This window comes from Callorhinchus milii, unplaced genomic scaffold (genome assembly GCF_018977255.1).
Source record: "Callorhinchus milii isolate IMCB2004 unplaced genomic scaffold, IMCB_Cmil_1.0 Scaffold1, whole genome shotgun sequence".
NCBI lineage: Eukaryota > Metazoa > Chordata > Chondrichthyes > Chimaeriformes > Callorhinchidae > Callorhinchus > Callorhinchus milii.
Window position 1 is genome coordinate 106,960,768 of NW_024704742.1, and position 69,130 is coordinate 107,029,897.

The window sequence follows — 69,130 nt, forward strand, 5'->3', positions numbered from 1 at the left end:
TAGGTGGTATTATGTGTGTAGGTTGTGTTGTGTGTGTAGGTTGTGTTGTGTGTAGGAGTTGTTGTGTGTAGAAGGTGTTGATGTTAGGTTGCGCTGATGTGTAGGGGTTGTTTGTTGTGCGTAGGGGGTGTCGATGCATAGGGGATCTCAGTGGATGGGGGGGTCTTGGGGGGCGGGTCTCGGTGGGTGGGGGGGGTCTCGGTGGGCGGGGAGGTCTTGGTGCGTGGGAATCTTGTGTGTGTAGAGAGTGTTGTGGGTGTGTAGGTTGTGTCAATGTATAGGGGGGTGTTGATTGCTGAGCCTTTTGGTTATTTGAATGGGCCGCTCCTTGCACTGAGCCACCGTCGCTGCTATTGGTTGTGATAACTGCCTCCCCGGGCTCACAGAGCCACGCCTCCGGTTCCAACAAGTGCAACGTTGTCCAGGTTCCTCCTACAGCAGTGCAGCTTGAGAGGTGGCTCTGTGCAGGCCAACAGCTCCTTTCAGGTGGAAACAGTTGGTTTAACATCAACTTCCCCTAATTGTCGACTGTTGTCAGTCGATAGACCAGGTAACTTTCTGTAACAGGAATCAGATCCTTTTAAGTTGAGTCTTGGTTACACGAGAGAGCTTTTCTGTTTACCTGCTGTCTCAAATTGAACTGATTCCCAGCCAACATTGGTCAATGTTTAAACTTCAACTACGAACGATGGACAAAGGAACGGATAACCCAGTATGCAATGAAGAAATTCCGAATGTAAGGCAAACCAGCACATCTCCTGTGCAAAGGATTAGCATTAAAGAAGATGAAAGTCAAAACTTGGAGGAAGGATCATGTGGCTGGGGAACTTTCACACCAGACTGTCTTAAATACTGCAACACACCAAAGGGATATTTACTTTTTTACAGTTTGTTGGCTATTGTTCAAGGTAATTTGGTTTTATTTTCTTCCCTACTTTTTATTGAGGTTTCCTCCTTTTTCTGCTATACGCTCTCCACTGTCACACTCCAATGCCCTATTGGAAGGGAGCCATGCAGGTGGCTATTCTTAGCCCTCTGTCCCTTGATGCTCCAGAGGTCTTTGAAAATGACACTGTCTGACTCTCAGGCTGGAAAAGGGTGTTACTTCTGTTTGGTGTCTCTCGTAAAATAGATGTGTAGGAGTGGAAGCTCATTAAGCATTAAATCATCATGGAAAACAAACCAGTTGTATAAATAATAATCATTGCATTTCAAATTGTGCCTTATCACATCATTGAGACGTCTGAAAGCACTTCACAGAATATATTATAAAGGGGAATGATGGTATTCTGTGAAACGCAGCAGCCAATTGTGCACTGCAGTGATTCACAAAGTATTTTGGGAGGGATTTTTACCACTGGAAAGCAATCCGCTAATCGATTTTAAAAACCCCACCTGAGAATCGAACCTTGGTCCTCTCGTTTGCAAGGCGAACGTGCTAACCACTATGCTACAGGATTTATCACTTCTCTGTGTAATAACTACGATGATGGAATGAAAACAACTCCGCCCCACTCCCATCCCCCCAAAAAAATTGCCAATGCAATGAAGTGTTATTTAACTCCTTCAAAATATATGAACTGGGTAAGTATCTACTTGAGAACAATTTAATAGAAAGAATTAATTGGAATTTATGGAGGAAAGTGAAGGTCTGGGTTGTGTGCTGTGATATTCTGGAGTTCGCCTTCATTAGGCATGGGGGTTCAGGTTTGCTTATTGAGTTTACCTAGCAGTAAGTAGGAACCTGGTTGTTAGTCGGTTGGCGGATCGCTTTCTGGGGTAATAATCACTCAAAAAAATGATAATAATTTGGTCACTCAATCTGCAACTGTTTGTAGGGCTGCGACGGCGCTCACCCCTTAATGTATTCATACCCAGGTTATGTAAAGTGCACAGTGTACCAGGTGGCCTCTGTATAGATTCTTCTCTGTGACGTGCAAGTTCCCTCTTTCTGAAACTTCACTACATGAGAATTAACACAATGTCAGGTAGTCCCAATGCTTGATATCATAACAAGGGGATGCTTCAATCAGTGTCCTTTGCACGACCAGACAGCTGACGTCAGCAATAACCTGCTTGTGTATCTCCCTCCCTCCATAACTTAACAGAGACTCAAGATGCACTTTTTAGAAAACACAACAGTATTTTATTGGTCCTTAAAACCCTATGCCCTACTTACACTGCCTGACAATACAATAAATGCAACGTTAATAAATTGAAAAACCCTGACACTATAACTATGACACTAGCAGCTTTTCCCCAAAGTTAGTAGACAAAGAAAAAACAATCCTGACCTGGAAACAAGGCTCTCGGGTCAGGCACGTACTTCCTGGATGACACTAAAAGCAAAGAGCGTCCCCGAGGCTAATTAGCCCCTCCTTTTATACAATTTTAATTCCTCCCCTTTTCAATGTATCTCTCGATACACTTTCCCTCCAATTTCATTCTCCTCCTCTTCAATGTATCACTCAATACCTTTTCCCGCCTTTTTGTTGCAACCAGGTCATAGACTTTGTCTTCAAGGCAGTAATTCTTTAAATTGTATTTTTGATCCTTGGAACATAACTTAGTTTAAAGAGAAGTGGCTTATTTTAACTCTGTACACACAAACTATCTACAGCAAATATCATTAGAATGAGGTAGAGCATTAATAAAATCACAAGGTGTCCGTGACAGAACACTGCAGTCCACAATTGGTTGTCGATTTTTGCCCACAAAATATACAGTCAATTCACTGTACAGTATATTCTGAAGTGCTTTGAGACGTCTCAATGACGTAATAAGGTGCTATATTAAATACAAGCATCATTATTATTAGTTTGGCTTGATTCTTTATGTAGATGCATGTGAGATGAGGAATGTGCAGTACTGCCCAGAAGGCAGTACGTACAGAATCATTTGGGATGATTATAAGGGAGTTGCATAGATCCAGTATTTGGTTATGTATTTTATGGCACTATTGAGAAAGGAGTTTCACAATAGTGCCATAAATCCTCCAAATTAATTGGCGATTCAAATCATGGCTGTTTGCGAGTCTTTTGCGAGACTGCCTTTTTGCCTGCACAGTCGCAACATTTAACAGCAAAGTGTTCTGAAGTGTTCTGAGATGTTCTGAAGTGATGAGATGCTAAAAAAAACCTGTAAGTTCTTTATTCTACACTGTGTGTGTATATATTATATATATATATATAAAATATTTGGTCACTTAATTCACAACTGTTTCACCTTAAGAAATCTACTTTGGTTTCACCTGAAGAAATAATGACATTTTTGGGTTGCAGGTATCATAGTGAATGGGTTGGTGAACATCAACCTTTCAACAATTGAGAAACGCTACAACTTGGCCAGCTTCTACAGTGGGATTATATCTTCAAGTTATGACATCTCGTTCTGTGCTTTATGCCTCTTTGTCGCTTTCTATGGACAAAAAGGACACAAGCCACGGTGGCTGACGTTCTCTGCTTTCATGCTCGGACTGGGATCCATTGTGTTTTGCCTACCTCAATTCATCAATGGCCTATATAAATATGGTGCTGAATTAAAAGGTTCGTTTTTATTACTTGTTTTTGTTCAACTTGATGATTTAGTGGTTGTGTTAGATCTTTTTCAAAATGAATTCAGCTTTCTAGCTTCAAAATCTCCCGCCTGAACCAATGGCCAAAACTCCCCACGAGACGTAATTTTCACCCACCACTTCTGAATTACTGGAATTAGGTTTGGTATAGTCTTTACTATTATCTCCTTCCTTGCTCTCTCTTCTCACTGTGAAATTCTCTGTTTTATTTTCCAGGTGAGTAACTTGGTAAATAATACAACAAGTGTCCTGCCCTCTCTCCCTCCTCTGAGACGTCTCTTCTAGCCCCCGCTGACTCCATACCTGCAAGCTAATTGCTCTGCCTCCGGTCTCGGATACGTTGTTAGCTGCCACCCTCGATCCGAGCTGCTTTCCCCCCAAATGCCCCCATCCCTGTCATCTACCCTGCATCACTCCTGTTTTGTCCTCCTATCCTTCCGTCCTCCTGGCCTCCTATCCCCATTTGACCATCCCAAAGATCCCTCTGCTCCAGCCTGGGAATCCTCCGTCAGGCTCACCATGGTACTCGCCGTTGGCTGTCAGAGCAGCAGCCACACTGATTGCCCATTATCACCCATTATCACTGAAAGCCCTCCTGGCTCCAGACCTGGGAGAAAACCTCTTCTCCCTCACCCACATTCCCACCCTTTCTGTCAAGCCTCCCTCCCCACCCCCTCATTTCGCACATTCCTTTGCCAACTGTCCTACAAAATGTCCGCTCCCTTACCAACAAAGCCTTCACTGTCAACCGTCATCATTGATGGAAATATTGATATCCTCGCCCTCACAGAAACCTGGATCAACCCAGGCCACACCTTCCCCCTGAGGCCACACCACCCAGCTATACCTTCCACCATACCCAACAACCTGGGCCAATAGAAAAGTGCGGCCACTCTTTTTCCGCAGAATGCGCTATAAACACCCACTCCATTACAAACCTGCTAAAACTGTAGTTTCTGGTCTCGCGCTGTGTACTCAACGGAACTTGAGGGCGGAGCAACTCTGGACTCACAAGCGGGATGCGGCACAAGTGGGAAATCACCCGTGTCCTCCACTGTCTCTACCCTCAGGCCACCAAAACCCTCATTCACGAGTTCATCACATCTAGGTTCAACTTTGCCAACTGCCTGCTTGTCGGCCTTCCCAACTCTTCCCTCCACAAGCTGCAGATCATCCAGAACTCTGCAGCTCGTCTCCTCTGCCGCACCAGGCTCCGTGACCTTCTCACCCCCAACTCTCACCTGGCTCCACTGGCTCCCTATATCAGAGTTCAAAATCCTCATCCTCGCCTTCAATGCCCTCCACAGCTTTGCTCCTTCCTAGCTCCGTGACCTGCTAACCTCATATCAACATAGCCGTTCCCTCTGCTCGGCATGCTCTGGCCTGCTCCACATCCCCCGCCTGACTCACCATCAGCAGTCAGTTTCCTTTGGAACTCCATCCCACAGTGTTCAAATCCATTCACTCCCTGGCACCTCCCTACCTCTCTGACTTCCTCACTTCCCAATCCACCACTTGGCGCTTCCACTCGACTTGCTCCACTCCTTTCATCTTACTCCCTCCTTTGCCTCCTTTAAAGCACGTCTCAAAGGTCCTCCTCTACAGTCGTGCATTCAGCTACCCTCCTACCCCTACCTCCCTGCCCTTCACCCCTCTCATCCCAACCCCCTGCTCGGGTCCAAATACCTGACTGTCCAGCACCTTGGGACGTCCTCGCGACATTTATTGTTGTGTATTTTGCAGTGATTTAGCACTAATTTGTTTTGCTCCCCAGAATCTTTTTTGCTTTTTGACGTCTTTTGTTAGTTAGTTCATATATTTATAAAATAAAATGTCTTATGCTAGTTATTTTACATATCTCTGTATATTTATATTCATTTTATCAGTTCTGGGTGTTAGTTGATTAGCGGATCGCTTTCCGGGGGTAACAACCTCTCAAAAAAAAATCTCAATCCATGAGGATGTCTTCAAGTGTCCACAGTACGAGCTGGTGACACAAGCTGACCCAGGATGGGAGGAGTGGAAGGAGAGGGGGAATTCACAGTAAATATTAAATTCAGTTTCTGAACAGACCTCAAAATTGCAGTAGAAAAGATAGACATTCATCACCCTGAAAAATAATGAGACTGTGTTCCTTTGAAAACAACCATTGTGAAAACTGCGCTTTACTGTGTGCAGTGGAAACATGTTCGTTCAGTTCTGTAAGCACCGGTCCTTGGCTTGCAGAGGCTGCTCTGCCTCAGTGACCTGCTGGGCAGCATCCTCACTGGCATCTTGGCCTGACTTCACATCTGCTCTGATCAATCTCAATGGGGATTTCTTTTTGCATATTGATATCGCAGAGCAGGCAGGGCACGAATAATTGTTTTTTCAGAGGCAGAATGCAGCATATCAGGCCATCCATCAAATACCCTCTTTCACATTTTTTTGCTCAGTCGGGTGACTGACACATGTGGAAACGTATCATAATGCTTAAGGGAAATCAAACCAGACTGAGAGTTCCAGCTTTATATGCTAATTAAACATGGAAATTCCCCTGCGTCTGGAATAACAACTGGCATTCATGTCGTGCCCTTCACATAGGATAATATATCAGGTACACTCAATTTTGTGGATGTTGTGTGTTCTCAAGCATTGACAGGCATAGTAACATAGGGCCGACCTTTTAAACGTTTCACAATATCCGCTAATATAAAGTACCTAACTATCGAACAGTATTTGCAATCTTTAGTTTGAAAAACTAAATTACATTAGGTGGCAGCTGCATCTAGCCCCCTCCCCACCACCAGTGGTGTCCATTGAGTTTCAAAAATAATCCTTGCATTTGATAAAGCGCTTTATCACATGGTCGTGACAACTCAAAAAGCTTCACAGGTTATACTGTAAAGTGGTGTGACTGTATATATTGTTGGTGAAGTTTCTTGCTACTGTTTTTGAAGGTAGTTGATGTTTCTAAGTTGTAGCCACCCCCCCCAACTCCCACCACCATCAAACATTTTGTCTTTTTTTCAGTTTTAATACTTTTCTCGGATGGATCTGCCAAAGATGGGAGAGAGAGGATGTGATTACCATTTTGAGTGCAGAAGATAGTTGAAAAGATCTTTGAGTGAAAAATATCAGATGCAATACCCTGTGTAGTTACTATTGTCATCTTCAAAGGAAATCTTCACCTTGAAGTTCTTCCTTATTTATACTTTTGTGTTTCTGTCTACCAGGATGACTCAATACAATCCTTCATGTGATCATATCTAACTCGTGATAATTATAATTTAACAAAGAATGACTGTTGTTCTCTTCCCACAAATGGTCTGTGAGTTGTTCATTACATTTAATGCTTATTTTAACCACAATAACAATGGTATGTTTTGCACTTCAGTTATCTGAATATACAAATCTAATGGTTATTCCCTACTTTGGCAGAACTTTATAGAACTATTCTTTAAATCAGAGAAATCTTGCAATTAAAATGCTTGGTCTGTTCCTTCTAACTGGGTGAAGGGTTTTGATGAGATGTGGTCTGTCAGGTTCGATTCTTGCCAGCAGTTTGTGTAATCCCAGAAGATTAGGAGAGATTGCAGGGTTTTTTAAAACATTTTTCTTCTTTCTCCCGTCTGTGAGACCATCAAAGCAAAGATAGTTCATGTGCCATCTTTTTTCCTGATCTTTGTTTCTGATCTTCAGTCATTTGATTTTTGCCTCCTAGCTTTATCACACAGGGTTTCAAAAATTGCTTCTCTTTGTTTTCAAGGAGCTGGTTCTCCACAGCAACTTACTTTGATGTGTTCCCTGTCACTATTTTGCATCAAGTCAATTTTATTATTTGAATATTGGTTATACTAGGAAACTGCTTTGATCAGCCATGTAAAAATTCCACCATCTTTATTTACCACCTTTGAGTGGCGCATGCTGTTTTCTTACTCTTTATTTTCTAATTGAAGGTTCTTACTTCTTTGAGCCAGATGTTATCAGAGTTCTTTCAATGTTTGATGGTAATTTCCAGATGTCCAAGAGGTTCAGAGAAATAATTTAATTAGTTAGTCAGGAGCTGCAAAGAAGTTACCACGGTCACAGCAAAACATCCCATTGGCCATATTGAGAACATAACATTGTACAAAAAAAGAGCATTTTTGACAATGAAAACTGCTCCTCCACAGACCATGTGCAATATACCGTAACCTGGAAAATACCCCAAGCAATTCTTCACTGATTACCATGAGTAACCAAATAAAAACTCAAATGTGTATCCAACCTTCCCACCTATAATTTGCATCCCTAGCTTGTTGCGCTTTTTAGCTAATATTTGTACAGTCACAGTAACAGACACCTTCACATTCCGTTTTTATTTGTCTTAATAATAATTCTTTTCAGATATTTGCGCAACAGTTGTTTGGAAGGAATTAATTGGCAGCACACCAACTGTTTGTTTTTTTGGCTGAGCATCTTGTCCTCATCTCCACTGCTCTGTGTAGGACAAATGACATTGATGCCTACCCAAGGGGTAACTGTACAATTAATTATTTGCTAATTTTCTATTCAGGCAAGGTGATAATAATTTTCAAGTGGAAATGCAGTTTTTCTTTTTGTTTCAGATACTTGTGCTGCTTCCAACATCAATGGCAGCTTGTCCACCTACAACAACTTGGGGGAGTCTCCAAACTTTAATTTCCTATACATCTTTATCCTGGGGCAGCTGTTGTGTGGTGTCGGAGGCGTTCCTTTATACACACTGGGGACAGCCTCCATTGATGAATGTGTGCCTCATGAAAAGAGTTCCCTTTATATAGGTATGTGAAGGCCTTGTATCTTTTTTATGGAAGTTTGGCACATTGAACTGCTCTAGTGTAAACTACTAGCTCTTTGAGATGTCTCAACAATGTTATAAGGCACTATATCAAACGCAAAGATTACTATTACTAGCTTTTGGAGAAATTGTTTTGTTTTTGGAGTAGGGGCACGATATTCAAATCGGACCAAACTCCATACCCCCATTTCACCAGTTCTGGCCAGGCTGCACTGGCTCCCCATCACTGAATGGATCAACATCAAGATTCTTACACTGTTTTCAAATCCCTTCACTCCCTGGCACCTCCCTACCTCTCCAACCTTCTTGCTTCCCAATCCACCAAGTGGCTCCTGCTTGTCCCTCGCGCCCTCTGCTCCAGCATTGGTGATCACACGTTCAGCTGCTATGCCCCGAAACTCTGGAACACTCTCCCTCAATTCCTCCGCCTTCTTTTACCTTCTTCAATTCCTGAGAATTTTCCTTTTCAACCTTGCTTAGGGTCACCTCCCCCCGCCCGACTCGTAGTCAGGCTCCGCCACTGATAAGCACTTTGAGACACTATCCTGTGTGGAGGGCGCTATATAAATTCAAGTTGTTTTGACATGATATTTACATGAAAGTGCTTGACAAGTTTGTTTTGCTCGATGAAGGAAAAGAACGAGAAGATCCATGTGACATTTTAGTCATGGCCTGGGCCAACAGAAAAGTGTGGATGTTTTTACAAAAACAATGTGGAGCACTTTGTGAATCTTGCAGGGGATTGCAGAGGTCTTTGTTAGATTTTATGGAGTGATTGGTGCTATTGAGCTATATTTTACTGCTACATTTTTCACTTTATTGATAAAAACTATATAATAAATAATAATCCTTGCATTTGATATAGCGCTTTTAACGTCTTCTAGACATCTCAAAGCGCTTCACAGAATATATTGTAAAGTGAATTGACTGTACATGTGTATCCCAGCACCTTGGGAAGGTCTTCCCGATATGAAAGGCACCATACAAATGTAATTTTGTTGTTCTATTTGTCGGTGAAACGCGGCAGCCAATTGCGCACAGCAGTGTCCCACAAACAGTCGTGGATTGAAGTGACCAATTTATTATTGTTTTTTTTCTTGAGGAATTATTATCAGACGTGTGGAGCAAGGAAACTTGCCCAAGGTTTCGATCTGCTGGGAATTAAACCCAGGTCTCTCGCTTGTGCTCTAACCACTGAGCTCCAGGACTCCACATTCCTAAACATAAGGAAGTAACACAATTGTTGCAAAATAATTATTAATTGCTTTTTAAAAAAAACTCGGTGGCTTTTTTTTGGTGGGGTGGGGGAACATCAGCAAGGCTATAGGAGCTCACCACCTCCTGCCTCTCAGGGCCGGCACTGCACGCAGACACATTCAGACACAGAGAGAGAAACACACTCACAGACACAGAGAGGCAATCTCAGAGAGAGAGAGAGAGAGAGACATACTTACTTATAAACAACAACAACTTGCACTTATATAGAGCCCTCCACACAGGGTAGCGTCTCAGAGCGCTTAACAGTGGTGGAGCCTGACTCCCAGCCACGGGAAGGGTGGAGGTGGCCGTAAGCACGGTTGAAGAGGAAAGTTTTCAGGCGAGACTTGAGAAAGGGGACAAGACAGAGGGATTGAGGGAGAGTGTTCCAGAATTTTGTGGCGTAGTCGCTGAAAGCACAACCTCCAATGGTGTGACGGAGGGTGTGAGGGCCAAGCAGTCGGCCATTGCCGGTCGAGTGGAGGAGCTGTGTGGTAGATTGGGGAGTGAGGAGATCAGAGAAGTAGGGAGAAAGTGTAGGACCTCTTCGAACTTGCCGTTTGACACGAGGATAGGGGAGGCTTGAGGGGGTGCATGGAGGAGGTGATGGATGGTGGAAAGTAGCGTCTTAGGATTGTTGTTTGCCACCAGGATGACCTTGGAGTAAAAGTCAGTTTGGGCTTGTGAAAAGGAGAGGTTGTAGGTGCGGAGGTGCTCGAGCCACAGATGGAGGTGAATCATAAGGCTGGATTTCTGCCATCTAAGCTCGAGCATCCGGGTTTGTGTTTTGAAAGAGACAGACACAAAGAGACACACACCCAGACAGACAGAGAGACACATTCACATAGAGACACACATACACATAGAAGAGACATAGACACACTCACAAAGAGACAATCACAACAACAGGGCCTCCGACTGAAGCCCATTTGCCACTTGACCCGCACTGCGCATGCGCATCGGGAGCCGCTCTGCCAAATGTGACATCAGGTAAACAGCACGAGCGGCCCGCAGGCCAGAAACTACATTTATGATGGGTTTGTAGTGGACGTGGGTCGTTGTAGCAGAAAAGGTGCAGCCTCACTTATCTATTGGCCCAGGTCAATGCTACGTCAAAAGCAAGGACTTTTGTACAATGATCTATTTTAAGAGAATTTAAAAGAAAAAGGATGAAATGGATTCTCCTGAATTGCCACATAATTCTAACTGTTTCAAAATAGGTTAGACGTGTGCAAGAAGTTATTTTAAAAAAATCTCTCGCACTTTCTATTCTCTTATTTTATTTCTGAAGGTATGATCTTTAGGTCTTGCACAGCAGGAAAAGATAGATATTATAGATAGATACAGAAAAGAAACGATAGATTGAGGATCCGCACACCAAATTTTCCCTCTTTAATTGTAAACACTACAACTATCCTGACCGCTGGCTGTGTGTGAGAAGAGGAACACAGGTCCTCGGTATGTTTAGAGATGAAAATTTTCTGCATTTCTAAAGACACAATTGTTAGGAATATAGATATTCGCGCAGCTTCAGAATACATTACATTAGCGCCATTGTTTCTCAATGTTAGTCTCAGTCCTGGAATGGGATTACCTCATGGCTGGTCCACAGCAGAGATCTCTTTAGATGAAGTGACCTGACATGTTTATTTAATAATGGTCCATCCACATTTAAGAAGAATTTGAGCTAGTCCTGAGTATCAAAAGGTTGTTCTCATTGTTATTCCAAATGTTGGTGGTATCTGAATGTAAAATGTCATAATAAATATGGTTGATTCCTTATAAATACCTGGCACAATTAGACTTTTATACAATCCCTGTGTGTGTTTTTTTTTAAATTTGAGTTAGACTATATTAGTAATTTAATCAGAATGCAAATATCAAGTAACTGAAATTATAAATAGAAATATGAGTAAATGATTTTATCTTGTATTTGGTAGAATTTCCATTCTAATTAATAAATCCATGCTGTGAAATCTCCCAGGTATTGGAACTGGCTTGTCCATTCTGGGGCCTGCCATTGGCTTTACTTTCGGTGGAAAGATGCTGAATGTCTATATTGATGTTAACAAAGTTTCCAAGTAAGTTAATTTTCATTCTTCTAAATCCCATCATATTTTCTCAATTGAAAGACTGGCATACCTGAAGGGCACGCTGAATAACGTATACTTCAGAAGACTAATAATAACATGTACAATAATATGCATTTATAATGCATCTTTGACCTAAAATTAAACTATTTGAAGCACTTTACCAGCCCCCAACATCTTGGGAAGTCCTCCCAACATAAAACGCGCTATACAAATGTAATTTTGTTGTTGTTGTTTACAAAATGTAATTCATTAGAAGTTAAAGTGAAAGTTGCTATTTAGCTAAACACAGCAGCGTCTGAGTCAGCATCTCAGCGCCTGACCCCGAGCCAGGGGGAGAGGGAGGGGGAGGTGACTACAAGTACAATCAAAAACAAAGGTCTTTAGGTGGGATTTGAAAGTGGGGAGGGAGGGGGAAAGGCGGAGGGATTGAGGGAGAGAGTTCAGGGCGTAGTGGCTCAAAGCGTGGCCACCGATGGTGGATCAGAGAAGAGGGACGAACAGGAGGCCAGAGCCAGCCGAGCGGAGGCAGTGAGTGGGGGGGAGGGAAGCAAATCAGACAGGTAGGGAGATGCGAGAGCATGAAAGTCTTTGGAAAGATCAGGAGCTAACTAATTTGAATACGGGATAAATTTTGGAATATAACAACAACTGCATTCATATAGCGCCCTTCAGATGGGGTAGCATCCCAGACTGCTTTAAATTAGCGTAACCAGGAAACAGCATTCCAGCACGTTAGGAAGCAAAGCATTTATTGTATTCCTTTGGGTACACTTTTAAAAAGCTCATGTATTTCTTAACTAACTAATCTAACCAACTAACTGCAATATACATAAAGTACAGGAATTTTCAAAAATCTTACAAAGTTGAAAAGATGAGAACTTATCTGGTTTTACATTTTTAAATGAGTTCCCACCACAGTCAAGAAGGTCATTCATTCGTATTTCAATATTGCCTCGTACAACCTGTAATGGAATGCCTTCAAGGAAAACTTAAGGTTCAAATTTGGATAGTAGCAGAAAACATTTTGGTAGAGCATTTTGTTTAAATATTAGTCATAGTTAAGTAAAAAATCTAAGTTCATCGTGAAAGAGTAACATTGATTTTAAAAACGTAATCTAAATTTCAAGAATCTGTCTCAACACAAAATATATTATGTGTTGGAGAAAATTGTGGTATCCCCATTGCCTACATTGTATATTGTATAGATGTTCTGGACAATGGAAGTTAGTTGCTGTTTTCTTCTCAAATGTTAGACCAAAAATTAGAAGAGAAAGTTAGTTCAAGTAGTGAAAAGTCAAGAAGTCAAGATTACCACAACTATGTTTGATTATTGTACCTGATATTTCCTCTGCATTCAATTAAAGTATACTTAAACATAGATTGAGAACCATCAATACAGCAAGAATTGCTATTTTGATTAAATAATTCAATGATATTGTAAACCAATGATCTAGGAGCACAAATCTGCACCTTACAAGCTTACGGCAATATTGATCTTTTGTTACCTTCCTTTACACGTGGATTGTTTGACTGGATGATTATAGATAATCAGAAACGATTGCTTCATACAGAGAATACACTGGCGCAGAATTGGCTGTTTAAAACAGATGTAAATACTTAGTTATTAAGGTGTAGGGAAAAATTAGCTTAAAGATCTGCCATGGCTAATAACAGACCCAAAGGTTGAATTCCAGTCACTATGGAACAGGTTGGAAGAAGGCAATTTCACTAATACTGAAACAACTACAGAACAAACTGCAACTAGGATTCTAACTATTTTGTGGTTATCTGCCAGTACAAATTGTACTACAAAAAGTCAATTATTTTCCAAAAGTCCACCACAGTCACTTTAATTATTTATTCTAACCCACAGTACATTTTCTCTCTAGAATTCCATACAGTGGCGCTAAATTGGACTGGAATTGCACTCTATTCAACACTACCATATTAATTTAATGGAATTAATCTCTGCTTAATCCCTCCTTAGGCTGCAAGTCATCCAGAACTCTGCAGCCTGTTCTCTTGCGCACCAGACTCCGTAACCCATTCACCCCCATCTTCCCCAACTCCACTAGCTTCCCATCACATGGAGGATACAGTTCAAGATCCTAGTCCTCACCTTCAAAGCCTTCCATGGCCTTGCTCCCCCTTACCTCTGCGACCTCCTAACCCCCTCTTCAACAGTGCCTTCGATCACCCTCCTTCCCCCTCTGCCCTCCACACTCCCCAATCCTGATCCTCAGCTCGGGTCCGAAACACTGACTGTCCAGTACCTTGGGACATCCTCCCGACCTGAAAGGCACTATACAAATGTAATTTTGTTGTTGCTTTGCTGAATAAAAACTGATTTTTTAACACAACAGCATTCTATTTTCAAACAAAGTACTTTATTTTGGGTGAAAAGGAGAGTACTTCAGCAGAACTCTTAAAGGCTAATTTAACTAAACATTTAAATGGAACCAGTTAATATGGAAAATCTCAGGCTTTTAATGGGTTCTGGTGATGGTGGGCTGACAGGTTGTGATATTGTGAATACATTCTTACACTAAAAGGCTGTTATTTTGTTTTCAGTGTTGATTTACAGATCAATGATTCTCGATGGCTTGGTGCCTGGTGGATTGGGTTTCTAATGTGCTGGGTATTAGCCTGGTGTCTGATTCTGCCTATGTCTTGCTTCCCAAAACATCTACCAGGTAAATTTCACAACTAATTATTATTGATTAATATTCATTTTATTAAAAGTGCAAACAGCTTGCTGGTTTCCAGAAGACTAAACAATTAAAATAATTTGAAGGAGCTGTTTGCCTGAGTCATATATTTTATAAGTTATGGTGAATTGATGTTGGACAATTTATTTCCTATATATACGTATATTTCCTATGGATTGGCTTGGAGTTGAGATGTGGCTCAATGTGCTATATCTGATGGGTTTGCATGCAGTGTCTCAAATGGGAAAGTGCTTAATTTCTACCATGAACATCCCTGACTTTGAAGAGCACAAATTTCAGCATTTTATATTAGATATTGTACCAGTACTCTTGTATCAATGGGTCTATTTCACAATTGTACAAAACCCCCTTTTCACAAATTCATGGAAGCAGCAAGAGTAAAGGACCAGTTCCATATTCCCCTCCTCCCCAAACTCCAAAGAATCTTGGAAAATAATTTTATTCCATCACAAGCCACAGACACTCAAGACCTCCGGCAGTTCTGTGAGTATTTAATTCCTCACTTGATTTTCTCAGACTCATCACATTCTTAACAGTAACCAAACTGAGAGCTCCACAATTATATGCAAAAGACGCATTGACATGTCTCTGTCTGGAATTCAAATGCCAACTCTCTCTGTTGTGGATGCACCCTGCTTACTTAAATCTGGAGAGTATTCATCATAGATTGGCGAGAACCAAGATTTGGACCCCCAGAGTGTGAGGTGGGATACTGCTGAAATAGAGGCAGCTAAATCCTGGTAGCTTTCCATTGAGAGCACTGTTCAGCAAGCTTCGTTCTGCTTGTTTAGATAGGACCACCATGCCCTTTATACGTTTCACTTGCAGCTTAACAGGAGCTGAGTAGAAATAAATCCCTGAATTTGCCAAGGAGTCAGGCTGACTGTTCTGTTGCAGAGCCTTGGAGTACCTCAGACCTGCCTAGCTCAGTTGCTGGTCTATGGAGAGCAGAGGTTTGACCAGTTGCCAAAATTCAGTTGCCATGCACCTGGAGTCAGCTCAGCTCCAAACAAACTACTTACCTCTCCCATTTAAATGTTCCATTTAAATGTTTAGTTAAAGTACCGAGAGTATTATTGGGAGGTGACCAAGGAAGTAGAATTTATGCTAAAGGGACCTCACAAAAATCTAAAACATTTCTTAAGATAACTTGTTTACATGACAAGCTGTTGACATGCAGAATAGACTGTGCATTGAATGTAGGCTAAAACACTAAGGAAAACTAGAGCTACCTAATTGCAGGCTCATGTCAAGGCACTAGGTGCTATGGGAATATCTAGACACACTTAGATTTAGTGATACAGTTGATGGAAGAAGGCAATGATACAGTAGATTTTCCAAGATTTGTGGAAGGAGCGCTCTGAGTAGACAAAATGATCCTTTCTCATTCCACGTTTTCTTATATTCTCACTCCCCAACAAAATAATGCCCATGATCAGCTCATTCATCATACCCTGCATCATAAAATAAATTTTGTTCTATCCTTGAAAACTCCAATTTGCAAACTTTAATCTTGAAGCGAAAGCTGTATTTAACTACCTAATTGCGACTTTTGTCTGCTTGTAAATGATTTACCGTGTGGCATTCAGGGACACTGGCTAACAGCCAACAGAAACATGATTTACAGCACTGCACTCAACCTTGCAGTTGGCAAGGCGTACAACCTAAATTGTGCCGCAGAAATTACAGTTAATAAACTTCAGTCATTTATAGAAATGTTTATTTTGCATACAACACAAAAACAGACCTGATTTACGGATGAATGCCTGGAAATGTAATCATTCATGTATTCTGAAGAATGTTGAGGATTATAAGTACTTAAGGATAACTGAAGCTTCATGGCAGCTTTGACAGGTTCAGTCACCATTAGATTATACACAACAGTGTATCAGAGTAATGAATTACGCCAAAGGAAACTGCTCTCCCTTGCTGTATTAATTTGTAGAATAAAACCTGGCTTCACCTCTCTCTTTTCATATCACAGTTATGTACAGTGTGCTCCAAGACTCTATCATTGGTCCTCTCTTCATTGTTTACATATTCTCCCTTAGTCATATCAACTGTAGACATTATGTCCACTTTCTTATGTACATGAATGATACCCAGCTCCACTTTCTGCATCCACCTTCAATTCCAGATCTACTGTTGTTCTGATAAACTGCTTTCAGATATCAAGTCATGTATGGATGAGTTGTAACTTTCTCCAAGTGAACATTGAAAAAACAGGCCATCCTGCTCGGCTCTTGTCAGTACCTCCTGAGCTCAGGAACTCACCATATCTACCTCTGTTTTCTCCCTTCAAATCATGGAGTGTTTGCAGAATCTGTGCTTTGTGTGACTCTTAGCTCTCATTTAAACTTTCATCCTGGCTCTGACCAAATCTGCTTTCTTCCATCTCTGCAATATTGCTCACCTCTGTCACAATGCAGCCGAAACACTCATCCATATCTTTATAATCTCCAGACTGGACTTCTCCAGTGAACCTGTTTGCCACTTCCTCATCTGCATCCTTCACAAACTCCAAACCATACATAACGTTGCAGCCTATATCCTGTTATCCACCAGGCTCTTTGAGCCCATCATCCCCATTATCTGTCTCCTAGCTCTACTGGTCCCTATCCCCTCATGGATCAATTTAAGATCCTTACCTTGCCTACAAATATCGCCATGGCCTTGCACCACCCTGCAACTCTACTCCCTTTTCTCCACCAACTCTGGTCTGACTCATAACTCCCACCCACTCCACTGCCCACCACCACTTCAACAAGTGAACCTTCAGCCACTCTCTTCTAAAATCTCTTCATCTTTTACCCTTTGCCTCTCTGTTTTCAAATCCGGGTTGAAGGCCTATCGCTTTCATTGTGCTTTCGGCCACCCACCACCCAGCTTCCTCTCTCTAATATAAGTGTAAATTGTTTTTTCCCCCTTTTTCCCCCTTTTCCCCCTTCTCTTTGACCGTGCCTTCAGCTCCCCTCTCGACTCTCTTCCTCCTCCTCGCTCCCTCCCTTCCCTCCCCTCACCCTGACCATTTCCCCCCTCCTCTCTCCCTCCCTTCCCTCCCCTCACCCTGACCATTTCCCCCCTGCTCGGGTCATGACCCAACTGTGCAGCGCCTTGGGACGTCCTCCTGACGTGAAAGGCGCTCTATAAATGGAATCTTGTTGTTGTTGTTGTTTTGGTCTGTAAAGTGTGTATGCATCCACAGAATAAACTTCAGTTGGCAAGGAAGGATGAATCAGACTTGTCCTTGAATCATCAATATTGCTTTAATCTTGGCCAGCAGGATGCATGCTTGTGATGAACCTGAGGTAGCCCTGATACTTTATGTCCTTCAATATGTGCCAGACAGAGACAAATGAAACTCATCTCAACTGTGACTGATGGATTCCAGAGATATATTTTGCAGGCCTTAGTCATCTGATGAAAACACAGGCGCATAATTATTCCATCAGGCAATGTTCTTCATTTTAACAGTAATGTTTTCCGTGAATTATAATTTTAGATAAGCAACGGAAACACTTTAAACTGCAGCTTCAAATCTTACACAATTAAAATGAAGATTGTTTATCTTTCAATAGCAATGGTAACACAATGTTCTTACAAAGTCATTGTAGTTTAACTACACTCAAACTAAAAAATATTGACTCCGATGTCCCACAATTGGCAATTTAAATGAAAGGGAAGGTAATTGTTAAGGTATGTATTGCAAATTAACGGTTTGTGCTCATAGAGCATCTTTCTGTTTTGTTTAAAGGTTTTTTTTGTTTTAACTACCTCTGTTCACAGGCTCCTTTAGGGAGCCTGATGTCCAGCTGTCCAAGTGTCAAATGGAGCACATCTGCTGCAGTGTTAATGATAATAATAATCCTTGCATTTAATGTAATGCCTTATGTTGTCTCAAAATCTCAAAGGGCTTAACATGATTTACTGCAAAGTCTATTATGTCTTTCATTTGCTTAATTATCTCCAAAAACAGTAATTCATTTTGGATGTAATGGGACAGTGTTGTCAGGCGAGTCCGCAGTAGTCCAGGTCACTACTGATGACAGCACAGCCAGGCTGGCTCATTGGCAGGACTTGGAAGGACAGACCAGTCACTTGGGCAAGGAGACTGTGAGATTGGACAGTGAGAATGGATGTTGAGATATGGAACCTAGTTGTTTGCTGACCCAGAGGGACATCCTGGGCCCAAAATGTTGCTTAGTGTGGCTTAATGCTTGTTACCACGTATCGACCATAATAATAATTTTGAACTAAAATTTTTGAATAATAATTTTGAACACATTTCACATAGGGAAGACATCTTAAAGCCCTTCTCAGGATGTACCTGCTTAGCTAATACTAGAGAGTTTAGGTTTGCAAGAGGCAAGGCTTGGGGATCCCAGCATATGTGCCAGGCTGCTGCACGAGCTAAAAGTGTGCAGCTTACCATTGTGAAAACTGGCAACTTTATGCTGCTTATCCAACTACTATCACCTTTTTTATTAGGGCTTTGGCTCCTGGGGGATTCATGAAGGATTGTTGCCACAAGACTGGGAGAAACTCTTCTCTTTTTTGAATAGTCCTGTATTTTTGTGGAGTCCTGTACCTCGGTGGTTAGAGCATTCGCTTTGCAAGTGAGAGACCTGAGTTCAATTCCAGGCCGAGCGAAATCTTGGGCAAGTTTCCTGACTCCACACGCCTAATAATAATCCCTCCAAAACCAAAATCAATAATAAATTGGTCATTTTCAATCTACGACTGTTTGTAGGAATTGCTGTGCGCAATTGGTTGCCGCGTTCGCCCACAAATATACCGTCAATTCACTTTACAGTGTGTTCTGTAAAGCGCTTTGGGACATCCTCCCGACGTGAAAAGCGCTATAACAAAATGCAAGGATTATTATTATTAATAGTGTCATGGGTTTTTTAACTTCCATTTGAACAGGCAGACAGGGCCTTACCTTAACATCTCATTTAAAAGACGGCACCTCTGACTCACCTCCCCAACACTGTATTGACATCTTAGTTTAGACAAGGAATGGCCAGCTTGCGGGTTGCATTACTCATGCGTGAAATGGACACACTCTTTTATTTTGATATTAATGGCCGGAAATTGGCCATCCCTAGTTGAGACTTTGAGCTCAAAGTCCCGCCGTGAGGCTTGAACCCACAATATTGTGTTTCAGAAGCAAGTGTGCCACTGACTCACCCAGGCTGATACCCATTTCACCCATTTAACAAAATTGTTGGCAAATGTAGTGAACTTGAACTTTACGATTCCTCAGACAGCAACAGTTGCTCCAGTCTAATGCAAAATGTACAACCATATAGAACACAAAACAGATACTGTAAAATGCACTTCAATAGATGTTCAGTTTCCCTGTGGGGCCACCCAGCCTTTACATTATCAGTTGCTCATTTTTCAGGAGCATCAAGTTTGACTACAACAAAATCCCTTCAATGATCCTACTCAGGGTTTGTACAATTTTTCTTCTGCAGGTACCCAGAAAATCCAAGCCGAAAAAATGTCTTGGGCCCATAAATATGGAAAAGACGCAATGTTTACAAAGGATTTTATAGGAAATGGTATTAAGGATTTCCCTATGGCACTGATGGTAAGATACACTTAGAGATGCACTTCTTGCGCAAGTTAATTAACACCTCGGTGAATAAACATGATAAACTATCTGACAATGCAACCTACATTGTCAGACGGTTTAGCATGTTTATTCATCCAGGTTAACACAACATGAGAGGAAACATGCCTTGACATCACCAACCCCCATCTGTTGGTACGATGCTGATCTAGAATATTTAAAACAAAAATTAAATGTGACGATTGCTTCAGGCACATTTGCCCTTTCTGCAAAATGCAGACTTTGAAAGACAAACCATTGATTATTCATAGCGTAAATTTGTTTGCTGCTGTGTTAAACCCCTCAGTGCAAATTCATAATGATGGTAGCCGTAAAATCATATAAGTTTATAGCATAGAAGAAGACCATTGTGTCTTCTTTCAGCTCCATTTATCAGCCCTTTCCCAGCACATTCTTATTCCTTTTTATCTTTGGTTATATATTTGCACTGGTAGAAAAGGTCAGACATGTAATCTTTTTGGCTCAGGCATTCTGGGGAGTTAACCGCTTTGCGTTCATTAGAACTTGGTAAACTAAAACGGATAATATCCACCAGGCAGCCTCATCCTCCTGCCTTTTGCCACCCACCACCACTCCCTCTCCGTCCCACTCACCCTCCCCATTATCGCTCCTACCTCGTCCCCCATCCTACATTCCTTCCTCCCCATCTCTCCTTCCTCCCTCTCACCCACCGTCACTTCGATGAAACCCACCATCTGCTGCCTCGACCTCCTCCCCACCAACTTACCACACAGCTCCCCCTCCTCTGCCCACTACTGGCTGACGTCATCAATCAGTTCCTCTCCTCTGGATCAGTCCCTGCCCCCCTCAAAAATGCTGCCATCACCCCCCTCCTCAAAAAACTTTCCCTAGATCCCTCAAACCCCAGCCACTACCGCCCTATTTCAAACTTGCCCTTCCTCGCTAAAGTCTTAGAACGCATTGTTGCCAATCAACTTTGCACACATCTCTCCTCCCACTCCCTCTTCGAACCCTTCCAGTCCGGTTTCCGTCCTGCCCACAGTACAGAGACTGCGCTTGTGAAAGTCTCAAACGACATCCTCTCTATCTGTGACCAGGAACTCCCTCTGCCTCCTTGTCCTCCTGGATCTCTCTGCCGCATTCGACACAGTCGATCACACCATCCTCCTCCACCACCTTTCCTCCAACATCCACCTCAGTGGGACCGCACTCGCCTGGTTCGAGTCCTACCTCACAAAACCGTCAGCAGTACATCTCCACAAAAGGCTTTTTCTCCCACTCTCACCCGGTTACCTGTGGGGTACCCCAAGGATCCATCCTTGGCTCCTTCCTCTTTCTAATCTGTATGCTCCCTTTTGGGGATGTCACCCGCAGACATGGGGTACACTTCCACGACACCCAACTCTATTTTTCACCTCACTTTGTGACCCCCAGTCCCCTGATGTTCTGTCAGCCTGCCTGTCAGACATCAGGAGCTGGATGAGCGTGAATTTCCTTCAGCTAAATGTTGACAAGACGGAAGCCGTACTCTTTGGCTCTCGTCAATGTCTTCAATCGTATGGTTCTCACCTACCCGACCTGCCCCTAAAACTCTCCAAACCTGCACGCAACCTAGGCGTCAGGTTCGACCCCCAATTATCCTTCCTCCCCCACATACGGTCCCTCACCAGCACCGCTTTCTTCCACCTCCGATGCATCACCCGTCTCTGCCAATATCTCACCCCAAAAGTCACCGAAACCCTGGTCTATGCTTTTGTCACCTCTCGGCTGGACTATTCAAATGCCCTCCTCGCCAGTCTCCCCTCCATTACCAACCATAAAATGCAGGTCATCCAGAATTCTGCTGCCCGCATTCTTACCTGCACCAAACTCCGTTCCCCGTTTACCCCAGTCCTTGCCAGACTGCACTGGCTGCCTGTCCCAGAGAGGATCAATTTCACGATTCTCACTCTTGTTTTCAGATCCCTCCACTCTTCTGCACCCTCCTACCTCTCTGACCTCCTCTCTCCTCACAACAGTGCCCGTTGCCTTTGCTCCACTGGGTCTGGCCTCCTCCTTGTCTCCCAAATCCTCCGCTCCACCCTCGGTGGCCGTGCCTTCAGCCACTATGCCCAGAGGATCTGAAACTCCCTTCCTCACTCCCTTCGCCTCTACTCCTCTCTTCCTACTTTCAGGACTTGGCTAAAGACCTTTCCTTTCGACCACGCCTTTGATCACCTTCTTCCCCCTGCTCGGCCCCGGGATCTGTTATTGTGAAGACTCTGAGACGCCGTCCGGCGTGGAGGGCGCTATATAAATCCAAGTTGTTGTAATCTGACAAATAGTGTGTAGCAAGAAATTAGATCCATTAGGTGAATGCAGGTTCCTCCATGTCATGTGTAAAGTTCATAGTTCTACCTATTTTAGGCAGCTTTGTAAGTGGCTTACCCTCCATCCATTTGTTTTCCTTTTTTCACCATCTGTGATCATCTCCTATCTGTGTGCCTTTTAAATTTACTGGGTAACATGACTGATGCAGTAAATTCCTGCAAATTAATCCTAATATATCCTGTCTCTCATTTGCTTGATTATTTCTAAAACTAGTAATTCATTTTGGTTGTTATGGGACAGTGTTGTCTCGTAGATCACTACTCCAGGCACTGCTGATGCAGCCTAGTCTGGCTCAGTGGCAGGATTTGGAAGGGCAGGGACTCTTCCCATTCAGCTCCTGTTAACCCTGCAAGCCAAAGCCCTAACAGTTATGGTGGTCCTAACTGGACAAGCAGTGGTGAGCTTTCTCGACAGTGCTTTCAATGGCAAGCTATGTGGTTTTAGCTGGTTAGACTTCTGCAGCACTCCAACGCACACTTTGGGGTCCTTAAGCCTTGGCTCTCGCCAATCTGTGCCTGATGCTCTCTGGAATTAGATAAGCAGGATGCATCTTTATGGGGAGAGAGAGTGTATTCCATTCCAACAAACAGGAATTTCCATGTGTACATAAGATGTATGGAATTCTGTCTGGTTTGGATACTCTTAAGAATGGTGATGGGTTTCTGTGGGTGAAACACACCAAGCCCACTAAAAAAAAAATGTCCTTTTATGGTTCGTTAAAGAATTGCTGGGTTTATTTTATGAAGGGGCAATTTGCACATTCAGAATTCAGATGAGTATAGCCTCAGTGCCCCCTCCTTATTATAGTCTTTGGTTAAGAGGTTTCAAATCCTTTGACATGGTTGTTAGCCTGTTAGTCTTTTATCTGATTTATCCCCCATTGTGCTTCATTTGTTATTCAAAAGGCAAATGTAGATAAAAGGCAGATAAAAGGAATTTCATGAGCGTCTAGGTTCAAGGTCCTGCAGTGAAACTGACAAATTGGAACTCGGGATCTCTTCATTGATCCTGTACCTTCTTCTCTGCACTGTTTTCTTTGCAAAGAAAAATCCCTTTTTTAACGTGAATGTTCATTTGTCTTTTCAAATATGTTTCTGTCATCTTGTGAAGTAACAACATTAGTCGTGGCTGGACTACCACATTCTCCATGGATTATTTCTTTTTACGAAAAAATTAATGAAGTGAATTTGTTTTTTTGTCCCACCTTGACTCATGCAAATTACTCAAGTTGCTATATATCATGTGTGCTCTCAGACACACACCATGAAGTAGGTACGTCCGCTGTCTCGGGTAGGTTTTCTGGAAGGATGAGATCAATTGGGCCAAATTGGCATTTCTACTTGCCTCAGTAATAAGTGGTTTGCCAATTGCTCTTCCTCAGCCTCTGGCAGCTTCACATTCTCTGCAATTGGATTCTGAGACTGTACCCAATAGCAGACATTTAGGTCCTCACATTTTGGTCATCCACCTAGAATGCCACAAAATAATTATCTGTTACAAAATTGAGCACACTTTGTTCTTGGTTAGATTCTTAGGTTGATTGCCTACCAAATATTATAGATATCAGATTTGGGATTTACAGAGAACATGGTTTTTCAACGACTCATGGGTAAGATACACCAGAATCCGCAGTTGGTGGGTAGAGATGTATGATAATGAGGGGGCAGCAAAGAGAGGCTGGTACACAATCTGCTTGAAAAGAAATATGGAGCGATCTCCCAAAGCTGCTGAACTATTTAATGGTTGATTGCTAATTACTGGTTGATTCAAATTGTAATTCTAGCCGGGTTTTATCTATCGTCTCGTTGCAATGCACCATAACTTTGCAAGAGTTGAACTATTTAAGGGATGGCTGCTGATGATTGCATGGTACCTATTTTCGGCTTTGTTACCTGCTGTTATATGCAAGTGTTCCAGGTTACATTTCTCAGTGTATTCCCTCCGCTTACTGTTTTCCATGAGATGATTTAAGTGTTGAATGATGGTATCATGATATAGTTGAAGGGGTCTTCTTATTCAGTGCATGTAAAACATTTGTAAACATTCTATTTTGCACCATGTGTAAACATCTACAGAGGGAATTGCAGGTGATATTCATTTGTAATTAACAACCAATGAAAAGCATTTGGCAATTGAATACATTATTAAGGGCAACAACTTTTTACACATATCTGATTGTTTATTTAAAAAAAAATTGGCAGCAGAAAATACTTATTTCTCCTGTTCTCAGGAGGTCAACATTAGAAAGTAATCCTTGCATTTTTTTGCATTTGATATAACCCTAACCCTTATCATATCATTGAGACGTCTCAAAATGCTTCACAGGAAGCACAGGAATATTTAAAATGACTATTGAACAAAGATAATAATGTAAGGCATAATAGTTACAACAGTAATGCCAACCATGACACTGATTTGATCTGAATGTAGATGCATCTAGTTACCAGCAGGTAAAAAAAAATGATAAATTAACTGGAATACTCCTGCATCATATTTCTGCAGGGGCTCTCCTTGTTCCTGAAGATATTCATCCCATATTTGTGCTGAGATTCCAGATCTAGTTTTCTCTTGTGAGAGTATTTCAAATTCTGGTCACACATCTCTACTCCAACTCAGTGGCTTAGAATAAGTACCACATTTAATTGCAGCTAACAAGAAATATGATGTAATCTCCGGTCAGTTCTAAATGTTGTATCTCTTCATTTTTCAGCACAGCATTGAATAGAGTAGGAGTAGGGGGTAGGAGAAACACAGCTTTCCCAGTATCCTGGAAGCATCCATTCCCAAAACCATGAGCACTTAAACAATAGAATTCTCAGAATTGTACAGTCCAAAGACGTTACAGTAACCTTGCCAAGCCAAACAGCCACCATCGTTACAAGGATATTGTGTTGATAAAGCAGTTTAAAAAAACGGTCCAAGTCAGAAGGTTGTGGGTTCAGTCTGACACTCCAATGCAATGCTGGGGGTGAGGGGTGGTGGCACAGCATTGCTCTAGGTGCCATCCTTCGAATGACACGTTAAACTGAGATCCCGTCTGCTTGTTCAAGTGGACATTAAATATCCTGTAGGTTTACTTAAAGAGAATTTTTGTCAGTGTTTTGGACAACAATCCGATAGATAGAATTGGTCATTCAATTCATGGCTGTTTGCCTACAAAATCCACAATCATTATTATTATTATTATTTTATTGGATGCATTTGTTTCAGTTGCCTAAATGTTAAATTGTTCAATCTTTAATTTATGGACTACTTTCCTCATAGATGATGCTGAAGAATTCAGTCTTCATGTGCTTAACGATATCCACCTGTACTGAAATGGTGAGCCTCGCTGGCCTTGGAACGTTTCTGCCTAAATTTATGGAAACTCAGTTTGGGCAGACTGCCAGTCAGGCAGCCATCCTCGGAGGTAAGCACTTCCAAGAGACGTCAGTGATTCACTTAAAAGAACATTTTTTCACTAGGCTTGTCAGCAGAGGAATGCATCAAAACACAGTCCTGCAGAAGCTGTCATCTGAAGTTGATGTAGCAGTATTTAACAATTAACAACAGAATAGGTGGTTAGATATGGCATTTGGAATGGATTTCCAAAAATATGTAACAAAAGGTTACCTGTTGTTAACAATTGTCGTGTTTGACTCTCGCAAACACTTTTTGTTTAAAGGGAAACTGTTTCAATTCTGTTTATTCAGCTATGTATTGCAGGTGATTTTGAAGCAATACAAGGCTTGTTTATTCTCTTTACATGTTGTTTCCATGTTATTGTAACACTTCAAATTTAAAGCGACCAGATACTCTTAACGGTGCTTCTATTCTACTGTCTTTTAGACCTATTCTGAGCCAAGATATTTCTTATAAAACGCAAAATGCTGCAGATGCTGTAAATCTGAAAGAAAAACAGAGATCGCTGGGAATACTCAGCAGGTCAGGCAGCATCTATGGAGAAAGAAAAGAGGGTCGAAGTTTGGGGTCCATGACCTTCAAGTTTCTTATGGTGGCCAAAAAGAGTTGATTAGGGTGGCAAAACTACTCTATATATGGCCTATATCAAATGCAAGAATTATTATTACACTAATCCAGCTTCGATCTTTTGAGTTTGTTTTTTCTGTGTGTAGCCTTCAGTATATCAAGACCTTTTACTTGCCTGTCTTTAAATTGTAAGGCATTCTACTGATTCAAAACAGTTGTCCCATCATACTTTCCTGTCAGCTGTTTTAATTCAGAAATTGAATAACAAAAAATATCCTCTTCTTCCCCCACCCCAACACCTGCATTCGTGAGCACCTGTGCTATTCTTCAGTGTAGCTCGCACCGCGACACCCACCACTACACAGTGGAGCTGCTACTGTACTGTAATCAATATAATAAGGCTGGAAAATGTTCCTTTTTTGTGCCGACTGGAAAAAGCCAAATCAAATGTTTTGAATCCTATTGAGTATTACGTTTGAGCATTGATTTAAACACAGTGTAGTAATTGGCTTCAGTCAAAGAGCATTTTACAGTAGTCAGTGAGAGAGGAAGCAGATAACCTTGCCCCCATTGAATAGTCTGTTGCAGTTCAAATAGAGTCTGCTTAAAACAGAACTCAAAGTGTAGGATATTTAAGAACATTCTATAATATAACTAGCAACAGCCTTCTAATTCCCCGTCCCATTAAGTGTCATACAATGACAACAAATGTTTCATTTCAGATTGAACTGAACCTAAGAGATTAACTCATTAAATTATGCATGTGGAGGGGAGGTGTGATATATTTTGGGTTTTGTTGAAAGCGATAGATGCTAGTCCTGCCGAATGGATGTTTGTTAGCACTCCTGCCTCCAAACCAGAAGGTTGTGGATTTAAGCTTCCCGTCAGGACACTAACCCACAGTTTAGGGTGGTAGCTGAGTATAGTGCTGGGGGAACATTTCATTGTTGGAATTGCTGTGGACATTAATAATAATAATAATAATCTTTGCATTTGGTATAGCGCTTTTCACGTCGGGAGGATGCCCCAAAGCGCTTCACAGAACACACTGTAAAGTGAATTGACTGTATATTTGTGGGTGAACTTGGCAGCCAATTGCACACAGCAATGTCCCACAAACAGTCGTAGATTGAAAATGACCAATTTCTTATTGTTTTTGGTTTTGGAGGGATTATTATTAAGCGTGTGCAGTAAGGAAACTTGTCCAAGGTTTCGCCCTGCCTGGAATTGAACTCAGGTTCAATACATTAAAGATCCCATGGCACTATTCAACAACACCAAGAACAAATTACATTCGTATAGCACCTTTCACATTGGGAGGATAACATATAATAATAATAATCCTTGCATTTGATATACCGCCTTATCATGTCTTTGAGACAAATTCCAGAGGGTTCAGGCATAGAGGCTGAAGGCCCAACTGCCAATGGTGGAAGAGCCGGGTGAGGAATATGGAGCAGGCTGGAGCCTGCTTAGCAGACGGAGCGGACAAGTTGATATGGGGTTAGCAGGTCACAGAGGTAGGAAACAGCAAGGCCATGGTGGGCTTTGAAGGCGAGGGTGAGGATTTTGAACTAAATCTTCTGGGGGATGGAGAGCCAGTGGAGCCGGGCAAGTGTGGGTGTGATGGGGCCGTGGAGCCTGGTACAGGAGAGGACAAAAGCTGATGTTCTGGATGATCTTCAGCTTGTGGAGGGAAGAGTTGGGAAGGCCGACAAGCAGTCGTGGGTCAATGTTTGGGGTCCATGACCTTCAAGAACCTAGATGTGATGAATGAGGGTTTCAGTGGCCTGAGGGGTGAGGCAGTGGCAGAGCCGAGCAATGTTGTGGAGGTGGGAGAGAAAATCCTGTAAACATCTTGGCTGTTTTTGCCAGTGGCCACAGGTAATGCTGCTGGTGTCAGCATCAAGCATCCATAGGTCAGCGATATAATGAAGAGCAATGTTTCTTCTACTCTGTCCCAGAAGCATGTTTTAACAACAACAACTCACATTTATATAGTGCCCTTCACACAGGGCAGCATCTCGGACCGCTTAACATTGGCAGAGCCTGATGCTGAGCTGGAAGGCGGGAGGAGGTGACCATAAGCACAGTAGAAGAAGAAGGTCGTCTTGAAATGCTGTACACTGTCCAGCGCCTTGGGACATCCTCACGATGTGAAAGGTGCTATACAAATGTAATGTTGTTGTTGTGATTTAAAAGAGTGGTAGGAGGGGGCAAGGTGGAGGGATTAGGGGAGAAAGTTACAAAGCTTTCGGGGGAAATGGCTGAAAGTGTGGCCAGTGGAACGGAGTGGACGAGGGACAAGTGGGAGGCCAGAGCCAGCCGAACAGAGATAGTGGAGTGAGGAGAAGGCAGGTCAGAAACACAGAGAGGTGCCATGGCATTTTGGGATTTCTTGATGAGTGAGATCATCTTGAAATCGATCGATTAAAAATTAACCTCAGACAAATATCTCTAAATGGATCAGTGTGAAATTTTCCAATTCCTGACCCTGATGTGGATATGGCTGTTTTTGGTGAGACTTGACAATTTTCATCCAGTTTCTTTGCTGGAGGAGAAGCAGGGATTAGATTGCCCAGTTGAATTTCAGATTAGACAATGAGAGGCTGCAAAAAGAGGAGATTTTCATCCCTTAATCTGATCTTGATTTGAACCTAAATTCCAGTGGTGACGGGATTGTTTTAATACCCTGCACAGTGTCCCACAAACATCTTATTTTGTTCCTAGATGATGTTTTGTGGTAGTTGAGGTATTTTAGCCAAAGCATTGGATCTGGTGTGATTGGGAGGAAGAGATAATTTATTTCTATTTATTTGAAGGGCCAATGAGTAAGTCTTCTGAGCAGAGATAGCAGTGACATTGCCCGAAATTCCATTATAACCATGCAACAAAAAGATGGCAATTTAGATAGATGTTATCGTGCGAGTCTATTCATATGATTGGACATTATGTCAAATATATTTTTAAATCTTTTTTTAAAAACTGACGGTCCTAACCCAATCAAGCTTTTGGTAGAACAGCTATTGGTTTTGAGGAGTTTAGGAGAATTATTTTCACACGAGAGTTGTTGGGATGTAGAATGCCCTGTCAAGTTACATGGTAGAGGCACAGTCCATTGTGGGTATCAAGAGGGAAGTTACAGGAATATGAAAGATACAAGTTTGAGAGGGCAGGGCAGTGTAACAATAATAATAATCCTTTTCCATTTTATATAGCGCCTTATCATGACATTGAGATTTCAAAGTGCTTCACAGAATATACTGTAAAGTGTAGATCTTCTGGGTGAAATGTGGCAGCCAATTGCGCACAGCAGTGTCCTACAAACGGTCGTGGATTGAGTGACCAATTTATTTATTTTTGAGGGACTATTAACCTAGGAAAGTGACCGGGTTCCGACTTACTGCTTGGTAAACAGAGGCGTGTGGAGTAAGGAAACTTGCCTAACGTTCCGCTTTGCCGAGAATCAAACCCGGGTCCTCTCGCTTGCGAGGCGAGACCTCCAACCAATACAATACAGGAAGAAGCTGCAGCTTATGTCCTCTCTCACACCAAGCTCCGTGACCCTCTCACCCTCCCCTGGCTCCACTGGCTCTCCATTCCCCAGAGGATAGAGTTCAAAATCTTCGTCCTCACCTTCAAGGCCCTCCACGGCCTTGCTCCTTCCTATCTCTGTGACCTGATAGCCTCATATCAACCTGTCCACTCCCTTCACTTAGCAGGTTCCGGCCTGCTCCACATCCCCGCTCAGCCCACCCCACCATCAGCGGTCTAGCCTTCAGCTTCTCTGCCTCCACCCATTGGAACTCCATCCCACAGTCTCTCTATCTTGCTCCCTCCCTTGCCTCCTTCAAGGCACGTCTCAAAACCTTCCTCTTCGACCGCTCATTTGGATACCCTCCTACCCCTACCCTCCACCCTCCTGATCTCAACCCCTCTGCTTGGGTCCAAATCCCTGACTTTCTGGTACCTTGGGACGTGTTCCCGATGGGAAAGACCCTTTACAAATGTAATATGTTGTTGTGAGAGCCAAGTGCAGACTCTATCGGCCAAATGGCTTTCTTCTGTGCTGTAAATTTCTATGATTCTTCAGGAGGCTCTCTTATGGTTGCAATTTGCCAGTGTTTTCAGTGAAGAGAATAGATTGGGGGCGTAGGGTGGGGAGACAGTGGCACGAAGGAGAAGAAAGGTGAAAGATGAGATGAGCATGATGAGAAAGCACCTCATGTTATTTCTCAATGAACTGTACATACACCAGATGGCACAGGCTGTTCTGTACATCAGAAAATAATAATTCATTGTCAGGAAAGCCAGCAGCACATACTGCTTCCTGGATTGATTGAGATTGAATAAAAATAACAACGAGTGGAATGAAATATTGCTGGCGGTGACGGTGTATCTTAGTCAGGAGAATGTCCTTCATAAAACATTGGACCTGGAGCTTCTGAAAAAACAGCAGCAGATTAACACAGAATATGCTCGACCTCTAGGCATAAAATAATACAGGTGGCACTAGTTTCAATTCAGTATTCAGTCAAACAATTTTTCTCTGCTTTATGCCTTCCTCTCTTCAAGATGTTGACTAATGCTTGGGCATGGCTATTTGTCATGTCTGAATCTGGACTGTTCTGATAGGTGGGGATATCAGACCCAAACCCAATCCTACTCAAACCTGTGGGAGGGTGGTATTTTCCTCTTGTCAGTAAATAATTGTCAGTAAAAGTAAAATGCATTTGCATTTTGTTGTATGCCTTGTCACATCATTGAGTAGTATATTTTCTGGATGACATGCTGCAGCCAATGGTGCATAGAGTTGTCCCACAAACAGTGCCCATTGCAAGGCACTATTAATGTTAATTATTTCCCAATGTATTTCAACCACAATCTCTATTTATATGTAATAAATGTTGAGCTTTTTAAGTTATAGGGTATCCTACTTTTTCTTACCACTATAGTAAATTGATAACTTGTTGCTTCAAGGGAAAAGAGCTCACCGATTAGTTATCTAGAGTGGTGAGATAGGCTTGGGTCCTTTGGGACCACAAGGGCTGGTAATGTGACAGAGTGGCCCCAGCCCCCACAGCTGTGAGGTTATTTGTTAACTCATAACTATATGTATAGGCCTATGTATCTATACACATGCTTATTTTCTGTTTCCTATCGTGTATCTGTTACTGTACAATGATACTGTACTTCCAAGTTATATGTGAAGATTAACATTTTGCATGGGAAACGGCTGGGACATTGACAGCATAGCTACTTAAGTGTAGAGACTAATTAAGACAGGGTTCTGTTATTAGGGTTTTACTATGTATTGCAGGTGTACTGAGAGCCTTGAGTAGAAAAACTGAGGTATAGAAACAGACCATGTCAGTGATGTTTACTGTATGAAGAATATGTTTTCTTGCAATAGTTTATTGAACAATGAAACTTCTAAGAACATTTTTTTTCTACTAGGAAAATATGCAGGTATGATGCTGTGATACAGCATTGAATGTTGTTTGATTGTAATGTTCATTTTTCAGGGCTAGTCCTGGCCCCTGGAGCAATCTTTGGTCAAATTATCAGTGGAATCATCATTTCCAAATTGAAGCTAGGTTGTGACAAAATGATTAAAATGGCTATAATTATGACCACACTAGCACTGACTTGCTTGGCGGTTTTCATCTTCGCAAAATGTGACAATGTGCCACTTGCTGGAGTCAACAGGCCCTATGAAAGGTAACTAATTTGAGGTTAAATATGCTGTCTTGAATGATATCCCATAAATTTTAACTAAGGCATTGCTCTGTCAAATATTTTCAGGGATTAATATGAACTAACTGGTTATATATTATATATATTGGAACTGGAATGAGTGTCATTTTCTGCTTTACTATGTCATTGTTCAACATTTTAACATTCATATAAAATTATGGTGAGAACTCGGTGGATGATGAATATGTGTAAGCCTTGGAATATAAAGAAATGGATATTAAAGCTTACAGCATAGTGGAGAGGATGATTTGATAGCAGAGTCAAAGGGAAAACTAGAGGTTAGAGAAGAGGAGGAACTTAAAGGGGTTATCTTACAGGATTTGAAAATTATACCAGAGAATTGGAAGGTAATAAACTTCCATTATTCAAGATGAGAGAAAGTGGACAAACTAAATAACTATCATAAACATTAATTGTTGGCAAATTGCTGGGATCTGTCATGAGGGACAAAGTATCTTAGCATCCTCATAAATATGAACAAATTAGAAAAAAATGGGCAATGGTTTTGTGAAGGCTAGACTGTGTCTGACTAATCCAATAAATTCCTTAACAGAACCGTTGAGATGATAGATAAAGATGGATCACTGGATATCATTTAATATATTTTCATAAGGCCTATGATAAGGTGCCACCTAAGAGATTAATAGTTGAAATGAAACTGCATTGAGTTGGGATAAAAAGGACATTTTCTGATTGGTTCACTATGATAAGTGGTATCTCCAGGGTTCTGCATCATATATAATTGACATAGGTTTAGGAATATAGGGGAGACAAGACAAGTTTGTATTGACATTCATTTAGAAACTTATAATTTGTGAAAACATGAGCAGAAAATTGCAAAGGCCGCAAACAGGTTATTCAAATGTGTAGAACTTTAGCAAATGTGGTTCCATGTAACTAAGTGTGAGGTTTGAACTTTTCAATTTTGAACTTAAGACTAGAGAACAGAAATGCATTCGGAGAATCATTAGGGAGATAGGTGGACAAAGGAATTTAAGAGTCCAACTGAGTGTATAAACTATGAAAAGTTAGTTTGCGGCTGCAGAAAGCAAATACAAAGGCTGAAAGGATGAAAAACTTGATAACAAGGAATTGCTGTTGTATAGACTGCTGGTCAGACCTCATTTGGAGCATTGTGTTCAATTTTGGCACATAATCCTAGAAAGGGCATAACCTTGGAGGGTAACCAGTGACGATTCAGTAGATTAATATCTGGAGTAAAGAAATTAGTTACAATAAGAGTTTGGGTGCACTGGGGTTATATTTCCAAAGAGTTGAGGAAATTAGGTGGTGATCTAAATGAGGTATTTAAAATGAGGAAGGAAATTGACAAACTAGGATCCAAAATAAAACAACGTATAGTCTTAGATAAAACTGGTTAGAGGTGACATGTGTAGATGTAGATTGGGATTTTTAATGAGAGAAGGGTGGATACCAGGCAAGACAGGATTTTTGACAGCTCTCATAGGCAATTATAAAAGGAAATTAAACAGATTCTTGAAAAAGAATAGGATAAAAGGGGAGTGAACAAGAGAGTGGGGAAGATTGTCTTAAATTAAAACATCAGCTTAGACTTTTGATGAGCCAAATGTTTATGTGCTTTAGAAACTTATGATTTGACAAATAACACATCACTAATGAAACTTAATGGGGTGGGGCTTATGTTTCAATGAATATTTTGGAACAAGTAGTGTGATTTTAAAATTTGTTAATGGACGCAGAGAAGGATAGATTGAATTTTTCACTTATTACATTTTACAGTACCATCACTTCAAACAAATTTGAATTGGAGGCATCCTGTAACGCCAACTGTAGCTGCCTTCAATCATTCTACAACCCAATCTGTGGAGCTAATGGGGTCCAGTATTTTTCTGCATGTTATGGAGGCTGTACTCATTTAACAGAGCAGGTTGGTCCCTTTATCATACTAAATATGCTTTACAAAGTTGTGATCAGTGAATTCACCCAAATCAAATTGTTTCACGGTGGCTTCAACATAAGGAATGGGCAGAAGTTATCTGCTTAGGAACCACACTTGCACATTGGAACAAAAAAAATCATGTCAAAGTGTTTGAAAAACAAGAAACACACAAAGGCTGATGTAGTGTGTATAGTTTCACACATAGTGTGATCTGTGCACTAGTGCAATAAAATTAATGTGCATTCCGTTCCAGACAAAGGGAAATTCCCATGGTTAGTTGGCACTTCAGTTTGTTTTGAATACTCTTAAGCATGGTAATCAGTTACTGCATGTGTTACACATTTGGCTATCCAAAAAACAATGAACAGCATTGTAGTGGAGATGAAACTCCATGGACATGTTTGTATCTCACTATTGGCACTCCTGCCAATCACAAGCAACAACAAGATTTCATTTATAGAGCGCCTTTCATGTCGGGAGGACGTCCCAAGGCGCTGGACAGTTGGGTCAGGACCCGAGCAGGGGGGAAATGGTCAGGGTGAGGGGAGCAAAGGGAGGGAGCGAGGAGGGGGTGGAGAGTCGAGAGGGGAGCTGAAGGCACGGTCAAAGAGAAAGGTCTTGAGACCGGCCTTGAAGCAGGAAAGGGAGGAAGCGGCGAAGGCACTGGGGGATGGAGTTCCAGAGCCTGGGGGCTGAGAGGCTGAAGGCCCGGCCACCGATGGTAGGGCGGTTGGGGCGGGGGATGTGGAGCAGACCAGAGGAATGGAGGGTACGGGCAGGTAAGTAGGGGGATAGTAGGTCGGAGAGGTAGGAGGGAGCAAGGCATTGTAGGCGTTGTAGGTGAGGATGAGGATCTTGAATTCGATGCTCTGGGGGATGGGAAGCCAGTGGAGGCGAGCGAGGGTGGGAGTGATGTGGGAGGGACAAAATTCAAGTGTTAAGGATATTTGCAATTTGACTGTCTGCATCCCATTCGTGTCACATCTTTATCGAATGAATAAATTGCTTCAATAATCTCCTTCTCTTCCCAGCACTTTGTGTTAAGAGAATTTATAATGAAAGACTCTGACTATTTTCCCCTGAGAGTGGAAAATGTGTGATCTCCTTTTCATTGATGACAAAATAAATAATGACAAAAATAATAATAAATCCAAAAATATATATAATTACATAAAATACAATTGTGCTCACATGCATGAAAATAAACAAATATTGTGCTGGTGATTCTTTGGTTTTGCCCATTGTATTGCAGATTTATCAGAACTGTTCTTGTATCCAGAATTTTAATCATACATTTGTGGCACATACAGGAAAATGCCCTTCTACATGCAAACAGATGCCCATAATTATGTGTTTTCTGTTGATATACGTTATTTTTATTTTCATGAGCAGCATACCAGTCACCGTAAGTACTCTCAGGTAAGTCAGTTATTCAGCCTTAATTCAATAATTAAGGAGTCCTGTAGCTCAGTGGTTAGAGCTTTGCAAGCGAGAGACCTGAGTTCAATTCCAGGCAGAGCGAAACCTTGGGCAAGTTTCCTTACTCCACACAGAGCCTAATAATAATCCCTCCAAAAAAAACAAAAAACAATAATAAAAAAAAAATTGGTCATTTTCAATCTACGACTGTTTGTGGGACATTGCTGTGCGCAATTGGCTGCCGCGTTCGCCCACAAATATACAGTCAATTCACAGTGTGTTCTGTGAAGCGCTTTGGGACGTCCTCCCGACGTGAAAAGCGCTATATCAAATGCAAGGATTATTATTATTATTAATAATAATGTGTATTGATAATAAGATCAAAACTGTATTTATTCTGCAGGCAATTTATTCCGTCTTTGTCTTGAGCGGCTCCATTCAGCCATGAGCGGCTATGGGGTGGAGATGGAAATAGTCAAATTGCGATTGATTGACATAGGAACATAGGAATTAGGAGCAAGAGTAGGCCGTTTGGTTCCTCGAACCTGCCCTACCATTCAATAAGATCAAGACTGATCTTCTAACCTAACTCCATCTCCAATTTATCCCCATATCCCTTAATCCCTCTATCCTTTAGAAACCTATCAATCTCAGTCTTGAATACGTTCAAGGACTGAGCATCTACAGCCTTCTGGGATAGAGCGTTCCATAAATTCACTACCCTCTGAGTGAAGAAGTATTTTCTCAACTCGAAAAGGCTGACCCTTAATCTTAAGACTATAACCCCTAGTTCTAGATTCTCCTCCAGGGGAAACAGTCTCACACTGTCTACTCTGTCAAGCCCCATAAGAATCTTATATGTTTCTATAAGATCACCCCTAATTTTTCTATATTCTAGAAAATATAGGCCTAGTTTACTCAACCTATCCTCATAGGTCAAATCCTCATCCAGGAACCAACCTAGTGAACCTATGCTGCATCCCCTCTTCCCCTCTAAGGCGAGTATATCCTTTCTTAAATAAGGAGACCAAAACTGCACACAATATTCTAGGTGCGGTCTCACCAAGGCCTTATACAGTTGCAGCAAGACTTCCCTACTCTTGTATTCTAACCCTTTTCCAATAAATGCCAACATGCCATTAGCCTTCCTAGTTGCTTGCTGTACCTGCATACTAACTTTTTGTGACTGGTGTACAAGGACACCCAAATCCCTCTGAACACTAACATTATCTAGTCTCTCACCCTCGAGAAAATAATCTGCTTTTCTGTTTTTACTACTAGGTAAATAACTTCACACTTCCCCATGTTATACTCCACTTGCCACCTTCTTGCCCACTCACCTAGCCTATCTATATCCCTTTGCAATCTTTTTGTGTCATCCTCAGAGTTTACTCTCCCACCTAGCTTTGTATCATCTACAAATTTAGATATTTTAAGTTCTATATCCTTGTCTAGATAATTGATATAGATGGTAAATAGTTGAGGCCCAAGCACTGATCCTTATGGCACTCCACTAGTCACATCTTGCCAATCTGAGAAGGACCTGTTTATCCCTACTCTCTGTTTTCTTCCCGTTAGCCACTCTTCGATCCATGCTAATATATTGCCTTCATTTCCATGGGCCCTAATCTTGTGTAGCAGCCTTTTATGTGGCACCTTATCGAATGCCTTCTGAAAATCTAAATACACTACATCTACTGGTTCCCCCTATCTAACTTGCTAGTTACATCCTCAAAGAACTGTAAAAGATTTGTTAAGCATGACTTCCTTTTTGTAAAGCCATGTTGACTTTGCCTAATCATGTTATGGTCCTCTAAGTATCCCACTACGACATCCCAAATTAAGGATTTTAGAATTCTCCCTACCACCGATGTCAGACTGACTGGTCTATAGTTCCCTATCTTCTCTCTCCCACCCTTCTTAAATAGTAGTGTTATGTTTGCAATGTTCCAATCAATGGGAACTGTTCCAGAATCCAGGGAATTTTGGAAGAACAAGACATCCACTATCTCAGCAGCCACTTCTTTTAAAACCCTAAGGCCATCAGGTCCAGGGGATTTGTCATTTTTCAATCTCAACAATTTCACTAGTACTAATTCTTTACTGATGTTAATTCCCTAAGTTGCTCACTAACATTAGGTGCTTGGTTCCCCTCTATTTTTGGTAAGTTTTCAGTCTTCTAACATGAAGACAGAAACAAAGTATTTGTTTAATGACTATCATATCTTTATCCTCCATTATAATTCCTCCTGTGTCTGCCTTTAATGGACTCACATTCACTTTTGGTAGTCTCTTCCTCTTCATGTATTTGTAAAACTGCTTGCAGTCTGTCTTTATGTTTCTAGTTAGTTTGCCCTCATAATCCATTTTCTCCCTCTTAATCAGTTCTTAGTTTTTCTTGAACAAAACACAAAATACTGCAGATGCTGGAAATCTGAAACAAAAACAGAGAGAGCTGGGAAAACTCAGTAGCTCAGGCAGCATCTGTGGAGAAAGGAAAGTGAGTCAATGTTTCAGGCCCACGACCCTTTGTCAGAACTGGGGCATGTTAGGAGGGAGAGGTTTTAAGGACAAGTTGACGTGTTAAAGTTCCCGACGTGAAAGGCGCTCTATAAATGGAATCTTGTTGTTGTTGTTGAGAGGGGGAGCCAGGTCAAGGATGACAAAGAAGACAAAAAAATACAAAGGAGAGAATGTGTTAGTTGATGGGTTAAAGAGGTGAGAGTGGCATAAAGCAAAAGGTGGGGCGTGGGTTGAAACATAACTGGGGAGAAGAGGTGTTAATAATGCAGAACAGGCAACACACCAGAGAGAGACAAAGAGTGTCTGGGATGATGATTATAATGATAACAGAAGGTAACTCTTCTAGTAACAGAAAGAGATGGAGGTGGGAGGGTGAGCTGTTATGGTCTGAAGTGGCTGAAATCGATATTGAGGCCAGAGGGCTGTAGGGTCCCTAGCAGATAGATAAGATGCTGTTCTTCAAGCTTTCGCTGTGGATCATTGGAACAGTGTGGGAGACCATGGATGGAGAGGTCAGACTGTGAATGGGAGTGTGAATTAAAATGGCAGGAGACCCGAGATCAGGGTTGACCACAGAACGAAGGTGTTCTGTAAATCGGTCACCCAATTTGCACTCAGTCTCCCCAATATAAAGGAGACCATACTGTGAGCAGCAGATACAGTACTGTTACACTTCCTGTGCCAGCGCAGGAGATGTAATACCTGCCCTTTCACCTCCTCCCAGACCACTATCCAAGGTCCCAAACACAGCTTTCATGTAAGACAGCGCTTTACATGTACTACCACCAATGTAATATACTGTAAATTCTGTCTATCTCCCCCCACTTGTGTGGCCTCCTGTATAGAGGTGTTGGAGTCACTTTGTCCAAACTCCTCACAGGCTTCCTTGTCCACACAGGTTGCAAGTACCTCTTACCTGTTGGACAAGGTTAAAGCCTGGGGCTTCTCTACCACTCTCTCTGGGGTCCCCTTACCTGCCTAACTGTCAGTCACCCTGTCCTGTCCCTGACGAGTAACGTAATCTGTACATTCCCTGAGTCTCAGGGGAGTGATTGTCTCTTGGATGAAACTATCCGGGAAGATCTCACTTTCCCTAATGCTGCGCAATGTCTGCACCTTAGATTCCAGCTCAGCTACTCTGAGCTGGAGCTTTCTCATTTGCAGATACTTGCTGCAGATGAAATCGCCCGAGCTCAGGTTGCCCTCCATCAACGCCCATATACCATAGTCCTCGCACATTACCTGCCATGCCATTCTCTCCTCTCTCTCTCTCTCTCTCTCTGGATTTTAAGTTTTTTTAAAAGTTTTGTGTTAGTGTTTTTGTTAGTTCTACGTTTCCCTGGTTCAGTTGTTTAAATATGACATCACTTTGATGTCACTTGTCGTTTTTCTAAGCTCCCCCCGCCCCGCTTTGCCCCCGCCCCGCCCTGTCCCGGCTCCGCCCCCACTCTGTCCCGGCTCCGCCCCCGCTCTGTCCCGGCTCCGCCCCCGCTCTGTCCCGGCTCCGCTCCCCTGACGATGGACTCCAGCCATTCACAAGCGATTCTGGGACGTCAATCAGTGAGGGAGTGGAGGAATGGGGAAACAAGGGAGGGAATGGGAAGAGTCAAATCGTGGTGGATTGACACCTGGAGCCATTTATGAATAGGTGGAGCCTAACTTCACAAGTGGCTTCAAGCTGTCAATCACCTCAGAGCTGCCTCTAATTGGTCCCCTTCCCGATCAATGGGAACAGCAATGGGAGAGAGAAGGCACCACCGCTCCTCAACTGGACGGGAAGAGGTAAGAGAACTTTGGTTAGCCTCGGACGCTACTTAAGATGGACAAAATGGCCACTCCCGATGTGTTCGTCTTAAGCATCTTCCACTGTAATTGCACAGTATCAGTTCAGTTTTCAATTGAAAGGTGTATTGGAGCACTATGGGTTTCTCATACTGTATTTATCTCTGGAACCTGGGTTTGAATCTAAGCTGGACTGAGTAATAATAATAATCCTTGCATTTGATATAACGCTTTTCATGTCTTCTCGATGTCTCAAAGTGCTTTACAGAATAGACAAAGTGAATTGACCGTATATTTGTGGGTGAAATGCGGCAGCCAATTGCGCACAGCAGTGTCCCACAAACCATCGTGGATTGAAAATGACTAATTTGTTATTGTTTTTGGTTTTTGGAGGGATTATTATTAGGCTTGTGGAGTAAGGAAACTTGCCCAAGGTTTTGCCCTGTGTACACAGAGAGTTTCAAAGGAAATCTTAGTGAAACCATGATGCAGCTTTTTTTAATTGTTTTTATAAACTTTTTATGATGAGTGTCCAGCACTGTTCATAGCTATAGTCAAACCAAGGATTGTAGATGGACATATAAGAAAATGAATTACTGGACCTGTAAAACCTAAGTGAATATGAATGACTTCATTGAGTGGATTGGAGATCAGATTTCTCTGAAGTAAAGAGAATCCCACTTGTGTTAGAACTGTTGGCATAATGAAGCTCTGGACTTTCACCCTGAAATTACACTCTTAACCTGTCCAAGGACTAATGAATTATGGCTTCACAATGACCTATGCCTGTGAGTTACTGATCTCAGCTATCTTGTTAAAACCAGTACAACATAAAGAAACAAATTAACTAAGCCTGTTCTTGGCAGATAGCCAATGGAGCTCCCTATTTGCAATAAGTTAAGAACATAAGAATTAGGAGCAGGAGTAGGCCATTCGGCCCCTCGAGCCTGCCCTGCCATTTGATAAGATCATGGCTGATCTTCAGAACTAACTCTAATTACCTGCCCTATCCCCATATCCCCTAATCCCTCCATTTTTTAAAAAATCTATCAGTCTCAGTCTTGAAGATGTTCAAGGACTGAGCATCTAGCCTTCTGGGGTAGTGAATTCCATAAATAGAATTCCATAAGAGTGTAATTCCATAAATTCACTACCCTCTGAGTGTAGAAATGTTTCCTCAACTCTGTTCTAAAAGGCTGACCGTTAATTTTAAGACTGTGACCCCTGGTTATAGATTCTCCTACCAGGGGAAACAGACCCTCAGTGTCTACTTTATCCAGCCCTTTAAGAATCTTATATATTTCAATAAGATCCCCCTAATTCTTCTGTACTCTAGAGAATATAGCCCTAGTTTATTCAGCCTATCCTCATAGGTCAGTCCCCTCATCCCAGGAACTAACCTAGTGAATCTACGCTGCACCCCCTCTAGGGCAAGTATGTCCTTTTTTAAATAAGGAGACCAAATACTCTAGATGCGGTCTCACCAAGGCCCTATACAGTTGCAGCAAGACTTCCCTACTCTTGTACTCTAAACCTTTTGCAATGAGCGCTAACATGCCGTTCACCTTCTTAGTTGCTTGCTGCACCTGCAAACTAACTTTTTGAGACTGGTGTAATTAAGTGAATGTAATTCAAGCTTGTTTTATGTCCACCACCTATTAGTTAGTTATGGATTGCCGCTGGAATCTGTTCTGCCTGGCTGCTCAATAAGGAAAGGGAATTAAATTCAATGGAAGCCGCTAAATCCGAATGCCAGTTAACCTTGGACGTCGGGTAAATCGGACAAAATGCCCGGTCCCGATTCATTTGCATTGTCGCCTCTTTTAAAATTCGGTTAATTTGGACAAAATCTGGTTAATCCAGACAGAACACCCCATTGGTCACCTCTCCATCGACTCACTCTGTGTCTTGAGTGCGCCATTCAGCCTCAAGTGGCTCTGGGATGCAGATGGGAGAATCAAATTGCGATTGATTGACAACGGACTCCAGCCTTTCACAAATGGTTCTGGGCCGCCAACCAGTAAGGAGGCGGAGTAATGGGGAAGAAACAAGGGATGGAATAGGAGAAGTCAAATCATGATTGATTGACACCTGGAACAGCCTGTGAATGGCTGGAGTGGCCGTCCATTCACAAGGGGCTTCAAGCTGTCAATTGCCTTGGAATCACTGCTGATTAGTCCCCTCCCGTCCAATGTGAATAACAATTAGAGAGGGGGGGGGGGGCGCCGCTCCTCTGCTGGACAGGAAGAGGTAATGGAACCTCGGTTAACCTTGTACGCCAATTAAGCCGGACAAAATGGCTGCTCTATATATGTGTGTATATTTAAAAATGGACAGCTTGTTCTGACCAATATTTTAAGCACTCCGATATGCTACCCTGCATGAAGGCTGCAAGTTGTTGTACTGAGAGACAATGCAGACTCAAATGGTTTCCCTCTGCTCTGTAAAATTCTATGATGTTATGATTTAGCAATTATGGAAATGTGCGTTTGTAAGGGGATTATTCATTATACAGGACAATCTTGTTATAATATAATACAATATAAATGTATATTTGTATAGCACCTTTCACATCGAGAAGAAATGCCAAAGCGCTAAACAGTACCGGTAACCCCTCCCAATACAGTGTTACATAACATAAGAATATAAGAAATGCTAGACCAATAAAGACCAAGATCTGTTTAGTTCATATTCCACCTTCCTGGCGGTCACATGACATATGTCCCAAGCAACCTATGTACTATATCCCATAATGTTATTTACTGAAATAAAATGATCTAATCTGTTTGAAAGAATCAACACTTCCTGCTTCAATCATTTCCCCAGGGAGTCTGTTCAACCAGTTCACTATTCGCTCACTAAAATAGTGTTTGGGTAGATTTGTTCTTAATTTATCCCCCTTCAATCGTGTGCTCTGGTTTTACTATTCTGGACAAGTTGAAATAGCCTGTCATGATCTATATTGTCTAGCCCCTTTAGAATCTGTTGCTTTGCTTATAGCACCCATCACCAGATAAGTGATTGGTGATGTACTAGGGCTGGTTGGGATTTTATGGATCAAACCTATCACCTCATAACAGGATTCCAGTGTATTATCTAAGTTGACTAAATCTTGACCACAATTTGCTTTTCTTTCAGGTGTGTGCCCGATAGCCAACGCTCATTTTCATTGGGTGTTCAGTGGGTCTTTGTACGGTTATTAGGTGAGGAGCAACTTGGGGCATCTTTGTTTTTTTATTAAAGAAATTCATACAAAATAGATTAAAAAAAAGACTGCTTAAAGTCTCATTTGCAAAGAGAGGATCTGCTAGGCCACAGAGTGATCTTGCGTTCATAGAAGCAACTGCACAACTCTCATTTGCATGGCATTGATATCAGGATGTGGGGTCGATTCTAAAGACCTGGATAGTGTAGTGGATGAGCACTGTCCAATATTCAAACTTTGGTCTTAAGGTGCTTCAAACCAAGAAAGGCCATGAACTGGAAGTGCAAGGCTTGGTTACATGGACTTGACTATGAAGAACAGTGCCTGTGTGGGGGTGGGGTTCCTGCTGTGTGTGTGTGTCTATGTGTTAAATATTGAATACGCTGCTGAATTATTCTTTGTCTCTTGTGGGCTTTATTGACCCATCAAATTGGTCTCCCTCTGCTACTCTTCTTTCATTCAGTTGTTACTAGCACATTGTGCGCAGGCGCAATATCTGATTGAACATTGAAACCACAGGTCCCCGTATAAATTTTCCAACCTTCCTTGTTCTCTCCCCAACCATCAGGATCAATTGGGAGAGATATTCATTATTGTTGCAGCTGGCACAAGCTCTGCGGGTTGCCACACCAACAAACATACAGAAAAAAATGCTTGGATAGTGTTCCTTTTATCCTTCTGCAAAGCTTGTTAAATAATTCAGAATAACATTTTGGGCTGGTTGTCCCTGTATGATGTTTCAATTCGATGGCAAAGCATTATTGCAATGGTAAACAATTGATTTTTGTGTCAATGTATAGTGCGACTTGACAACTTTCCCATTGTTGTTCTAACATGCATGTTATTTATTGGCTGGTAGGCTCCATTCCAGGACCAGTTCTCTTTGGTGCAGTGATTGATAAATCTTGTATCCTTTGGAATGAGGACGATTCTGGGATTAAGGGCGCATGCTGGGTATATAACAACGCACGCATGGTCCACCTGCTGGTAGCGATCAGTAAGTTTAACTCTTATCAATTTTGCACAATTGGATGCTGCATTTTGCCCACAAAATACTCAGTCAATCCACTTTACAGTATTTTCTGTGAAGCGCTTTGAGACGTTTCAACGATGTGATAAGGCGCTATATCAAATGCAAGGACTATTATTTTTATCCAAACTAATGATAGTCTTAATAAGGAGAATAGCACTCCTCATGGCTCAATGAATAAAATAATTCACTGGGTTACATAGACAAGAAAGAGAAAAATGAGGGGGAAAAAGCATGCTCACCTATAGCTGATCACCTGGCAGTAACTCCTACTGTCTTTCTGCGATAGAGGAGAGGACAAACTTGCTCTGATGATCCCAATATCTAATAGCCTGCCAACGCTTACACATAAACATTGGCGACTTGGACAAAATGTAGGAGGATCCTGGGCAGTGACATTTCTCATGTGTTTAAGCTAAGACCATTATCTTAAAATTAAAGATTGTGAGAAATTGTAGAAAATAGCCTTAAATTTGGAAGTCAATTTTCTATAATGCCTTTCATGTCGGGAGGATGTTCCAAGGCATTGGACAGTGAGGGATTTGGACCTGAGAGGGGGGCTTTGGGGTAAGGGAGGGTGGAGGTTAGGGAGGGTAGCAGAGTAGCCAAAGATGCAATCGAAGAGGAGGGTCTTGAGACGTGCCTTGAAGGATGTAAAGGAGGGAGCAAGGCAAAGGGAATGTGAGATAGTTTCAAAGGATGGGGACAGAGAGGCTGAAGGCCCGACCCCCCATGGTGGAACGGGCAAGACGGGAGATATGAAGCAGGCTGGAGCTTGCCGAGCGGAGGGAGTGGACAGGTTGACATGTGGTTAGCAGATCATAGAGGTAGGAAGAAGCAAGGCCGTGGAGCACCTTGAAGGTGAGGACAAGGATTTTGAATTCTATCCTCTCAGGAATAGAAAGCCAGTGAAGCTAGGCAATGTTGGGGGTAATAGAGTGACGGAGCCTGGTGCGGGAGAGGATACGAGCTGCAGAGGTCTGGATGATCTGCAGCTTGTGGAGGGAAGAGTTAGGAATGTCAATAAGCAGGGAATTGGCGTAGTCAAGCCTGGATGTAATAAATGCGTGGATGAGGGTTTCGGCAGCCTGAGTGGTGAGGCAGTGGTGGAGTCGGGCGATATTGCAGAGGTGGGGAAAGGCAGAGCGGATCATGGCACGGATGTGGGGTAGAAAGGACAGTTGAGGGTCAAACAAGAAGCCAAAGTTTCGGACTGGCTCATTGAGGTAGTGTGTGCATCCATGGATAGTGATGCTGTCAGTGCCTGAGGTGTGGATGCGCTGACGCGAGCAATCAGGAGAGCCTCGGTCTTGTTGACGTTCAACTGGAGAAAATTAACTCTCATCCAGGATTTGATGTCTGACAGACTTTCTGTCAGGACAGCAGTGGTCCTGGAGTCGAGAGTAGAGCAGAGAGAGAAATGGATGTCATCCGCATACATGTGGAAGGTGACCCCATGTCCGTGAATTATGTCACCAAGTGGGAGCATGTATATGTTCATATTTGTATAGTGACTTTCACATCGGAAGGATGTCCCATTGACCAAGATCCAGCATGAGTCTACAAAAGAGAAGGGGAAACCTGGAAAAAGTCTGAAGGTTGTTGCATAAAAGTTGAATTGCTTTTGTTCAATTCTTTTATGCCATTAGTTAAGACTGGTATGATTTTGTCATACCTTTTTTTAAAAAAAAAAGCACTTAATGGGTAAGGAAGAAGGGAGGTGGGCGAAGGCACAGTCAACAAGGTTGGTTTTTAGATGAAGGGAGCGAGATGGAGGGATTTAAGAAGAGAGTTCCAGAGACTAGGTGCAAAGTGGCTGAAAGCTCACCCAATAATGGTGGGCAAGAGGGGTCTGGGGCATGAGCCTATCTGTGAGCTGGAAAATACCTCAGGAGATCACAGAGGTAAGGGCGTGTAGGCATTTGAAAGTTAGAACAAACATTTTAAAAATTAATCTGTTGGGGAATAGGAAATCCGCTAAACTTGGCAAGGATGACCTTGAGGAGCCTGATATGGGGGAGAATGTGAGCTGGGGAGTTCTGGATGATCTGGAGCTTGAGGAGAGTTGAGGTGGGAAGGCTAATGAAGAGGGCAGTATTAGTTTATGTCACTAAATAAAATTGACGATAAAGTTAGTAGACTACTGAAAATGAACCAGGAAGGAAATGGGATATGCATGACTGTTAAGGGTTGTGAGTCACATACCCAGGATCATTCCAGATTTTTTTACTGATCCATGATGACTTCTTGACGTGTGCTGATTTAGCAGGATCAGTCACTATTTTGCATTTCACATTTGTTCGAGTACATTATTGTTTCCTCTTCCCTCCGTCTGTTTGCATTTTTTTTGACATTAAACAGAAAGGCTGAACAATTTAGCTTGAACTTCAGCAGAACATTGCTTTCCACAGAATCTAAGTCTGTCTCTTGTCTCCGCAGTTGCATCTACCAAAGTGGTCACTATCATCATGCTTATTGCTGCTTTTTTCCTGTACAAATCTTCATCAAAAGTTATAATCACACCAAAGGATGGACAGGAGCTATTTGAGTAATGTTAGCCCAGAATGTGCAGTGAAAATCACAATAATTTGGGAGAAACGATTATGGGGAAAATCACAATAACTTAGTTGAGTAGCATACCTTGGGATGCCATTTTTATTGAATTTATCTATTATAGGATGATGATTAGAGCAAGCAGCTAATTAAGATACAAATCTGGCAGTTAAATCAAGTAAATGTTTTGTTTTACAATTACATAATAATAAAATTGTGTGACAGCCTGGCTCAGTTGGTAGCATTCTTGCACCGAAGCAGAAATTTGTGGATTCACACTCACAAACTTACCGGCCTTGAAGCAGCATTTGCAGCGCTCCATGTGAGACAATTGCGGGGACCTGTCATGCTCAATTACCAGCTGCAACGCCGAAGGACCGCATGCACAGTACAGAACAGTGAATACGTTCAGAAGACGAGTTATGGCATCAGGCAATGAGGATACCCCAACTCAATACAAGTTAGTGACGAGGAGAATCAGTGATAAGAAGTACCAGATTAACCAATTTTGCAAGGTAAATCCTGAAATGAAAAAGAAGGACATTGCCTCCGAGCCTGATTTGAAGCCACAGACTTCGACTGGAGAAATCAGGCAGAGCGAATTGAGAGTTTATGTCTGACTTAACATTTTCTTTAAAAAGGGATTAATAATTCAGTTACAATATTAACTCTGTAGTTCTGTGTAAGAATTTATATTCTATGAAAATAGTTCTGTTTTGAAACCGGTTTGGTTGTGCCATTCATTCTACAGTACATGTCTTCTACACAGTACTGTGTAATACTGTATAGGGAAAGAATGGACTACCATAGCTTTAACATGCATGGGTTAAACATGGTACAGAAACCTTGCCTTAATATCACCAGCCAGTCCAGTGCTTGTGTATTTGTTATGTGTTAGTCATATAAAATCCAACTTGTACATAACTTTACATAATTCATGTATGACATGACTTATGCAAGTTTCACATATCGCATTCTTTGCAAAAGTCATATTAATAATAATAATCCTTGCATTTAATATAGAGCCTTTTCACATTGTTAAAATATCTCAAAGTGTTTCACAGAATATACTGTAAAGTGAATTGACTATATTTTGTGGGTGAAACATGGCAGCCAATTACGCACAACATTCAGCGTTCCACAAACACTCGTGGATTGAGTGATCAAATTATTATTTATTTTTTATGAAGGCATTATTATCCCAGGAAAAGCGGTCTGCCTATCGACTATCAAACAAGTTCCTATTTACTGCTAAGTAAACAGAGACGTGTGGAGTAAGGAAACTTGCTCAATGCTTCTCCTGTCCGGGAATCAAACCCAGGTCGTCTCACTTGCTAGGCGAGTGCTCTAACCACTAAGATAAAGGATTCCATAATTAAATGTATGGTCCCAACTAATATGACTTATATGAGTATTATGTATTGTCAGAAATGTGGCCTTGAATCCACAAACTTCTGCCTCAATGCGAGAATGGCATAAATATAGTTGCTATAAAATTAGCTTATTCACCAATCTGGGCTCAATCTATTCCCATATAATTGTAAATGAAACAGAAAAAGTGTGCGTATGTTTCTGGTTAAATGTAACTTCATTCTTTTAAGGAGTTTTTTTCAGTAAGATTTTACAAAATAAATGTTTAAGGAATTTAAGACAAGTTTAATTCTACTTTGTTTCTGCAATTGGGTAATTTTGAAGAAATAAAGAATAATTGATGAATCATCAATAATTTGGTGTATTTGAACTTGTGAGTTTGTAATTAAAAGCCGCAAATGGACTCATTGGGGCCATGTTAAGGAAGAGACCATCAGCTATGCTTGATGGACTATTTATCCACTGACACCAGGCAAAGTTATAGGAAGGAGTACGTGGTGTCCTCTGGTCAAATGATTCATTGAAGGTACATGTTATGAGCTGGAACATTTTTGCGAACCTTAATGAAATTACATTTCACATAACCACGAGTAAGGAGTTTCAGACAATGAAGGTGAAATATGCATTATTGGAGAGAATACCATTTAGTAACTATGACCAGACTGTCTTGGCATCGAGAGTGAGGCTGAAGCCAGATTTGATGGGTTTAGTACAGGGAGTGATGGGAGAAGGAGGAGCAAGGTTGGAGGTAACAACATGTTCCAACACCTTGAAGAGCAAGTGCAGGTTGGAGATGGGGTGATAACTGCATTAGTTTGCAGGGTCCAATGTAATTGTTTTGAGAAGGGATATATTGACAATAGTTTTGATAGGGGGCAGGGGTTACCATGTCAAGAGAGTGGTTAACAGGGGGCAAGAAGCTGAATGGACAGCAACTTTGTGGGAATGGGTTCAAGGTGTTTAAAATCGTTGTCCTCACTTTTAAAGTCTCCACGGTCTTGCTCCTCTCTACCTCCACAACCTATTAGCACCATACGAACCTGTCCACTCCCTCCGCTTGGCGGGTATTGGTCTGCTCCATGTCCCCCAACCTGACCGGCCCACCATTGGCGGTCGGGCCTTCAGCTTTTCTGGCCTTACCTTCTGAATTCCCTCGACTTGCCCCCTCCCTTGGCTCCTTCAAGGTCCATCTCAAGACCTTCCTCATCGATCGTGCCTTCGGCCACCCTCACACCTATAACGGAGCTTGGTATTTTATACCCAATGCCCCAGGGAGGACAAAACCAGTATCCTGTTTATATTAACAAATTTAAATATTCACTACTCAAAATAAATGTTAAATATTTATTGGCTACAAGCATATAATAATTTGCTGACACCTCAAAGCCAGTCGAGTCGTAATACATAAAATAGAGGCATTTACGGTTTGAGCAGGGGAGCAAGCTGACCCATTTCTTGTTGCTCCCTTGACCTTGGCTGCCACGTTCGCCCACAAATATACAGTCAATTCACTTTACAGTGTGTTCTGTGAAGCGCTTTGGGACGTCCTCCTGACGTGAAAAGCGCTATATCAAATGCAAGGATTATTATTATTGACCCCTTCCCTATCCGTCTCCTTACCTCCCAGCTTCACCTGCTTGCCCCTCTCCTCATAGACTTCATATACCTCTCCCTGTCCACTGGTACCGTTTCCACTCTTTTAAAAATGGCTGTCATCACTCCTATCCTTCAAAAACCCTCCCTGGACCCATTCCTGCTCTCAAACTACCACCCCATCTCCAACCTCCATTTCCTCTCCAAGGTAGTGGAATGAGTCGGTGCTTCCCAGCTTCGCTTCTTCCTCTCCTGCCAATCCCTTCACGAATCTCTCCAATTAGGTGTCAGTGCCATCCACAGCACAGAAACAGCCCTGGTCAAAGTGAAAAATGATATCCTGCCCATCTGTGACCAGGGCTCCCTCTGCCTCCTGGTCCTCCTTGACCTCTCTGCTGCCTTCAACACCGTTGACCACTCTATCCTCATCCACCACCTCTCCTCTCACCTCAACCTTCACAGTTCTGTCCTTGACTGGTTCAGATCGTACCTCTCACAACGCCTCCACTTCATCTCCACAAACGGTTTCTCCTCTAGCCCCCGCACTGTCTTGCCGGCGTGCCTCAGGGCTCTCTCCTTAGTTCCCTCCTCTTCAATATGTATTTGCTCCCTCTTGGTGACATCATCCGCAGACATAGGGTCAACTTCCACATATATGCGACTGACACCCAACTCTACTTCTGCCTCCACCCTTGACTCCATGACCACTGCTGTGCTGACAGAATGTCTGTCAGACATCAAGTCCTGGATGAGAGCTAACTTTCTTCAGTTGAACGTCAACAAGGCCGAGGCTCTCCTGATTGGCTCCCGTCAGCACCTCCACACCTCAGGCGCTGGCAGCATCACCATCCAAGGATGCACATTCCATCTTATCTGGAACCTTGGGGTCTTGTTTGACCCTCAACTATCCTTTTTACCCCATATCCGTGCCATGACCTGCTCTGCCTTCCCCCACCTCCGCAACATTGCCCCTGTGTCATACGGCAGGCTGCTGAAACCCTCATACATGCATTCATAACCTTGACTATGCAAACTCCTTGCTTGTTGGCCTCCCCAACTCCTCCCTACGTAGCCTGTAGATCATCCAGAACTCTGCAACCCATATCGTCTCTCATATCAGGCTCCGTGACCTATCGCCTCCATCCTCGCCTGACTCCACTGGCTTCCCATTACACCGGATACATTTCAAGATCCTGGTCCTCATCTTCAAAGCCCTCATTGCCTTGCACCCCCTACCTCTGACCTCCTAACCCTTTACCATCCTGCCTGCTCCCTTCACTCAGTGGGCTCTGGCCTGCTTCACGTTCCCCGCCTTGCCTGCCCCACCTTTGGCAAATTCACTCCCCAATTGTTCCCTCTGGAACTCCATCCCACAGCCCCTCCACCTCGCCCTCTTCCTTGCCTCCTTCAAGACCCATCTCAAGACCCTCCTCTTCGACCGTGCTTTCGATCACCCTCCTTCCCCCCCTGCCCTCCACCCTCCCCGATCCTGATCCCCAGTTTGCGTCTGAAACACTGACTGTCCGGCGCCTTGGGATGTCCTTCCGATGTGAAAGGCGCCGTAGAAATGTAATTTTGTTGTTGTTGTAGAAGTCCCTCCAAGGTGCAACTGCTCCTGTCTGCTCAAACACCTAGTTTTTCATCCCCTTGTTTCTGTACTCTCACACTCGCAAAAAACACATTCTTAAGCACAATGAGTTTCCATGCAAATTTAAGACAAACAGGCAAATATTTTAAAGAAATAAAAAAAAGCCTTTTGTCTGACTGACTGCCTGTCAGACATTGTCTTGCATGTAACTTTCCCCAATTCTGTGTGGACAAAACTGAGGCAATCCTGCTCAGCTCCTACCAGCACATCCTCATATCAGATGCTAACAATATCGACCTCCCCAACTGTTTATTCCAACTGGGTGGAATATCAGTATTAGACCCTCAGTTCTCCAACCTACTCAGCTCCACCCTTCATATCATCCAGCACTCTGCAACTCACATTCTCTTCCACAATAAGCTCCACAAGTCCATCAACTCCATCCCTTCCCAACTCCACTGGCTCCCTTCACTTCCTCTCTTCACTAGAATTGACATTAAGATCCTTACCCCAACCTATCTCTGCGATCTCCTGTGATTCAACTCTTTTGGCCGTTTCTGCTTTGCTCACCATGTCCTCCTTCATGCCCTCTCCCATTCTGCCCCCATCATTACAACTACAACAAAATTACATTTGTATAGTACCTTTCACGTCGGGAGGACTTTCAGCCACTTTGCCCATATTGTCTGAAATTGTTCTGACATTCCATCCAATCAGCCTTTGCACGAATGTTGAGGCTTTCTCCCTGTATGAAAGACACAATATAACTACAAATTATTGTAGATTGTCTAAATTGTTTCTAGTCAGATAAATCTTGGGTGGACACTGCTCATTTGATTGGTGGAGCACAGCACCATCTACAGGAAAAACATCTTTACTACAAGCCTTTAAGTGCACTGCCATAATATTGCATCAGGGCATCCTATAATAATCCTTGCATTTAATAAAGCACTTTATCACATAATTGAGATGTCTCAAAGCACTTCACAGAATATACTGTAAAGTGAATTTACTTCATATTTTGTGGGAGAAACCCAGCAAGCCAATTACGCATATCAGTATTCCACAAACTGTTGTGTATTGAGTAACCAAATTAATATTTTTTGAAGGGATTATTAACCCAGAAAAGAAATCCAGCAATCAGGTTTTTACTTACTCCTAGGTAAACAGGGGCATGTGGAGTAAAGAAACTTGCCTAAGGTTTCCCCCTGCCTGGGAATCAAACCCATGTCCTAAGACAAGTGCTCCAACTAATAAGCTGCAGGATTCCATGTATCACTTTTTTTTACATTAATTTGATAGTATTGTGAAGTAGAAATTTATGTATGATATATTTATTGAAATCTACTTCATACTATATATTAGAAATGGAAAAACTGTATACGCACTTGCGTGAACATGGATGTATTTTTATAACATGCATATTAAATCATCCACAAAATATATTCCTGTGGAGGTCAGAGCTATGTTTAAATTCACAGTATGCTCAGTTGATTCCAAAAATGACCAAAATAGAGTTAAACAACAAAACAATTCGCAACTTTTGAAAGTAGGGTCAGTTCGAATAGATGAAAGAATGTTCTTGAATCAATAAATGCATGAACGCCAGTTTCTTTATTGTAAATAGAAACCCTTAATTTTTCTGACTCAGAGGTGAGGATGCTACCAATTAAGCCAGGATCTCTCGAAGCTGTTGTATTGACCCTATCTATCACTGACTGAGATGACTTCATTTTGCACAGACCAGTGAATTAACCTGAAGCCTTCTTTGTCTGCAGACTCAATATCAAACCATGCAAACCACATACCCATTGGAGACCATTGGAAAATGAAATAAGGCTTCCCATTCCCCCACTCCAATTTAATAACTTTTAATAATAATCATCCTTTCATTTGATCAAGCTCCTTATCAATTTTCTCTCTTACTTTCCTGAAGACACTGACTCATGCCTGGGATATCGTTCCATGAGAATCAGCTAGTGTCCAACACGTGACTTCTTTCATGTGAACTTCATACACCTCATCCATGTTACTTCATACATGTGAACTTGGAATGTGGGCTCTAACATAGAATTAACAATCTCTGTGTCACCTTTTTCAGAATGGGAAATCCCATTAAGCACAACCAACAAAGCAATCACTAAACTTAGCCTCCTCAACCTCCACACACTTCATCCTCTGTCTCTTTCTAGTGCCTTGAAATAATGATTGCACAGAGGTCAACTTCAATAAATATCACAATAGAATTATAAACCTGATTAGAGCAGACAAGATCCTGAAGCAATGGGATTTCCTTTACAAACACAACAAATCACAAGAGCCCTGACAGCAAAAGGCTTTCACTCAAGGTGACTCAATCACAGTATGTTAAGCACACAATCTGATGACAGCATGTATGTTGTGGTCTGGTCCATATAAAATCAAGGAACTCAATTTACTTAATTTATTGTAGGCATAAGGGGTGAAAATTGGGGAGAGGGAAGCAGCTGCAGGGAGGGAGGACTCCGGCCTACATTGACCTATTGCTCAGAATCCTGAAAGTGGAGTTAATTTCACAGTGAGCACATTTGTTTAGCAAGAGGACTGGGCTTAAGCAGCTAGTGGACTTCAACCTCTAGGTCTTCCCACCACACTGGATATTAATAATATAATAATCCTTACATTTGGTATAACACCTTTCAATTGAGAGAACATCTCAAAGTGCTTTACACAATATACTGAAAAGTTGAGTGATTGTGGGTTTTGTGGGTGAACACAAGAGCCAATTTGCACCCCGCAATGTCCTACAAACAGCCATGAAATGAATGACTCATTTTATCTGGGGAATTGCTGGCCAGGACACTGGAAAAACTCCCTTCTCATTTTAATAGCACCATGGGAATCGATCATCCACTGAACTAGATGCTAGTGATGTGCTAGCTGAATTCAGGTATCTGTGGTATAGTTGATCAGGAAACTGAGGCTATGGATGGCATCAAGTTGTTGAAAACACACTGTTAGGAAAAATGAATCCCGGGTTCAAAAAACTCGACAAATACCAAATATGGCACACCTTTGAATGCTTTATTTTGATACCCAACAGGTAATATCAATCATACAATACAAAGAAAGGTAAATGAACCAATAAACAATACTAGAATACAATGATTATATCAAAGTTGAATGATTATACTTGACTATTATATTAAAAACACATTGGTTACATGCAGTTAAGAAACACTTATACTACCAATTTAAAGGAGTCAACAGCAGCTGTTCTTCGTCTTCCCTCCCTTGAGCCCGAGCAGCTTAGTGATATGCTCACAAACTTATGGTGACCCTCTGATCTCTGCTCCCGAACTGACTATCTCTCTTTTGAGTCGTCCTGCTCTTCTAACCATTCTCACCTAGAGGTGGGCTTGTTATACCCTTTCTCCAAGTGTTCTTTTCCTAGGGCCGCTCTACCCATTTCTGATACTGTCATGCACTCAGGTTAGTCAATCATTTGGCTTGGTGCCATCCTGACTTGAGTCTCCACGAGGTCTTCCCTTTGTCCTGTCTAAGCCAAAATGATTGATCGGTTTAGGGCTGTATCTGGTACTCATTATTTTGTTATGTGGGATCGTTATTTTGTTATGTGGGATCGTTAGTACATTTCTTTTAAGTGAATGGTTATTTCTTCTCAGTATCCTAGGATGGTACCAAAGTCCTTCAGTTTAAATAACTTGCTCGTTAGTTTGCTATTCTTGAGGGTTGCCTTCGGTTGTTTTGCAGGCCCTGTCAGAATCTAGAGACTTATTATTAAGCTGAGATTCTGTGTCGGCTGGTACCTTGGACCGTTACCTCTGTGGGCTTGTTGTTATCTACTGATAAGTGGTGACCTCCTGCCCTTTTCCAAAGCTATCTTGTTATTCCTTAAGAAACAGATAAAACCAGATGTGTCCTGTCCCATGTCCTGTCCCATTTAATAATAAATAATAATAATAATCCTTGCATTTGATATAGCGCTTTTCATGTCTTCTCGACGTCTCAAAGCGCTTAACAGAATAGATTGTAAAGTGAATGACTGTATATTTGTGGGGGAAACATAACATAAAATCATACATTTTATACATGTTCGCATAACATAATCCTGAATAATATTCCATTATAAATTCCTTGTACTGTTATACCAACAACCCTCATATATCCTTGCCTTGGTATCCACGTTAATTGGTAAGCAGCTGCTGCTCAAGCTCCTCATCAGAACAGTTGGACTATTTCTCAATGGGTATCTGAGCTGTGGGCAGGACGATAACAACAACAACAACAAAATTACATGTCTACAGCGTCTTTCACATTGGGAGGTTATCCCAAAGCGCTGTACAGTCAGTGTTTTGGACCCGAGCTGGGGGTCGGGATTGGAGAGAGTGGAGGTTAATGGGGGAAGGAGGATGATCGAAAGCATGGTCAAAGAGGAGGGTCTCAGAGGTAGGGGGGAGCAAGATCATGGAGGGCTTTGAAGGTGAGGACCAGGATCTTGAACTGTATCCTCTGTGTGATGGGACGCCAGTGGAGTTGAGCGAACATGGGGGTGATAGGGTCACAGAGCCTAGTGCAGGAGAAGACACGGGCTGCAGAGTTCTGGTTGATCTGCAGCCTATGGAGGGAGGGGTTGGGGAGGCCGACAAGCGAGGAGTTTGCATAGAGAAACTACGATGTAATGAGTGCATATATGAGGGTTTTGGCGGCCTGCAGTGTGAGACATGGTGGAGTCGGGCCATGTTGCGGAGGTGGTGGAAGGCAGGGATTCATAGCATGGATGTGGGATAGAAAGGATAGTTGAGGGTCAAACAAGATGCCAAGGTTCCGGACTGGCTCAATGAGACGGAATGTCCATCCATGGATGGTGATCCTGTCATCGCCTGAGGTGAGGAGGCGCTGACGGGAGCCAATTAGGAGAGCCTCGGTCTTGTTGACGTTCAACTGAAGAAAGTTAGCTCTCATCCAGGACTTGATGTCTGACAGACATTTTGTCGGGACAGCAGTGGTCCTGGAAACAAGGATGGAGGCAGAGAGGTAGAGTTGGGTGTCATCCGCATACATGTGGAAGTTGACCCCATGTCTGCGGATGATGTCACCAAGAAGGAGCATATAGATATTGAAGAGGAGGGGACCAAGGACAGAGCCCTGAGGAATGCCACACAAGTTAGTGTAGGGGCTAGAGAAGAAGCCATTTGTGGAAATGAAGTGGAGGCGGTGTAAGAGGTACGATCTGAACCAGTCAAGGATGGAGCCTTGAAGGTTGAGGTGAGAGGAGAGGTGGTGGATGAGGATAAAGTGGTCAATGGTGTTGAAGGCAGCAGAGAGGTCAAGGAAGACAAGGAGGCAGAGGGAGCCCTGGTTACAGATTATCAGAATGTCATTTGTCATTTTGACCAGGGCTGTTTCTGTGCTGTGCATGGAAATCCGATGATGATGCCAATGCGGTAACATATTTGATGCTGAGTTGTGCTTCTCAACTGGAAGCTTGCAGGGTATTTGTGGTACCTGCCACCCACCTTGTAGAGGGCCAGACCAATCACTGGGAGCTGATTCTTCCCACTCAGCTGTTAATCCTACAAACCATAGCCTTTGAGTAATTTTCAAATGCTTTGCCATTTATTTGTATGGAGAGACCTGATTGAATTTCATGCAAGGAAGAAGAGGCTCTCTTGTTTTGATGGTTTTGGTAGGTCACAAGCAATTTGAATTGTGGCAGTTTTAGTCCAATGTGTAGCAGCTTTGCTCTGAATTAGATAGTTTTGATCAATGGCTGAAATACCTGACACTGCCATTAATTTGGACACATTCCCAACAAACAGCCATGAAGTGAATGACCAATTTTATTTAGGGGATTGTTGACCAATTGTTGACTTCTCTTTTTAATAGTGCTATGGGATCATTAACATTCATCTGAACAGGCAGACTGGACCTATGTTTATCATCTCATTTGAAGCATGGATTAGCATGAATGAAACTCAACTATGCAAACGTAAGGAAAGTAAGAAAAAAAATCATTACAGCCACAAAGCTGTAACAACAACAACTTGCCTTTATATAGCACCCTTCACATGGGTAGGGTCTCAGATTGCTCAAAAGCAGGGGTGCAGGGGTGGGGGTGGTGGAGTTATGGAGGGGGTGTGACCTGCTGCCCTGAGTTAAAAAGCTAGCTGGTGAGGCCAGAGCTGGACCATCAGTGAGTCATATGACTTTCAAACCAAAAGGAATTTTCAGAAAAGTGTGGACCTGGGACTCGTGCTCCTGCGGAGCAGACTGGCTGTACTATAAAGACATTTTCTAAATGGGGCAAGCTCTCAGTGGGAATCTGTAGCAACTGAATGGGCTAATTTATGTCTGCAATTGGATCGAAGGTGAAAGATCTGATCATGGACCTTTGAGAGACACCTGCACATGGACCTCAGCACAAGTGCCATCATTGTCTAGCACTGGGACCTCAAAAGATCTAGGTTGAAGGGGGTAAGGTGGAAGCTCACGTTATTAATGTAGTTAAGGCCATTGCTTTCCGGGAGTAAGAATCCCTCCCCTTCAAATAATTTGGTCACTCAATCTATGACTGTTTGTGGGACAATGCTGTGCACAATTGGCTGCTGTGTTTTGCCCACAAGATATTCAGTCAATTCACATTACAATATATTCTGTGAAGCACTGTGAGATGCCTCAATGATGTGATAAGATGCTATATCAAATGCAAGGATTATTATTTATTATTATTATAATTAGGTACATATGTGGGAGGTACGTGTGGTTATCTGGATGCTGGCCAGACAATTAACTTGTGATCTCAATTCCAGACCAAGGGAAATACCCTCAAAGTCCATATTTCACAGAACAGTATGTTCTGTGAAGCGCTTTGGGACGTCCTCCCGACGTGAAAAGCGCTATATCAAATGCAAGGATTATTATTATTATTATTATAAATTGGTCGTTTTAAATCTACGACTGTTTGTGGGACATTGCTGTGCGCAATTGGCTGCCGCGTTCGCCCACAAATATACAGTCAATTCACTTTACAGTATGTTCTGTGAAGCGCTTTGGGACGTCCTCCCGACGTGAAAAGCGCTATATCAAATGCAAGGATTATTATTATTATTATTATATGAAGTCAGAACTAGAGCCTTCAACATCTCCTGAACAACAATGATCTCCTGTAGCATAACTGCTGGTGAGCTATTGAACGAGAGGAACAAATTTCTCAAGAGGCAAATAACATGCCGTTATAAATGGACTTTCTTATCGCAACACTTATGATGACGTGTTCCAAGAAACATGCTTGTTCCATTTTAAGATCACTGGCTGCAAATTCTGTACAGAATTTATCTAATTAGTGATGGAACTTTGGAACATTTTGCTTGGCAGATAGGACACATATTTTCACTTTGGATGCACATGATACACAAGATCCCAAATAATTGAGATCAGAGTGTAGTACAGTACAAGAATTCTCTACAGCATTGCATGGATGTAGTTAACCTGTTTGTAGTAGTCTTATGTACCATTGTATTGAAGTTAACAAGCTTTCTGTGTATTCATTAACAGAAATGGTTTTCTCTCACATTTAGTTTTCTTACTTCACATGCGTCTGTTTACCTTGCAGTAAGCAGGAACCCGGTTGTTAGTCGATTGGCCGATCACTTTTCCGGGGGCTAATAATTCCTTCCAAAAAAATACTACTAATAATAATTTGGTCACTTAATCCACGACTGTTTATGGGACACTGGTGTACGCAATTGGCTGCCACATTTTGCCCACAAAATACAGTCAATTCACTTTACAGTGTATTCTTTGAAGCACTTTGAGACGTCTCAAAGATGTGATAAGGCGCTATATCAAATGCAAGTATTATTATTATTATTTACAGCAATAGGGGAGGGGGAAGGAATTGGTTTACTTAATTTCTTGTGGGGTAAAATGTTGTGCTTATTGAAATGTGGCATGTCAGTGCTGGAAATAATTCACGTTTTGCACCCATTGTTACCAGGAAGTCTTTTCTTGTGATCTTCAACATCGGTTACATTTAGTGTAAAGATCATTTTACAGAATCCCAAAATATTTCTTATTGCTATTTTCAGAACTGCATCCTCAAATATGCAAAAAAAAATCTTTCATGCCTGGATTCACCCCTGGAGGATTTCCTAAAATTATAGGATATACTGGAAAGTGGTGTGACTGAGCGGTTTGTGGGCAAACACGGCAGCCAATTGCGCACAACAATATCCCACGAACAGCCGTGAAGTGAATGACCAATTCTATTTTGGGGGATTGTTCTCCCTCAAAGATGTTTACATACATCTAACTTCTCACTAAAATCAGCAGTCCCAGGCATGTTGGGCTCCAAGATCTTTTAAAAACATTTCTGGATTATGTTTTCAAACAGTTGATTTTAAGGTTCCCAATAGAATAATAATGAACAAGAAATATATTCCGTAAGCAGCATTCTGCTCAACACAGCAAAGAAAAATAAATCAGAAGTGGTCTCCAAACCAGCCTCAGGTTTCAGTTTAAGTTCTGTAGTCAACTCTATGGTCCTGATGTAAATACAGCAGTGTTACTACCCACTGTTTTAAGATAAGTGTTTAAGTAGCTTTTATTTACATAATGATAATAGAGATAACAGGTGCATTACAAATTCTAGTATTCAGAGTAAGCTTTCTTTTCGTACAATTTGCCAGAGGGTTGAAGATAGATGATACAAAAGTTCTTTCTAACAAACGACTATTGAGCAGATAATTCTGAAATGAATAATAAGGAAAGATTAAACAATAGGAATTATTTCAACTGGAAAAATAGTAAAATTATGCTATTATAATTTTGAAGCTACTCGATGAATTTATGATTTGTAAATTGCACGAGTGTTTGCTTTATACATTAATTTACTGCCTGTGGATATTCAGAAAATCCATTTTCTCAGACTGTGCTATAAAGTGTCACAGTCCGTTTGCCTCAATCTTGTGCTTCATGCTTATTCAAGGTTACATATTTATCAACATACAATATGATGTCAAAGAAAAGAAGATATAACAGAAAACATGTCTTCTGCCATGAAGCTGAATGATATGAGCAGGGCATCATTAGCAAAGAGCAATATTTTAAACCAGCAGTTTAAACCAGCAGACTGATTAGTAGAGGCTGCACATTGCCAACAAATCACACCGTCACTGCTCTTTACAGTTTATTCTATGAAATGCTTTGAGACCTCCTCCTGATTTGAAAGACGCTATACCAAATGTAAACATTATTATTATTATATTATTACTGAATAGTGCAGCAGCAAACTTAGTGTATCATATCTTGTGCTATTTGTGGCTAACCTCGTTACATTAAGAAGTTAATCGCACGGAAATGTAATGCCTTATTTCTGCAACATTTCTTGGCTAGCATTTCTTGTTAGGAAAAATGACGCATATTTTCCTCAGGATTAAAGCACTCACTATCCTTTGTGGAAAACATCTGAAGGTAAATTGCTCGCGTTCAATGTGAGCATTTTTAGCATCAAGTTTGCCAAAAATATTAAACTTCTGGTACAAACAGTCTCTGCGGTCACCATGACCAATAACCTGAAAAATAACTTGTGATGTTTGTATTGAAAAGAATGCAGAGTGAAATTAATGGAGAAAGAGTGGGTGGGATTACATGGCTCCAGTAGATAGCTCCAGCATAGTAGATTAAATAGCTTTTTCTGTGCTGCACACTTTCTATAATTCTAGTTTTGATATTATTATCACAATCATGCAATTGAACAGATCTGCCGTAAACTGTTTTATTGTAGCTTGCAATAAAATCCAAAGTAAAAACAGAAATATACATCTGTTAAATCAAAAAAAGCTTTCCTTGGGGGCCAATATTGTTCTTTAGAGCAAGTTACTGCTGTCAAGATAGTCACAAATATGATACTGAATGTCCCAGTTAATCAGCAGTTGCACATGATGGCCATGACGTTCGTCAGCCCCACAGCACATCTTCTTCTGACACACATTGTGCAAATTGAGAAGAACAAGAGCATATAAGAAGTAAGCTCTAACCAGCCACCACTGATGCACAGGGCAAACATGACAAACAAAACAAGTTCACGTGAATAATATTAATTATTTTTGATTAGGATATAGTGCCTCTCACATAATGAGGTGATCTCAAAGAGCTTCACAGGTTTTACTGTAAAATAGTGACTGTATTTTGCAGGTGAACAGACTACCAATTTGTACGCAGCAATGTCTGAAAAGCAGCCATGAAGTGAATGATCAATTTCATCTGCAGGGTCGTTAGCCAGGACACCAGGAAAAACTCCCTTCTCTTTTTGAATAGTGTCACGGGATCTTTAACGTCCACCTAAGCAGTCAGACAGGACCTACGAAGGCATAGCCCTTAAAATAGAACAGAAACCCTAACAATGCATGGATGGAAGGATATTCTGGAGTTTTTTTATTCGTTTGAATTTGGAATTGAGCAATATCTGAGGAGGAACTTTCATTAGAAGATAGAGCGGGTGGCATCCAGTTCATGGTAAGGTAGGTTTTAGGTGCATTGTGGAGTGGCTGGGATTAATGGGCGGTTCAGCCATCTCTTCAGAGGTAATTATTCAATTGTTACATACAAGTCCTACAATATTATGAGACACTGAAGGTTGGTCAATTACAAAGAAATGAAACCAAGCATAATATAATACAAATAAGCAAACAATATATACAGAAGGCCTGAAATTCGACTTGAGCATATAAGAACATTTTGTCTTAAAATTTGAGATCGCACAGAATGGTAGAAAATTTAGCCTTAACTGGAAACCAGTTTTCTACAAAGAAAGGCTTTCAAATTATTGATTACATTTAAGAATGTGGGACTGTTAGGCCGAGTGCCCTCCAGTGGAATAAATAGGCAGGTACATGGATCCGGCACATTAAATTTGCTGTGATTGTTTCATTCTCAGAATCAGAATAAACACAGAAGTGGTGAACAATTCATTTTAATTTTTTGTTGACAGTTATTTGACTTATAGACAAGCAATCTTATTATTATCTCCAGCAAAAGTAGTGCACTAATAATTAATACAATACAATTTTCATTTATATTGTGCCTTTCAAGTCGGGAGGATGTCTCAAAGCGCTTAAGAAATTAAGGAACAATAACACACCAAGAAGGAGAGTCAGAACCAGTAGAAGGTCCTTTGGTACACTCCTTCCACAGACTGTGCAAATCCCACCTATCGTTGTCAGAATACGCCACTATGAGGCGCTCTGGGACCTACCCCGTATGAAGGGTGCTATATAAATGCAAGCCATTGTTGTTGTTGTCACCCCGCCCACTCTAGCTCCTGGAGGAACGTTATGTATGGATATCTTCTGTTCAGTGAAGGCAATCAAAAACTGCAGTATATTAATTTAACCCTGCATTCGCCACAATTCATACCCAGCCTCCTTCCTTTCACACACAGCAACCTACCCACTGCTGGGCCCCCAGTCTCCAATAGCACAGAAATCTGCTGCCCAAACATCGTTTGTTCACAACAACAAACTGCATTTATATTATGCGGGTAGCGTATCAGAGCGCTTAGCAATGGTGTGGCTTATCGGCAAGCTGGAAGGAGAGGGGAGATGACCAAAGGCACAGTCAAAGAGGAAAGTCTTTAGGTGTGATTTGAAGATGGGCAAAAAGGGGGCAAGATGGAAGGATTGAGGCAAGGAGTTCCAGAGATTCAGGGCATACTGGCTAGAAACGTGGAGCAGAGAAGACCTCAGTTTGAATATCGTTATACCTCATTACACCTCCACACTATTCCAAAACAGATACTTATTCAGATTTGAAGGAGTTGATCAACACTACATCAGCTGTTTTTGTTGGGAACCTATCCTACATGTCCACTAATCTGGAGGGGAAAAAATTTGTGATCTTTGTCCTGACTTTAGGTTTCTCAGTTTCAAATATATGCTCTCCCTTTCTGTTCACAAGGTTTACACCAAATATCCCATTCCACATACATCACCTCTGCTTCTCATCATTGTTGAGATCGAGGGCATATCTTCGGTTCAGTCGTTTTTTCAACAACAACAATCACAAATTACATTTGTTAAGCGCCTTTTACGTTGGGAGGATGTCCCAAGGCGCTGGAGATTCAGGGGTTTGGGATCAGGAGTGGTGGAGAACAGGGAGGGTAGGGGTAAGAGGGTGACTGAAGGCCACCGTCGAAGAAGGGGGTCTCTTGAAGATAGGCCAAGGGAGGCAAGGGAGGCGGTGAGGCGAAGGTTTGGTGGGATGGAGTTCTAAAGAGTGGAGGCAGAGAGGCTGAAGGCCTGACTATCAATGGTGGGGCAAGCTGGGTGGGGTACACGGAGCATGCCAGAGCCTGCTGAGTGGAAGGAGGGGACAGGTTGCTATGGAATGAGAATAGTGAGCCTCTCTTTATAATTCATAATTCTCTTTATAATAATTAGTCAAATTTGATTTACGTTTGGCATGTTCATCTGCATGGTGGGTTATACCTGTTCTGTGGGTTATTCCAAATAATTTACACACATGAAGTTTGTTATAATCTTTGCATTTGATGTGGCATCATAGAACCTCAAAGCCTGGTGTGACGACAGTTAACGACAGTTTGTGGCAGACATTTTGAGAGGGACCTAATAGAAATGCTTAAAATTATAAAAGGGTTTGATGAGGCTAACATAAATAGGCTGCTTCCACTGGTTGGGGAATCTTTAACCAGGGAACACGAATATAATATAGCGACTAGTGGATTAAAAGAGAATTTAGGAGGAACTACTAGACGGGAAGGGCAGTGATATCATGGAACTTGCTGCTTGAAGTGGTGATTGAATAACACAGTATAGATGCCTTCAAGAGGAAGCGAGACCTTCACATGAGTGAGAGAGGTTTGGGAGGGAGTAAAGAGTGGGTGAAGTTTTGTGTGGAGTATAAACACTGGCATGGACTGATTGAGCCAAGTGGCCTGTTTCCTTGCTGTACATTCTTTGTAAATCTATGTAATTGCAGAGCTCTCAATCCAAGCTTTTCTCTGAATCCCCGCTAATTTCTCATTAAAACTAGAGTTAAGCTAAGATCAAAACTGCCCACAATATTCTAACTGTGACATCTCCAGTGATCCATGCAAAGCAAGAATCATTTTGTTTGATCTACGGTCAAAACACCTCTAAAGGAAACCAAGCATTTGATCAGCTTTGTTGAAGCAGCTTCATGTATTGACTGGAAGCCTTCTGCTACTCAAATCTTCATCCTTCCTACATCTGGTAATGGACAGTACTTCACATGTTTACTGTTCCGATATGTATCAGCTAACATTCAGCTGCCTCTCTTTGCTCATCTGTACAATTGATCCAGATTTTCTTAAATGCTGTTTATTGTTAAATATTCACCTACCCACAGAGGTTGTTATTATCAACAAATTGTATATTGTAAGAACCTTTCTCCTTTAAATCATTTATGAAAAGTGTGGACAGCAAGGGATCCATAATAGACCAATGCGGAGCTAAATTTCATCATCATCCTCCTTATATTTGATATCGCACCATTCATGTCAGCAGGACGTCTCAAAGCGCTTCACTGGATTTATTGAAATGTGTAGTGGCTCCACTTTTTGTGGGCAAAATTTCCCCAGCCAGAACTTTTTCTATTTCTTATCATCTTCTGCTTCCTGTTACTGAGTCATGTGGCTGGGCATTTGGCCATATAAAGAAACATATTTTCATTCAATTTTTTTATGATAAAAAAAATTGCACTTCACATACATACTTCACTCTTCTGTAGAACTGGAGACCTTACAATAATAGCGACTTGTGTTTAGTAGGCAACACTTTTTCATTAAACTATATTAATGAAAATATAATTGCATCCCTTGTTACACTTCAACCAATTATAAAAATAATAGTGCAGATGAAACGATCAATACTGAACAGTCTACACTCCATTCGATTTAAGTAGGAGGCTCACCAGCCAAATGAAATCCAATATTGTAGTAAACCAACTAATGAGTTAACCTGGGGCATCCAAAGTCAAGTTATAGCTTTGTGGGCAAACATTACTGGAAAACATTATTTCTTCAAGGAGTGTTTCATTAAATAGCTTGTGGAATGTCATGTAGTAAATCTTACCATTACCTTCTCTGGTTTGCAGTTGATTTATCAAACTTCATTCAGTGTAAAAATGAGAAAATAAAATTGCAACAAAGGGTTGTTTTTTTAAATTATTTTCCAGAATTTGAACCTGGAAAAAAATAAGGCTCATTGTATGTGTAACTGGTACATAGGTAGTTCGGGACATATGTGCATGCTACCGCCAGTAGGGTGGAAAGGGAACTAGATGGACCTTGGTTTTTTTTCATCTAGCATTTCTTCTGTTCTTATGTTCTAATTGGTATGAGAGTGGTAAAAGGGTGACACTGATAACATTAAAGTTGAAATCTTTAAGTTAAATAGAATTCATAATATATAAGACATATAACATGATACTAGATAAATCTCGTCTTCTCACCTACTATTCTCCTATGTATGTCAGCCTGGTTTAGTTAGTAGCACTCTCGCCTTTGAGTCAGAAGGTTGTAACTTGAAACCACACAACTTTGAAATCAAATAGTCTCTAGGGTAATACTCCAATGCCCAATGCAGTGCTGGCAGGGTAGTGGGATGGGGGGTGTGGGGGGGAGGTGGGGGGGTGGGGTAGCATTGTTAGAATTTCTGTCCTTTGGATGAGATGTTAAACCGAAATACACCTCAGGTGCTGGCCGTATCTCCATCCAGGATGCACACTCCACCTCACTGAGCTAGTCCAGAACCTTGGCATCTTGTTTGACCCTCAACTGTCCTTTCTACCCCACATCTGTGCCATGACCCACTCTGTCTTCGTCAACCTCGCAACATCATCCAACTCCACCACTACCTCTCCCCTCAGGCTGCCGATACCCTCATTTAAGTGGATGGTAAAGACCCAAGCTAAAAATCCCCCAAATTATATTGATCATTCATTTGATGGTTGCTTGCGGAACACTGTCATGTGCATATTAGCTCCTGTGTTTATCTACGATATACACAGTCACAACACTTTACCATGAATCCTCAGGAACCATTTCAGACATTTTCCAACAACAACAAATTACATTTGTATAGCGCCCTTCAAGTCAGGAGGATGTTCCAAGGTGCTGGACAGTCAGAGAATTGGACCCAAGCAGGGGGTTGGGATCAGGAGGGGTGGAGGGCAGGAAGGGTAGGACTGGCCGGATGGGGAAAATGAAGCAGGCTGGAGCCTGCTGAGCGAAAGGAGCGCACAGGTTGATTTGGAGTTAGCAGGTCACAGAGGTAGAGAGGAGCAAGGCCGTGGAGCGCTTTGAAGTTGAGGACAAGGATTTTGAACTCTATCCTCTGGGGGATGGGGAGCCAGTGGAACTGGGCGAGGGTGGGGGTGATGGGGTCACTGAGCCTGGTGTGGGAGAGGACCTGAGTTCTGGATGATCTGCAGCTTGTGGAGGAAAGAGTTGGGAAAGCCATCAAGCAGGGAGTTGGTGTAGTTGATAGATGTAATAAATGTGTGGATGAGGTGGAGTGTGCATCCCTGGATGGGGATGCTGTCAGTGCCTGAGGTGTGGAGGCGCTGACAAGAGCCAATCAGGAGAGCCTCGGTCTTGTTGATGTTCAACTGTAAAAAGTTAGCTCTCATCTCGGACTTGATGTCTGACAGACATTCTGTCAGGATAGCAGTGATCCTGGAGTCTAAGGTGGAGACAAAGATTGAGTTGGGTGTCATCCGCATACATGTGGAAGTTGACCTCATGTCTGCGGATGATGTCACCAAGAGGGAGCATGCAGATGTTGAAGAGAGAATCGAGTCCTGAGAAACGCCACACGAGACTGTGCGGGGGCTATAGAGAAGAAGCCATTTGTGGAGATAACGTGGAGATGGTGTGAAATATAGCATCTGAACCAGTCAAAAATAGAGCCATGAAGATTGAGGTGAGAGGAGACTCATTCCGGGACCTTGGAAAGGAAAGGGAGGTTGGAGATGGAGCAGTAATTGGAGAGCAAGTATGGGTTCAGGGAAGGTTTTTGAGGATAGGGGTAATGATGGCTGTTTTTAAGGGGATGGGAACGGTGTCAGTGGACAAGAAGAGGTTGATAATGTTTGTGAATAGAGAGCTGAGGAGGTGGGGCAGGGAAGTAAGGAAAGTGGTAGGGATGGGGTCAAGGGAGCAGGTGGGTTGGATTCATATGGGTCATAATGATGGTGAGAGAGGAAGGGAAGACAAGTTCGAAGGTTTAGAGAGTGGGATGGGTAGGGGCCAGAGTGTGAGTGGGAGGTGGGGAGGGGTTAATAGTTGGAAGACTAGAAGCAGCTGAGTGGATCCCCTCGATTTTGGTCTTGAGGAAGTCCAGCATCTCCTTGCAGTTGGAGTTGGAGGAGAGGATAGTCGAGGCATGAGAGGGTGTGCGGAGGAGTTGGTTAGTGGTGGAGAAGAGGAGCCTGGGGTTGTCGTTGGCCTCCAAAATTATCTTGGAATAGAAGGATGATTTAGTGGATGAAAGGGCAGAGCGGTAAGTTTTGATGTGATCCAGCCAGATCTGCCGTTAAATTAGACGTGCTGTCAAATGTAAGGATTATTATAATTTATGTGCAAGGATTATTTTTCCACCTGTGAAACATCCTTTGGAGACATTGAAGAGGTTTAACCTTTATCAAAGACCAGTTAACATTGCTGAAGCAAGTGGCTCTTTTTGAATCAATGGAAGAAATAGGAGTGCAGTTTGGGAATGTCAACTTTTAGTCTGGAGAATGTAAATATTTAAAACTATATGTAAACATTGCAAAACAAATCATATAAACACCATGGAATGTAAAGCATTGAATGGTGTAAATAAACTCTCTGAACTCTTAATTGTTCTTTAATGTTCAATAATTGTTTTTCTTCATTTAGTAAACTTATGCTCTGCAATTGTTGAAAGCTTCTCTCTATAGGCGTGGCGACCAATGGGGTAGAACCATGGAAAATTTACAGGGCTCACAAAAAACATTCAGCCCTTCATGCTTGTGCTGGAGTGAAATCTACAATACATCACCTCAGTACATTGAGCATCACCAGCACATGTGAAGCAGCAACTCCACAAACATCTCTACCTGCATTGAAATCTTTTATATGTGTTAGCTTGGTATAGAATAGGTCAAATCTGTATAGCGATTTACTAACAAGTAGGAAAAATGTTCCCTATTTATCTTCTGAAAACCTTTCAGAAATTTGAAGACCTTTATTAGATTGGGTATTACAGTGATTTAGCTTGGACAGAAATCTGAAGAAATTTATTAGATTCTCTATTGGAGTTTTTCAGGTTGGAGGAAACAACAGGATTTATATTTTATTCTCTCAATCCCTCTTTTTGTTCTATACTTTCTTTTGTCTTTATTGTTGATCCTAAAAATGCATGTATAGCAGGATTAGAGTCACTCAGGTTAATAACGTTTCATAAAAGCTTGTAGTGTAACCACTGATCTGCGTCTTGGAGTGAAGCAAAGTAGAGATTGCTGTATTCATCTCCGAAATCATTATGAGTTATTTCACTTCCACATACTCCAGCTCAGAACAGCTGCCCTCAAATAATAAAGATAATTCCTGCCCTCAGAGCGATGGTTCAAAATTAGAAAGTAGCTTATGAAATTTGTTGGAGGTGGATGCAATATTAAATTTGTCATGGTTTGGCCCATCCCCCATTTGTGTTATAATTTAAGATGGCTGTGCCTTATTTTCAATCTCTTTCGTCTGGTGAGCTTTGTGTTTTTCTTCTCATTCAGAGAATTTAGTCTTTGTTAGGAATGCAAATTCGGACTCCTCGGAGATTAGAGCAATTAGTTCTTATTTCTCACTGTTACATTGAGTCAGTTTTACCAAATTCATATTATGTGCATGATTTAGTTTTAAATAATTGATCTTATTCTCGTGTAGATCTGCATTTCCATCTTCCCGACGTGTGAAATATATTTGTGAACTCTCCTAA

General features: G+C 41.9%; 1 protein-coding gene across 1 annotated transcript; it reads left to right on the plus strand.

Moving 5' to 3' along the window:
• Positions 1 to 626: 626 nt before the first annotated feature.
• LOC103178425 (solute carrier organic anion transporter family member 4C1-like) lies at positions 627 to 48,308 on the plus strand. The gene is made up of 13 exons (XM_007893154.2): positions 627 to 908; positions 3,282 to 3,545; positions 8,164 to 8,358; positions 11,617 to 11,713; positions 14,297 to 14,418; positions 19,935 to 20,050; positions 25,688 to 25,832; positions 31,918 to 32,113; positions 33,911 to 34,058; positions 35,323 to 35,489; positions 42,933 to 42,997; positions 43,859 to 43,996; positions 46,469 to 48,308. Exons 1-13 carry the CDS (start codon positions 665 to 667, stop codon positions 46,579 to 46,581), a joined length of 2,010 nt encoding a protein of 669 aa, XP_007891345.2. The 5' UTR covers positions 627 to 664; the 3' UTR covers positions 46,582 to 48,308.
• The last annotated feature ends 20,822 nt before the right edge of the window (positions 48,309 to 69,130 follow it).

Excerpts from the sequence above, each read along its gene's own strand:
- LOC103178425 (XM_007893154.2), top strand. The coding sequence starts at position 665 with ATGTTTAAACTTCAACTACGAACGATGGACAAAGGAACGGATAACCCA. Across the intron at positions 909-3,281 it reads TTTGTTGGCTATTGTTCAAG|GTATCATAGTGAATGGGTTG; the intron begins GTAATTTGGTTT and ends TTTGGGTTGCAG. Across the intron at positions 34,059-35,322 it reads GTACTCATTTAACAGAGCAG|ATTTATCAGAACTGTTCTTG; the intron begins GTTGGTCCCTTT and ends ATTGTATTGCAG.